This window comes from Gallinula chloropus (genome assembly GCF_964237585.1).
Source record: "Gallinula chloropus genome assembly, chromosome: 22".
Taxonomy (NCBI): domain Eukaryota; kingdom Metazoa; phylum Chordata; class Aves; order Gruiformes; family Rallidae; genus Gallinula; species Gallinula chloropus.
In genome coordinates, this window is record NC_140107.1 from 774911 (window position 1) to 845834 (window position 70924).

General features: G+C 53.4%; 2 protein-coding genes across 2 annotated transcripts; one reads left to right on the forward strand and one right to left on the reverse strand.

Annotated features, from left to right (window-relative positions):
• Positions 1–17191: 17191 nt before the first annotated feature.
• On the reverse strand, positions 17192–31317 carry LOC311199958 (olfactory receptor 14A16-like; the record flags this gene model as incomplete). Its single annotated transcript, XM_084274111.1, has 2 exons — positions 17192–18066; positions 31260–31317. The coding sequence occupies 2 exons, from the start codon at positions 31315–31317 to the stop codon at positions 17192–17194; spliced, it is 933 nt and encodes a 310-aa protein (XP_084130237.1).
• A 3810-nt stretch (positions 31318–35127) lies between these two features.
• LOC311199959 (olfactory receptor 14A16-like) lies at positions 35128–36060 on the forward strand (the record flags this gene model as incomplete). The annotated part of the gene is made up of 1 exon (XM_084274112.1): positions 35128–36060. One exon carries the CDS (start codon positions 35128–35130, stop codon positions 36058–36060), a length of 933 nt encoding a protein of 310 aa, XP_084130238.1.
• Between the last annotated feature and the right edge of the window lie 34864 nt (positions 36061–70924).

A 70924-nucleotide genomic window follows, 5' to 3' on the forward strand; every position in this document is an offset into this window, starting at 1 on the left:
GACAGAGCGGCGCCCTGGGGAAAAAGGGAGTCTGTGAGACCCCTGCCTCGCTCCCTGCTGCCCGGCCGCACTTGTGCCGCCCACCGCCCGCAGCCCCAGGACATCCCATGGCGCCTGGGGACGGGACCCCGTTTCCATGGCCTCCCTTGGCGTTGCTGCCTGTGGCTGGCAGCTGGCTGTCTCCCCCTTCCCCGGCTGTGTGTCTGCCGGGCGCGCCTGGAGCGGGGTCTCTGCCGGCGGCTGCTCCGGCTGTGGCTGCAGCGGTACCCGGCCATGGCTCCTGCTGCCACAGCTTCTCCTGGGCTCCTGGCAGCCCCACAGCCGCCACACCCCAAGTTACAGTGGAGGGTGAGTGTGACGTGTGATGACATCACAGTGCCGAGGGGTGACGCTGCAAGGGGCAGCCAACAACGTGCCACCACTTGGGCAAAGTCAGTGCCCGGCGTCGCCTGGGAGACCAAGAGGAGCTGGCCCTGGCCCCCCAGATGCCCCCAGCCCCCTGCCCGGGGGGTGAGGGTCAGCCGGGGGCCTGCTGAGGCTTTGATTGCAGCTTTTCCAGGATTCAGGTTGAGTCCCCAAGCCTGCCAGCTGCCCAGAGGCCATGTAAAAGCCATGGTAAGAAGATGGGAAAGGGACTGAACCTCTAGGTCAAGAGCCCCCCCAAGGACAGCACTTGGTCTGAGCAGCCCCTCTTCTCTCCCAGCACCCAGCGACCCAGAACTGGGACAGAGCTGGAGGAGGCCAAGCTGGGAGCAGGACGGGAAAGCTGGGCCACGTATTGCTCCAAGGGCCGATGGTTGGGGTGTCCAGTGGTGGGTTGGTGTCACCAACTCAGGGTTGGGGTGGAATAGTCATGGCTGGGTCCTTTGACCGTTCCCCTCATGGCTTGGCCGTGTTTGCCCCGAACCCCAACCCAAACCGTGACCCCTGGAGCCATGGCAAAGGCTCAACCCAGACTTGCTCCCCTTGAAGGACGAGGACACGGACGTGGAGGCGACTTCCTGGATCTCTCTCCTCAGCCAAGCTGGCTTCCTTCCTGGCCCATTCCTCTTCCCACAGCCTGGGACAGCCTGTTCTTGTGCCGCCAAGATTTCCTTCTGGAGCAGCATCCAACCCTCCTGGGCTCCTTTGCCCTCAAGGGCTGCCTCCCCTGGGATCTTCTCCAGCAGCTGGCTGAGCAGCCCAAAGGCAGCCCTAGGGCAGCCTGAGGTGGCTGTTCTGCTCTCTCCCTTCCTTCCTTCTCCCAGCACTGAGAATTCTCTCAGCTCATGGTCACTGTGCCCCAGGCGTCCTCCACCCTTCCCATCCCCCACTGGGCCTTCTCTGCTTACAAACAACAAGCCAGCAGGGCCCCTGCAGAGGCACTTTTGCTGGGCATCTGCCTGGGGCTCCTTCCCATCCCCCACTGGGCCTTCTCTGCTTACAAACAACAAGCCAGCAGGGCCCCTGCAGAGGCACTTTTGCTGGGCATCTGCCTGGGGCTCTGTGCAGACCCCCTTTAATTGCTTCATTAATTGATTTCTTAATTACTTTAGCTGTGCACCTGCCATGGGTTCTCTAGAGACCCCCCCATAATTAGTTAATTAACTGAGGATTCTTAACTTTCACTGTCTGCCGTGGACACCATATAGACCATATAGAAGTAATTAAGAAATCAGTTAATTTACTTTTGCCATGTATTTTACATGGGCTCCTTTGATAACCTCTTTAATGACTTAATTAACTTGATTGCTTTCCACTGTGCCTCCCCCCATAATTAATTATTTAACCTGCACAGCTCCCACATCTTCCCTACAGATTTTATAATTAATTGATTAACTCCTTGTTTTGACAAGACACCTGAGACCACACCCTTCTAATTTATCTATTTATTCATTTATTTATTAAGTTTTCCTGTATCCTCATTCCTTGGAGAACTAATTAATTAAGTCAAACCAAACCAAGTGGGTGTTCTCGTCAGCGATCTGATACACAGGGGGAGGTAAAGAGCAACCTCCACCATCCCCACCTCGTTATTCAAATCACCCCCCACCGCTCCACCCTATAAGAACCCCCAACACCTGTTGTGGCACCATCACCCCCCTCCCCAAAACCACCATCATCCTCCTCTTCCTTGTCGCCCTCCCATGTAACGAGGGGTTGGTGAGGACGTGGCGATGGAGATTGATGACGATGATGATGACGATGATGATGACGATGACGATGACGATGATGATGACGATGACGATGATGATGATGATGATGATGATGATGATGATGATGATGATGATGATGATGATGATGATGATGGTGTGAGCGGGCGAGTCACTGGTGTCCTTCCTCCTTCCCCAGGGCTGCGGGCGGCTGTGATGCTGGTGGTTTCCGGAGGGGCCTCCAGACACCCGGGGGGTCCCTGCGCCTCCTCTGCAAGGGCTCTGGCTTCACCTTACACAGCACCAACATGTCCTGGGCTTGCCAGGTGCCTGGGAAGGGGCTCGAGTTCGTTGCAAGGGTTGACATCTTTGGCAGTACTGGGTACGTGCCCCCGGTGAAGGGCTGGTTCACCCTCAACAGGGACGACTCCCAGAGCATGGTGACGCTGCAGATGAACAGCCTCAGGGACGATGACACAGCCACCTACTACTGCGCCAAACATGCTGGTGGTGCTACTGGTGGTGTTGCTGGTGGCCCTGACCCTGTCCCCATGTCCCCACCTCCCTGGAGAAAAAGTTTGTCCCATTCTCAACCTCTTTTGACCCAATTTTGAGTGTATCTGGCCCAAATCTCCCCCAGTTTCCTTCAGAACCCAACTGTGGGGCCTACCGACCCCTTGAGGCCTTTGCCCAACCCTTGGCCATTGGCCTCCAGCTGTGACCGTTTCCCTCCAACATGAATGTTCTTGAACTCAAACATTCAACTGGTCACCCCAACACTTAACTGGTCACACCAACACTCAACTGGTCCCCTAACCCTCGTCCCTTGGGCCCCTGTCATAGACCAGGTGCCAAGGGCTGAGGCTGAGGAGAACCGGGCACCATTGGGCCTGGGAGGGAGAAGATGGAGGCCGAGGGGTGGGGGGAACAGGCTTAGGGGACTCAGGCCACACGCTTGAGGCCCAAACCACTCCAACCACGGGGAGGTGGGAGGGAAACGGTCACAGCTGGAAAATTTGAGGGAATTTGGGGGGTAAAGGAGGGAATTTGGAGGGAAATGAAGGAATTTGCGGGAAATATGAGGGATTCAGGGGAAACATGAGGGAATTTGGGGGAAAATTAGGGAATTTTGGAAGAATATGAGAGAATTTTGGGCATAAATTAGGGAATGTAGGAGAAATTAGGGAATTTTTGAGGAATATGAGGGAATTTGGGGGGAATAGAGTATTTGAGTGGAAATGAGGAAATACTGTGGAAATTAGGGAATTTTCTAGGAATATGTGGGAATTTGGGGAGGAAATGAGACGATGTGGGGAAAATGGAATTTGAGTGAAATATGAGGGAATTTGGAGGGAAATTAGGGAATTTTTGAGGAATATTGGAATTTGGGGGGAAATGAAGGAATTTGGTGTAAATATGAGAGAATTTGGGGGAAAATTACAGAATATGGGGGGAAATTAGGGGTGAGGCTGGTGGAGTCTGGAGGCCCCTGACACCCGGGGAGTCCCTGACCCTCCTCTGCAAGGCCTTTGGCTTCACCTTCAGCAGCACCCACATGGTTTGGGCACGTCAGATGCCTGGGAAGGGGCTGGAGTACGTCGCAAGTATTACAAACGATCATAGTTACACCAGCTACATGCCCTCAGTCAAGGGCCGGTTCAGCATCTCCAGGGACAACTCCCAGAGCACAGTGACGCTGCAGATGAACAGCCTCAGGGATGGCGACACGGCCACCTACTACTGCGCCAAAAGTGCTGATTATGGTAGTGCTGGTGGTGTTGTTGGAGGCCCTGACCCCATCCCCGTGTCCCCACATACCCGCAGAACCAGTTTGCCCCATTCTCAACCTCTTTTGACCCAATTTTGACTGTTTCTGGCCCAAATCTCTCCCAATTTCCTTCAGAACCCAACAGTTGGGCTACCAAACCCTTGAGGCCTTTGCCCAACCCTTGGCCATTGGCCTCAAGCTTTCCACAGCCCCATCAGACGTGACCATTCCTGGGCCCTGAGACCCCAGAGCCAGATTTGCTTCCCTGAAAGGACAAGGACATGGACATGGAGGGTGCTGGTGGGACTGGGCGTCTCACTGGTGTCCTTCCTCCTTCCCCAGGGCTGCGGGCGGCCGTGATGCTGGTGGAGTCCGGAGGGGCCTCCAGACACCCGGGGGGTCCCTGCGCCTCCTCTGCAAGGGCTCTGGCTTCACCTTACACAGCACCAACATGTCCTGGGCTCATCAGGCGCCCGGGAAGGGGCTTGAGTACGTTGCGAGTATTAACAGGTATGGCAGCACCTACTACGTAGTAGTCATGGGCCGGTTCACCCTCACCAAGGACAACTCCCAGAGCACGGTGACACTGAAGATGAACAGCCTCAGGAACGATGACACAGCCACCTACTACTGCGCCAGAGCTCAAGGCGGCCAGGCAGCAGGGAGCGAGGCAGGGGACTCACAGACTCCCTTTTTCCCCAGGGCGCCACTCTGTCCTGCGCCGCTGCACCCCCATGCAGAGGAGGAGGAGGAAGGCACTGTAAGCGCAGCGCCCGCAGCCTCCTGCAAAGAACTTGACTAGTAAAGGCTGAGGGAAAGAAGGAATTCAGGAGCTCAGCCTTGTCCTCATCCCTTGTCACTCCTGTTCCCCCTGAGTCCAGTCAGGGCTGGAGATTCCCCTTGACCCTCCTGTTCCTGTTCATCTCCCTAGAGAAGGACTTGGGTTCTCTGGTACAGAACTGGCCAGGCTGAGTCCCAGTTGGGTTTCAGTCCTTCTGACTTTCTCCCCATGTGATCTCCCCACATGCGGCTGGTCAGGTAAGGCCCAGTCAGCAAGGCTGACAAGGCTATCCTTGCAGGTCAGGCAAGGAGACCAGTCTATATGGTGGCCGGTCAGGCAAGGCGTCTGGTCAGGATAACCATCTGGTCAGACTGATGGCAGGTCAGGCAAGGCGATCGGTTACCAAGGTGGCTGGTCAGTGACGGTGGCCAGTGAGGCAGCCAGTCACTAAGGCAGCAGGTCACTCAGGTGGCCGGTTGGGCAAAGCAACCGGTCAGACCAGGCAGCCAGTGTGCATGGTGGCCACCTGACCCGCCGCCTGACGTGACCTGTCACCTCCCCTGACCCACCGTGAACTGGACCTATGTCTTTCGGTCCTGGCTCCTTTGATTTGGGAGCTATTGCTGGACGTTCGGCATGTTGTCTGGGGAGTGCTTTTCGGGCCGCGAACTGCAACTATGGAGATAGCTCCAAGGTTCCCTGGCAAACCAAAGCCCTCAGAGCCACAATGCTAGGGGCTGCTTGTGGGCCGCCTGGGGAGGTTTCAGGCCAGCTATGTCTTTCAGTCCTGGCTCCTTTGGTTTGGGAGCTATTGCTGGGCGTTCAGCATGTTTTCAATGGAGTGCTTCTGAGGCCGTGAACAGCACCTATGGAGGCAGCTCAACGGTTTCCTGGCAAACGAAAGCCCTAAGAGCCGCCTACCTGACCTGAACAGCGGCCTTGCCCGACCGGCCGCATAACCTGACTGGCCACCTTCACTGACCTGACCAGCCGCCTTGACCGACTGGCCGCCTGACCTCACCTTCACAGCCGCCTGAACTGACCGGCCGCCTTGTCCAACTTGACAGGCCGCCAGCCTGTCCGGACACCTGCCCGACCGGCCCCCTGAACTGACCGGCTGCCTTACCTGACCTGACCGGCCGTGCGATCTGACTGGCCCCCCTGCCCTACGGGCCGCCTGACCTGACCTGACTGGCTGCCTGAGCTGACTGGCCGCCTTGCCCAACTGGCCACCTGACCTTAGCTGACCGGCCGCCTGACCTGATCAGCCGCCATGCCCGACCAGCCTCCTTGACCAACCTGACAGGCTGACTGACCGGCCGCCTGCCCGACCTGACCGGCTGCCTGCCCCACCAGACTGTCCACGTGCCCAACTGGCCTCCTGACCTGTCCGGGCTCCTTGCCCGACCTTACCAGCCGCGTACCCGACCGGCCGCCCTACCTGACCAGCCACCTCGCCTGACCTGACTGCCCGCCTGCCCGACCAGCCGCCTGACCTAACCTGACCGGCTGCTTTGGCTGACCTCACTGGCCACCATGACTGACTTACCGCCTGACCTGTCCTGACCGGCCACCTGACCTGACCGGCCACCCGACCCGACTGGCTGCCTGCCCCGCCTTACCGGCTTCCTGCCCGACCTGACCGGCTTCCTTGTCCGACATTACCAGCCGCCTGACCACCCCGCTGCCTTCCCAACCTGATCGTCCGCCTGAGTGACCGGCCGCCTGTCCTGACCGGCCGCCTGACCTGACCTGACCTGACCTGACCGGCTGCCTGACCTGACCTGACCTGACCTGATCTGACCGGCAACCTTACCCGAATTGATCAGACGCCTGCTCGACCAGTCGCCTTGCCCGACCTGACCAGCCGCCTGACCTGACCTTACCTGACCGGCCGCCTAACCTGACCGGCAGCCTTGCCCGACCTGACATGCCGCCTGCCCGACCGGCCGACTCACCTGAGTGGGCACCTTGCCCGACTGGCCGCCTGACCTGACTTGACTGTCCACGTGACCTAGCAGTCCGCCTTGCCTGACCGGCCACATGACCTAACATGACCGGCCGCCTGACATGACCAGCCGCCTTGCCCGACCGGCCGCCTTGCCCGACCTGACCGGCCACCTGAGCAGCCGCCTTGCCCAGCCTGACCAGCTGCCTGCCCGACCGGACACCTGACCTGACCTGATTTGACTGGCCGCCTGACCTGCCCGGCCGCCTGACCTGACCGGCCGCCTTGCCCGACCTGACCGGCCACCTGAGCAGCCGCCTTGCCCAGCCTGACCAGCTGCCTGCCCGACCGGACACCTGACCTGACCTGACCCGACTGGCCGCCTGACCTGACCAGCCGCTTGACCTGACCGGCCGCCTTGCCCGACATGACTGCCACCTGACCTGACCGGCCAACTGACATGACCAGCTGCCTTGCCCGAACTGAGTGGTCACCTTGCCCAACCTGACCAGCTGCCTTACCTGACCTGACCTGACCGGCTGCTTGACCTGACCGGCCACATTGCCTGACATGCTGCCTCCCCGACCAGCCGCCTGCCTGATCCGACCAGCTGTCTTCTTTGACCTGACCGGCTGCCTGACCGACCGACCACCTGACTTGACCAGCCGCCTGACCTGATCTGACCTGACCGGGCTTCTGTCCTGACCGGCCTTGACTGACGGGCCACCTGACCTGACCGGCCACCTGACCGGCCAACTGCCTGACCTGACCTGACCTGACCAGCCAACTCCCTCACTGGCCACCTGATATGACCTGACCTGACCTGTTGCCTGACCTGTCCAGATGCCTGACCTGAACTGACCTGACCTGACCTTACTGGCCGGCTGAACTGACCGGCCGCCTGCCTGACAGGCCTCCTTGACCGACCTGACCGTCTGCCTTGCCAGACCAACCACCTGGCGTGACCGGCCACCATGCCCGACCAGATGCCTGACCTGACCCGACCGGCCTCCTGACCTGACCGGCCGCCTGCCTGACCTACGGCCCGACCTGTCCGGCCACCTTGCCCAACATGACTGGCTGCCTGCCTGACCTGCCGCCTGACCTGACAGGACTCCTTGCCCGACCTGACTGGCCATGTGATCTGACCAGCCGCCTGCCAGAACTGACCGGCCGCCTTGCCCGTCTGGCCGCCTGACCTGACAGGCCGCCTTGCCCAACCGGCCGCCTGCCCGACCAGCCGCCTTACCTGACCGGCCGCCTTGCCCTACCTAACCATCCGCCTGCCCGACCAGCCGCCTTGCATGACCTGACCTGCTGTCTTGCCCAACTGGTCGCCTTACCTGACCTGACCAGCTGCCTGACCTGACTGGCTGCCAGACCTGACAGGCAGCCTGGCACGACCTGACCGTCTGCCTGCCCGACCAGCCGCCCGACTTGACCGGCTGCCTGACCTGACTGGCCGCCTGCCTGACATGACCGGCCACCTTCCCGACCGGCCGCCTGGTCTCACTGGCCACTTTGCCCAACCTGACAGGCCAGTTGACCTGACCGGCCTCCTTGCCCGACTGGCCACCTGACCGACTGGCCGCCTGACCTTATGTGACCGGCCGCCTTACCTGACCTTCCTGGCCACCTGACCTGACCGGCCGCCTTCCCAGACCGGCCGCCTGTCCTGACCTGACCTGCCGCCTGATCGGCTGCCTTGGCAGACCTGAGCGTCCGCCTGCCCAAACGGCCGTCTGACCTCACCGGCCACCTCGCCCAACTGGCCGCCTGCCTGACCGGCCGCCTGAGATGATCGGCCGTTTGACCTGACCTGACAAGACCGGCCTGACTGGTTGCCTTGCCCAACTAACCACCTGATGTGACTGGCCGCCTTGCCCAACTGGATGCCTGACCTGACCTCACAAGCTGCCTGACCTGACAGGCAGCCTTGCCCGTCCGGCCACCTTGCCCGACCTGACTGGCCAGCTGACTGGACGCTTTGCCCGACCTGACCGCCCACCTGCCTGATTGAGGGCCTGACCTGACCAGCTGCCTGTCCTTCCAGACTGGCCACCTGCCTGACCAATGGCCCGACCTGACCAGCAGCCTGCCCGACCTTATCGGCCACCTTCCCGACCAGCCGCCTAACCTGACTGGCTGACTTGCCCAATTTGACAGGTTGCCTGCCCGACCGGCTGCCTGAACTGAGTGGCTGCCTTGCCTGACATGACCGGCTGCCAGCCCCACCAGCCACCTGACCTTTCCGGACACCTGACCTGACCTGACCGGCCGCATGACGGTCGGGCAAGGTGGCCGGTCGGGCAGGCAGCCGGTCAGGTCGGAGAAGGCGGCCAGTCAGGTCAAGTGGCCGGTCGGGCAGGGAGCCGGACAGGTCAGGTCAGTCAGCCGGTCGGGCAAGGCAGCAGGTCAGGTCAGGCGGCCAGTCAGGTCAGGTCTGGCGGCCAGTCGGGCAAGATGATCCGTCAAGTCAGGCGGCTGGTCGAGCAAGGCGGCCAGTCAGGTCAGGCAGGCGGCACGTCAGGCTGGGTAAGGAGGCCAGTCGGGCAGATGGCCAGTCAGGTCGGGCAAGGCGGCTGGTCATGTCGGGCAGCCAGTCAGGTCAGGTCAGGCGGCCGGTCAGGTCAGATCTGGTCAGGCAGCCGGTGAGGTCAGGCGGCCGGTCAGGCAGTTGGCCGGTTACGTCAGGTAAGTTCAGGCGGCCCATCAGGTCACGTGGCCAGTCTGGCAGGCAGCCGGTAAGGTCGTGCGAGGCGGCCAGTCAGGTCAGGTCAGGCGGCTGGTCGGGCAGGCGACCGGTCAGGTCAGGCAAGGCGGCTGGTCAGGTATGGCAGGCGGCTGGTCAGGTGGGGCCATCGCTTGGGCAGGCGGGCAGTCAGGTTGGACAAGGCTGCCGGTCAGGTTCGAAAATGCGGCCAGGCATGCAGCTGGTCAGGTCACGTGGCTGTTTGGGCAAGGTGGCCGGTCAGGTGTGGTGGCTGGTCAGGTCAGGTCAGGCGGCCAGTTGGGCAGACGGCTGGTCAGTTTGGGCATGGCGGCCGGTCAGGTCAGGAATCCGGTCAGGTCAGCTCAGGTCAGTCAGACAGTCAGGTCAGGTGGCCAGTTGGGCAAGGCAGCCTGTCAGGTCAGGTTGCCAGTCAGTTTGGGCATGGCGGCCAGTCAGGTCGGGCAAGGTATCCAGTCACGTCAGGTCATGTGGCAGGTCAGGTCAGGCGGCCAGTCAGGTCAGGTCATGCAGCCAGAAGGGAGAGTCGACCGGTCAGGTCAGGCTGCAGGTCAGTCAGGTGTCTGGTCAGGTCGGGCAAGGTGGCTGGTCATGTCGGGCCGTCGGTCGGGCAGGCAGCCAGTCAGATTGGGCAAGGCGGCTGGTCAGATCATACAGGCGGCCAGTCAGGTCAGGTGGCCGGTCAGGTCAGGTCAGGCGGCCGGTCAGGCATGGCAGCCGGTCACGTCAGGTGGCTGGTCTGGCAAGGTGGCCGGTCAGGTCGAGCAGGCGGCCAGTCAGGTCAGGCGGCCTCTCAGGTCAGGTCAGGCAGCCAGTCGGGCAAAGCAGCCGGTCAGGTCAGGATGGCAGCCGGTCAGGACAGACAAGGCGGCTGGTCATCTCAGGAGGCCGGTGAGGCAGGTGGCTGGTTGGGCAGGCGACCAGTCAGATCGGGCGGCTGGTCAGTCGGGCAAGGTGGCCGGTCAGGATGCGCAAGGCGGCCGGTCAGGTCGGGCGGCCGGTCAGGTCAGTTCAGGCGTCCAGTCTGGAAAGGCGACTGGTCAGGTCAGGTGGCCGGTCGGGCAAGGTGACCTGTCAGGTCAGGAAGGCAGCCAGTCAGGACGGGCTAGGCTGCCGGTCATCTCAGCGGCCCACCAGGCAGGCGGCCGGTCAGGTCAGGCGGCCGCTCAGGTGAGGTCAGGCGGCCAGTCGGGCAAGGTGACTGGTCAGGGTCAGGTCAGTCAACTGGTGAGGCAAGGCGGCTGGTCAGGTCAGTCGGCCGGTCAGGTCAGGTCAGGCTGCCAGTCAGGCATGGCGGCCTGTCAGGTCAGGCGGCCGGTCAGGTCAGGTCAGGTGACCAGTGAGGCTGGCGGCCAGTCAGGCAAGGTGGCCAATCGAGCAGGCAGCCTGTCAGGTCGGGCGGACAGTCGGACAAGGTGGCCGGTCAGGTTGGGTGGCTGGTCAGGCCGGCGGCCGGTCAGGTCGGGCAAGACGGATGGTGAGGTCAGGTTAGGCGGCCGGTTAGTTCAGTCGACCGGTGAGATCGGGCAAGGTAACCGGTCAGGTCGTGTAGGCGACCAGTCAGGTCGGGCAAGGCAGCCGGTCAGGATGACGGCCGGTCAGGTGAGGTCAGGCGGCCAGTTGGGCAAGGTGGCCTTTCAGGCCTGACCTGACCTGACCTGACCTGATCGGCCGCCTGACCTGACTGGACATAACCGGCCGCCTGACCTGACCGGCCAACTTGCCCTACCAGACTGGCTGCCTTGCCCTACCGGCCCACCTGACCTGACCGACCGCTTTGCCCGACTGGCCTCCTGACCTGACATGACCTGCTGCCTGACGTGACCGGCTGACATGCCAGACCGGCCGCCTGACATGACTGGCCGCCTTGCCCGAAAGGCCGCCTGACCTGACCTGATCGGCTGCCTGACCTCACCTTGCCCGACCTGACCGGCCGCCTGGCCTGACCTGACCGGCTGCCTTGCCCTATCAGCCCGCCTGACCTGACTGCCTGGCCCGACTGGCCACCTGACGTGACCTGACCGGCCGCCTTGCCCGAACTGAGCGGCCGAATTAACCTGACCTGACCCTGTCCGACAGGCGCCCTGACCAGACCGTCCGCTTTGCCCGACCAGCCGCCTTGCACAAAGTGACTGGCCACCTGACCGGCCTCCTGACCTGACCTGTCCGGCTGCCTGCTCGACCTGACCGGCAGCCTGCCCGACTGGCCGCTTGACCTGACCAGACACCTGCCAGACCGGCCGCCTTGCCCAACCGGCTGACAGCCTGACCAGCTGCCTTGCCCAACCTGACCGGCCACCTGCCCGACCGATGGCCGGACCTGACCGGCAGCCTGCCCGACCGGCCGCCTTGCCTGACTGGATGCCAGCCTGACCGGCTGCCTTGCCCGACCGGCCGTCTGCCTGATGGGCCGCCTATGATGACCGGCTGCCCTGCCTGTTCTGACCAGCTGCCTTCCTTACCTGACCGGCTGCCTTGCCTAACCGCTGCCTCACCTTACCAGCCGCCTTGCCCGACCGGCCGCCTCGGTGACCGATCGCCTTGCCTGACCTGCCGTCTGCCTGACCAGATGCTTATCCTGACTGGGCCTTACCTGACCGGCTGCATGTGGGGAGATCACGTGGGGAGAAAGTCAGAAGGGCTGAAGCCCAAATAGGACTCAGCCTGGCCAGTTCTGTACCAGAGAATCCAAGTCCTATTCTAGGGAGATGAACAGGAACAGGAGGGTCAAGGGGAATCTCCAGCCCTGACTGGACTCAGGGGGAACAGGAGTGACAAGGGATGAGGACAAGGCTGAGCGCCTGAATTCCTTCTTTCCCTCAGCCTTTACTAGTTAAGTTCTTTGCGGGAGGCTATGGGCGCTGCACTTACAGTGCCTTCCTCCTCCTCCTCCTCCTCCTCCTCTGCATGGGGGTACAGCGGCACGGGACAGAGCGGCGCCCTGGGGAAAAAGGGAGTCTGTGAGTCCCCTGCCTTGCTCCCTGCTGCCTGGCCTCCTTTGCGTCACCCACCGCCCGCAGCCCCAGGACATCCCACGGCGCCTGGGGACGGGACCCCGTTTCCATGGCCTCCCTTAGCGTTGCTGCCTGTGGCTGGCAGCTGGCTGCCTCCCCCTTCTCCGGCTGTGTGTCTGCCAGGTGCGCCTGGAGCGGGGTCTCTGCCGGCGGCTGCTCCGGCTGTGGCTGCAGCGGTACCCGGCCATGGCTCCTGCTGCCACGGCTGCTCCTGGGCTTCTGGCAGCCCCACAGCCGCCACACCCCAAGTTACAGTGGAGGGTGAGTGTGACGTGTGACGACATCACAGTGCCAAGGGGTGACGCTGCAGGGGGCAGCCAACCACTTGCCACTACCTGAGCAAAGTCAGCGCCCGGCATCGCCTGGGAGACCAAGAGGAGCTGGCCCTGGTCCCCAGATGCCCCCAGCCCCTTGCCCAGGGGGTGAGGGTCAGTCGGGGGCCTGCTGAGGCCGACTCCTCTTCCTGCAGCTTGGGACAGCCTGTTCTTGTGCCGCCAAGATTTCCTTCTGGAGCAGCATCCAACCCTCCTGGGCTCCTTTGCCCTCAAGGGCTGCCTCCCCTGGGATCTTCTCCAGCAGCTGGCTGAGCAGCCCAAAGGCAGCCCTAGGGCAGCCTGAGGTGGCTGTTCTGCTCTCTCCCTTCCTTCCTTCTCCCAGCACTGAGAATTCTCTCAGCTCATGGTCACTGTGCCCCAGGCGTCCTCCACCCTTCCCATCCCCCACTGGGCCTTCTCTGCTTACAAACAACAAGCCAGCAGGGCCCCTGCAGAGGCACTTTTGCTGGGCATCTCCTGGGAGACCGACAGTAGCTGTCCCTGGCCCCCCAGATGCCACCAGCCCCTTGCCTGGGGGGTGAAGGTCAGCCGGGGGCCTGCTGAGGCTTTGATTGCGGGGAATAGCATCCATCCTCAGCAAGTACCCAATGATACAAAGCTGGGAGGAGTGGCTGACATGCAGGACACTGCACTGTCATCCAAAGAGACCTGGACAGGCTGGAGAGCTGGGCAGGGAGAAACCAGATGAGGTTCAACAAAAGCAAGTGTAGAGTCTGGCATCTGGGAAGGAACAACCGTTTGTATCGGTACAGGCTGGGGGATGACCTGCTGGAGAACAGCTCAGTGGAGAAGGACCTGGGGGTCCTGGTAGATTACAGGTTGGCAATGAGCCAGCAGTGTGCCCAGGTGGCTAAGAGAGCCAATGGGATCCTGGGTGCATCCGGAGGAGTGTAACCAGCAGGTCTCAGGAGGTGATCCTCCGCCTCTACTCTGCCCTGGTCAGGCCCCACCTGGAGTATTGTGTCCAGTTCTGGGCTCCTTGGTATAAAAGGGACCGGAATCTCCTGGAGAGAGTCCACAGAAGGGCTACAAAGATGATGAAGGGCCTGGAGCATCTCCCCTATGAGGAAAGGCTGACTAAGTTGGGACTGTTCAGCCTTGAGAAGACTAAGGGCGTACCTAATTAAAGTCTATAATTATCTGAAGCAGGGGATGCAGGGGGAATCAGCCAGCCCCTTTTCAGTGGTCTGTGGGGACAGGACAAGGGGCAATGGCTGCAAGTTGGAGCACAGGAAGTTCCGCACCGACATGCGGAAGAACTTTTCCCCAGTGAGGGTGAGGGAGCCCTGGGACAGGCTGCCCAGGGAGGTGGTGGAGTCTCCTTCACTGGAGATATTCAAGACCCGTCTGGATGCCTGTCTGAGTGATATGAGCTGAGGAGCTGCTTTGGCATGGGGGTTGGACCCGATGAGCTCTCGAGGTCCCTTCCAACCCCTGTGATTCTGTGATTCACACTGGAGATCAGGGCTTTCACACTCTACAGCTGCATCGACCAATAGCACCACAACAAAAGGAGCAAGGGCTGAATTCCTTGCCAAGGGAACCATCCCAACATTGCCTGAGGTCATTTTCAGGCTCTTCCAGTGTCCATCTTCAAAATTTCAAACCATCCAGTAGCAGTTCCCAAACAAAAGTCCGAGAGCTTAAAGATGTCATTGTCCTGAGACCTCTTCAGGGGGTGGAGAAGCAGCCTCAGTAACCTTCAGGATCAGGACATCCCTAGACAAGGGAACAGTCCTAACAGTGCCTGACATTGTTTTCAGGCTCCAACAGTGTCCACAGTTGAAACTTCAAAATATCCAGCAAGACATCCTAAGGAAAATGGACAAGGGCTGAAAGATGTTCCTGGCTTGAAATCTCCCTGGTTAGCCCTCTAGCAGCCCCAGAAGTCTTGGGGCTTGGGTCTCTCCTTACCAAGGCAGTGTCCTAACAATGCCTGATGTCAAGTTTGGGCTCTATCAGCATCCACCTTTAAAACTTCAATGTGTCCAGCAATAGCTCCCAAACAAAAGGGGCGCTGGCCAAAGATGATCCTGGCCTGAAACCTCCCTAGGTAACTCACTAGCAGGACGAGTAACATTAAGGCTCAGAACATTGCGAGCCAAGAGAACAACCCTCACACTGCCTGACATCATTGCACAGCTGTAGAGTCCTCCACCTTCAAAACCGCTGAACTGCACCAATAGCTCCAAAACAAAAGGTGCAAGGGAAGAGATACATTCCTGGCCTGAAACATCCCCATGTATACTACAAACAGGACCAGTAACCTTGGGGTTCAGGGCTTTCATAGCCAAGGGAACAGTCCTAAAAGCACCTGATGTTGTTTTCAGAGTCTACCAGCTTCTCCCTGTAAACTGTTAAATGTAGAGCAGTAGCTCCCAAGCAAAAGGTACATGGGCTGAAAAAGGTTTGTGGCATGAAACCTCCCCAGGATGCACACTAGAAGAACCAGTAACCTTGGGGCCCAAGACGTTCTTATCCAAGGGAAGGGTCCTAACAGTGCCTCAGATCATTTTCTGGCTCTATCAGTGTCATGTTTCAAAAATGCTAAATATCCAGCAATAGCCCCCCCCAAAAAGTTGTGAGAGATGAAAGTTATTACTGGCCTGAAACCTCCCCAGGCTGCGCACTAAGAGCACCTGTCATGTGGGCAGAGAATGTCTACCAAGATATGGTTAGGGGTCTTGTGGGGAGAGGCTGAGAGACCCGGGGCTTCTTTAGCCTGGGGAAGGGGAGGCTGAGGGAAGCCCTCTTTGTGCTACCAGGAAAGAACATAAGAAAGGAAGTTCACTGAAACTGCTGCTTTGAAGGTCAGAGTGGGCATGAGGATAAAGAAACGTCCTTCTGAGGGTAGTGCTGTGGTGCAAAATGTCACTCAGAGGAAGTGTGGATGAGCTGGTGCCTTTGTGTTTGTGGGAACAGCTGGTGAGGAGGCAGAGACAGCAGAACAGGCAGGGACATCCTGGGGTGACAACGAGGTGGGGAAGGGGTTTGGTGCCCTGCAATTTACAGGGGAACAAGCACAGACAGTGTGAATGGGCCATGGTGCAGATGGCCAAGGGTTCCAGAGAGGCTAAAAGGGCCCGATAGAAAGGAGGTCCTTACCTCCTTGGCTATGGCTAATGTCCCTGCTACAGAGGCCTCAGAGAAGACACATTGTCCTCACAGCCATGGAGCATCATTGCCTCCTTGCACCCACTCCAGGGGATGCAACCATGTGTCATACCCCTGTCACAATTCCCACATCCCATGGAAGAGCCCTGAGACAGAGGTGAGGGTCAGGATCTCCCTGCCCAGGGGCTGGGGGTCAGCACTTGGCATTTCTGCTTCATCAGACCAAGCCAGGGTGTCCTCAGCATCAGAGCTGCCTGTGCTTTGCCTGGGTTTGTCCTCATGGCCTCCAGTTGTCTGCTCTAACGAGCCCATGGGGAGGTTTTGTCAGTAATGGCTCCCAGTGGGGCCTGTTAACGCTTCAAGTTGCTTTGGGCATTAGTCCTGACTTCTTGAGAGGTTTCTTAACTCTCCTCTTGGTATCTGAGGTCTGTGGACTCAGAAGAAAAGACACCATGGGGCTCATTAAAATCCAGAAAGCCCTTACAAGCATCACTTCAACTCATTTTCATTGATAAACTCAAGATTTTTACAACTAATTGGATTTTATATAGGTCCTTAGTGATGAAGATTTCAAAGGAGTTTCCCATGAAGGACCTTTTTTCAGTCACAGGTATTTTCTGTCATGGCTCAGTTGATAGAAGCAGTGACAGCAGCATTCTGTGATGGATATGGGTCTCCTAAGGAGATCTGGACAGGCAAGAAATACAGTCTCTTGAGACCCAAGCCTGTCTGGAGAACTGGGCTCCACCCCAAGCCCAGCAGACACCAGGGAGCTGAGTGGCACCTGAAAGACCAAAGAGCAAGCGGAGGTGGAAAGCTGTGAGCAAAGTGAAGTGCTTACATACATCTAGTCTGCTGAATAGATGTCCTTACTCATGTCTGTATCATCAGGAGAGGTGGAAACACCTGAATGATGAGGGAGATGACAGAGACAGACTGACAGTAATGCGGCTACAGGGGAAGGTGAGTATTTCTTCTGCTGCCATCGGTTCCAATCCTGCACATTCCCATTCTGTCATGGTGGGGAAGCATTGCTATTTCAGACAAGTTGTCAAATGATTCCACTAATGAAGATGTGCTTGGAAGTTTTTTAAAAATGTAAGGAAAGTAAAAAAAAATGAAAGAAACATTGTGGCCCATTGCAGGCAGACCTGATGCAAACAGAGCACAGCTTGTCAATAGGAAGTGTCTTGGTCTCACAAGACCAAGAGATACTGCATTTGGAATAGGATAAACATGGAACAAGTTATTATAGCTTAGATTATCTAGAAGGAAAAAAGAAAAGAAAACATGAACTAAAATCCCTACGAAATAAGGAGTGGTTGTAACGTGAGTTACAAGGTTGGTGATATGAGTGGTTTATTGCTGCTAAAAACATCCAGTCATCAGTTTCCGCACAGCACCCTTGAGCTCCTGGTTCCTCATGCTGTATATGAGGGGATTCACTGCTGGTGGAAACACCGAATAAAGAAATGACATTGCAAGTTCCAAAAATAAAGAAGAGAGGGAGGGGGGCTTGAGGTTGGCAAACATGCCAGTGCTGAGAAACAGGGAGACCACGGCCAGGTGAGGGAGGCAGGTGGAAAAGGCTTTGTGCCGTCCCTGCTGCGAGGGGATCCTCAGCACGGCCCTGAAGATCTGCACATAGGACACCACAATGAACACAAAACACCCAAAATACAAACAGGCACTGAACACAATGACTCCAGTTTCCCTGAGGTAGGCATCTGAGCAGGAGAGCTTGAGGATCTGGGGGATTTCACAGAAGAACTGGTCAACAGCATTGCCATGGCAGAGGGGAAGTGAAAATGTACTGGCTGTGTGCAGCATAGCATGGAGAAACCCACTGGCCCAGGCAGCTGCTGCCATGTGGACACAAGCTCTGCTGCCCAGGAGGGTCCCGTAGTGCAGGGGGTGGCAGATGGCAACGTAGCGGTCATAGGCCATGACAGTGAGAAGACAGTACTCTGTTGAGCTGAAAAATACAAAGAAAAAGAGTTGAGCCACACATCCTGTGTAGGAAATGGCCCTGGTGTCCCACAAGGAATTGGCCATGGATTTGGGAACAGTGGTGGAGATGCAGCCAAGGTCAGTAAGAGAGAGGTTGAGGAGGAAGAAGTACATGGGGGTGTGGAGGTGGTGGTCACAGGCTATGGTGATGATGATGAGGCCATTGCCCAGGAGGGCAGCCAGGTAGATGCCCAGGAAGAGCCAGAAGTGCAGGAGCTGCAGCTCCCGTGTGTCTGCAAAGGGCAGGAGGAGGAACTGGTTGATGGTGCTGCTGTTGGACATCTGCTGCCATCAAGTGTGGAGACCTGTCCAAGGAGGAAAAAGCACAATGAGAAGTTACAGAACTTTTCATTGAGGGAAAAAGAAAATTCCATACTTCTAATTTAGTTCAGGTAGCTCTAGCAGGTCCCTTTTGGGAGGTCTGCTTTGTGCTGGCTTCAGCGTGCTACTGCTGGAAGAGGGGAAGTCCATGTCCTACAGATGGGAGCCTTGAAGTGAAGGCCAGCTCAGTGCCAGCCTCACTAATGGATGTGTCCAGAGCCAGCAGAAGCACCCTACAACTGTCCTTCCATAGGTCATACTTTCCATCCACAGCTTCTTTCTGCAGTGCTGATAGAAGCACACCAGGCAGGCTGAGTTCTGTTCCTGGCAGCAGCAGAGTCTCTGTCCCAGCACCCAGACTTCAGGGTACAGTGACCCTGCTCATAAGGACAGCCCTGGGCACCCCTGTGTGCACCCTCTGCTTTACACCTCTGTAGCCATGCCCAGGAGAAGACAGCTGTCCTGCCCTGACCCTCTGATGGGGCAGAAGGGCATCCCTTCCAGGCAGCACTTCCTGGATGCGTAGGGAACCTGTCTTCCTGACAGACCCCACACACTGCCCCATATCCCAGCTTTAGGAGATCCCTCCAGGAACAGAACCTTCATTGCCCTGCACCCACAGACATACCAGGGAGAGGCTGTGGAGATTTCTCCTCCAGTGATCTCTCAGCATCCATCAGCTCTCTCAGCCTCACAGGTCTCCCCTCTGTGCCTACAGGCAGTGTCTCCAGCCCTGTGTGCTTGGCAGAGGAGCTGCTCCTGGCAGAGCTGTCTCTTGTCAGTGCTGCTGAGTTGCCATGAGCTCCCTCCATCCCAGGGGCCTGACCCATCTGAGCAGAAGAGCAGTTCTTCTAGGCTCCCTCCTGGTGCCTCAGGCCTCATGGGGATTGCTAAGTGAAGAGTGCCCAAAGTTGTCACTGCCTTTTTCTCCTTGCAGAAGGTTTCATACATAGAGGCAGATTATCCAAGGGCAGCTTCATTACCCACTTCCTCTTCCTGGCTTTTGCAGACACACGGGAGCTGCAGCGGGTTTCTCAGTGCTGTGCTGCACACGGCCAAGACATGTTCCCTATATCTCTGCAAGGGCAATGCTGGTGACCAGTTCTTCTACGAAATCCCCCAGATCCTCAGCCTCACATGCTCAGATGCCTACCCCAGGCAGTCTGGTCTTCTTGTATTTATTACCTTTTAAATGTTGGGATGTTTTATGGGATACCTGAGGAGGTTTAAGCCCAGGAACATCTTTTGGCCCTCTCTCCTTTTCTTTTGATGCTACTGGAGGACATTTAGCAGTTTCCTAGATGGACACTGGTAGAGCCTGAAAATGACATCAGGCAATATTAGGACCGTTCCCTGAGCAAGGAACACCTTGAGCTCTGATGCCACTGTTTCTTCTTGTCTGACTCCTGAGGAGGTTTCATTCCAGAACATCTTTCAGCCCTCACACCTTTTGTTTTGGTGCTATTGGAGGACGTATAGCATATTGAAAGGCAGATGATGGTAAAACCCAAAAATTAAATGTGGCACTGTTAGGACTGATCCATTGGCAAGGAAATCCCCGAGCCCCAAGGTTAGTGGTCCTGATTGTAGTCTACATGGGGAGGTTTCAGGCCAGGAGCTTCTTTCATTCCTTGCACCTTTTGTTTTGGAGCTACTAGTGCAGTTTAACAATTTCGAAGGTGGAGGATAGCAGAGCCATTCAATGATGTCAGGCACCTTTAGGATCGTTCCCCTGGCTGGGAATGTGCTGAGCCTTAAGGTTATTCATGCTGCTAGTGCCTTACCAAGGCAGGTGTCAGGCCAGGAACCTCTTTAAGCCTTTGGCCTTTTTGTTTGGGAGCTATTGCTGGACGTTTAGCAGTTTCGAAGGTGGACGCTGGTAGAGCCACAAAATGACATCAGGCACTGTCAGGACTTTTCCCTTTGCATTGCAATCCTTAAGCCCCAAGGTTACTGGTGCTGCTGGTGGGCTACCTGTTTAAATTTCAGGTCAGGAACATCACTCAGCCCTTGCATCTTTTGTTTGGGATATATTGGTGGATCATTAGTGTGTTTGAAGGTGGAAGCTGGTAGAGCCACAAAATGATGTCTGGTATTACAGGCCCATTCCCTTGGCTGGGAATGCCTTCAGCCCAAGGTTACTGGGGCTGCTAGTGAAACCTCCTCCTGGGGAGGTTTCAGGCCAGGAACATCATTCAACCTTCATAGATTTATTTGGGAGCTATTGCTGGACGTTTGGAATGTTCAAGGAGGACACTAGTAGAGACACAAAATGACGTCACTCACTCTTAGGACCATTCTCTTGGCCAGGAAATCCCTGACCCCCAAGGTTACAGGGGCTGCTAGTGGGCTACCTGAGATTTTTTAGCCCTCACACCTTTTCTTTGTGATGCTCCTTTTGTTATTAATGTATTTATACAATTAATTCTGTAGAATTAGTTATTATAGAATTAATTCTATAAATAGGGGAGGGCCATGGATCCAACCTTTATTGGATCTAGAGGGAACCATTGTGACAGAGGATGAAGAAGCTGATGTACTTAACACTTTTTTTGCCTCAGTCTTTAGTAGTAAGCCCAGATATCCTCTGGTGCCCAGACCCTGAGTGGAAAGGTGGGGATGGGAAGTAGAGCAAAACCCCTATAATCCTAGGATAATTGACAAGTGACCTGCTTAGCTGCTTTGATCTACACTAGACAAGGGGTTGATGGTTTCAAAAGTCAATGGTTTGGGATGGGATACACCTGAGGGTACTGAGGGAGCTGGCAGAAATGCTCACCAAGCCACCTTCCCTCATTTACCAGCTGTCCTGGCTGACTGGGGTTGTTCTGCCTGACTCAAAGCTGGCACATGTAACACCCATCTACAAGAAGAGCTGGAAGGAGGTCCAGGGGAACTACAGGCTTGTCAGCCTGACATTTCAAAGGAATTTCACAGTGGAGGATTGCTTTCATACTAGTTTAATTTCTGCCATGTTTCAGTTTATTGAAGAGGTTTTAGCAGCGTTCTACAATGGATGTTGTTCCATCGGTCTCCTAAAGAGTTCTGGACAGGCAGGAAAAGCAGTCTCTTGAGATCCAGCCCTGCATGGAGAACCTTGCTCTTCCCCAAGCCCAGCAGTTCCATCGCTGGCCTCCTGGGACTCCCAACACTTTTCCTTATATAATCCTTGCAGACAGGCACAGAAAGATTTCTGCAACAAGAAACAACAATTAAACATAAAACAATTGCATAATCAGGAAATCTCTCTCCTCAGCCATATGCTATGTCCAAGAAGAATATGAAGGATTTTGACTTTCAGAAGTTATTTCCCTACAAAAATAGTTAAAGAAAGAAAAAGGAATAGACTTCACCAGACTGAAGTGTTGACAGAAAAGATCATTATACTTTTTAAAGATGGGGCATTTCCCAAAGGGAAGGGCATACGTCCAGCTAGGCTGATGAAAAGATGTAGGACTGCAACCCTACAACCAGCTGATCCTTGAGAAATTCCAGAGGGACTTTGAAGAATAATATCAAGGAAGCATTTTCCTGCAAAGCAGAGTCTTTGCTTTGACTTTTCCTCTCTTGTGGGCTTTCTCCCCTTAAGTATATGAATGAAAACTTGATTCTCATGGTGACACTGGAGCATCTCCTGAGCCCTGAGTTTCCCCGGGGCAGTGCCCTGATGCCAGGAGGGGTCTGCAGAGCAGAGCTGAGCACAGAGCAGGTTGGATGAGTGTGGAAGAGTGGCTACGTGAGAAGCAAGGCCATGGCTCTATGGAGCCATTTTTAAAGCAGTCTCCTGTGTAACTTAATAGTACTAGTAGGTGTTGCACCATCCCGATGCAAATGATAGAGAGAAAGGTCAGTGTTTTTGATAGCGATGTTACACAGTGACAAGGTGTAGAAACAAGATGTATGTTTCAAGGATCTGCTGTTCCTGAGAATGAGAAAGAAGCACCGTTCCCAGACCGCAAGATGAGTGATGTAACCTTTAACCAAGAACCAATCAAGTTGTAACAATTATAACATGCATTAGTAACAATTAATATGTATTAACGATAGTATAAAAGAAAGCCGTTAGCCATCATAAATCGAAGCCTGCTGATTACTCATATTGAGCATATCCTTGACTTCCCTCTGTCGCGACAAAGAGGCAACATATAACCAAGAACTGCCACGTTAGTGTGCATGTCCGCAGTGGAGCGACCCCCCTGCACATAGTGCTGAACCATGACAACCAGCAACTAATGGAACTCCCAACCTGACGTGAAGTCGATTTGGACTTATGGGACACTTCAGCTCCGTGGTGGTAGATATTGCAATCTCTCTCTCTCTCTCTCTCTCTTTCTCACTCTTCTCTCTTTCTTCCTCCACCCACCCCCCTCCTTCTCCTGCACACTTGTTGCAGGCCAAATAAAGTGACTTAAACCTTGACTGCATTTTCAGTCTTAATTCTATTCCCAAGAATTGTGAACACCTCCTCACAATAAAGCACCTAATTGGACATCACTCAGGGGTTCAGCCCAGCCACCCCCAGCCACCCAGAGCAATCTGAGGTCGGTTGGAACGCAGGAGGGTTTAACCTCTGCCCAAGCAGTCTATCTGGTGTGGATCATGACACTCCTGACTTGAACTTCTTGAGAGGTTTCTTCACTCTCCTCTTGGTATCTGAGGTCTGTGGACTCAGAAGAAAAGACACCATGGGGCTCATTAATCATACAGAAAGACCTTACAAGCATGTCTATTCAAGTCATTTACTTTAAAAACATTAAGACCTGGGTAACTAATTGGAGAGGTTTTATTTGAGTGATGAAAATTTCAAAGGAGTGTCGGTAGATAGGGCCTTGCGGTCGGAAGATTTCGGACTGTACGGAAAGGTAGGACCCCCCCCCTCTCTTTAGGTAACCAATAGTAGGTAGCCGGTGAGGTAAACGGGCAGAAGTGACATCCTATACCTGGGGTATAAAGCCCCGCTCCCCTCTCTAATAAACACCATTTGCCGTCCACCACATTGGTGTCTGTGAGCTGATGGACCGTGCTGCCAGAGTGTGGCGCCGTTGCCGTTCCTGAACCAGGTCGCCGCACCTTAGCAAGAGGCAACATCTGGTGCCATAAACCTGGGAGACTCGCCTGCGTCAGGTGAACGGCGGCCGGAGTGGCAGGACCAGCCCAGCGGAGGGGACGCCCTCGGACCCGCAAGGAGGATGGAAGCCCTTGTGAAGGTCGTATTGGAATTGCATAAGCAGTGGGGTATTGAGTGTAAGCCTAAAGATTTTACTCTCGCCGTTGCGAGACTTTTACAAATCGGGGTCATTGACCAGCCGGTTGATATTCTCCATCCTGAGGTGTGGGATAAATGTACTAAAGCTTTAGCCGAGGAAACTATGTCCTCAGGCATCGGGAAAAATCTGAAATCGTGGGGGAGGGTCGTGCAGGCACTCCGGAAAGTGATACAAGAGCAGAACACTTGGTGGGCTGTGAAAGAATATTTGTTGGTCACCCCAAAATTGGGAATCGGGACGGCTACGCAAACTTTGCAGCCCCCAGACGATGATAAGCCTGCCAAGCCCAAAGATTGAGAGGGCGATACGCCGCCTCCACACCCGAACCCTGATCCGCTCACGGAGAGTCAGGAGCAAGCTGAAACTTTTGCAGGGGGGCAGGAGAGAGCTAAAACTTTTGCAGAGGAGTGGGAACGAACAAAAACTTTTACAGAGGGGCAGGAGGGAGCGAAATCTTTCTGGGGTGGGCTAGCTGAGGAGGCCAGGGCTCTGGAATGGCCACTGCCATGTGCTCCCATGTGCTCCGCGCCGGCGGAGAAGGGTGGGGACCGCGTGCAAAAACGGAGAAAATTCTAGAGCTGCCTAGATCACGTGTAAAGGAAGGGGAAGAGAAGGGTGGTAGAGATAGAGAAGGAAGGGACAAGAACAAGAGCGACAGGTGGAGACCCAATCAGAACCCGCTCAAGAAAAGGGGCGGGTCGAGGGGGAGGGAACAAGGATCCACCCACAAAGCTGGTGGGCGGGGTCGGAGCCCGACAAAAGGGAGGGGAACACCGGAAATGGCCAGTCAGTCGAGTTCCGGCTCCTACTCGGAAACTAGTCAGGGCGAGCAGCTCACAACCGATTCTGACTCAGAGGAGGACATGAGAATAGACAAAATCATACGTCAAAATATTCGCATCCAAAATACAAAAGAATCACTAGGGGAAAATATTCCTCTTACGGATTGGAAAAAAATACAAATTGCGTGTGCCGACTGGGCACCATCAGCCGCGTCAGCGTTCCCGGTCCGGGTGATGCCCGGGAGACAGAGGGCTCACTCGCCAATAAACCCTAAGGATATACAAGCGATCGTTACACAATTGCGGATAAGGGGCTTAATTCGGCCATGGTCTCCACCCTCATAGATGGGGTTTTTGGGGGAGACAATATACTTCCCATTGATATAAAACAAACTTGTAGACTGATTTTTGACGGGGCAGGAATGATCGTTTTTAAACAAGAATGGGAGGAGAACTGTGCGAGGCTACTGGCCCAAGCAGTTGGGAGCAATCATGCTCTGAGTGGCTCTAGCCTGCAGCGACTAATGGGTACAGATCCAGCAATGCTTAACCCTCAGGCACAAGCACAGGGCTTACGGGCCCCTGAGGTCGCAGCAACTACTCGTGCAGCCAGAGAAGCTATTAGCGCAGTCTCTAGAACCATCACTAGGCCATCACCATGGGCCACAATAAAGCAGAGTGAAAGCGAAAGCTTCATGCAATTTGTGGATCACCTCCAAGCAGCAGTAGACTCTTCAGCGCTGCCTCCAGAAGCAAAAGGCCCGGTCGTAGAGTCTTTGTCCACAGGACTGGATCATAAGGTGCCCCTATGGCTGATACTACCCCGCGGCTGAGGAGGATGACAACCCAGCAACCATCCCGTCTGCACCCAAGACTCCCAAACCAGCAGAACCCAAACAACAGCAAAACAGTCCCTGTGCCAAAGGGCCACAATGTCTCTGTGTGATTTTACTTTTAGGGTTTGTTGTGCCAACTACAGGTCTGTATGATCATCGACCGTGGGAATGGACGTTAGGAAGATGGGAGGATGAGGAAATGGAGAATCAGAAAATACTCCAGAAAATCGTCACCTCAGGCCCTCCTAGCTTTAAGGTGCACCTCTGTAGCCTTTTCCCAGTGGACCCTTGTCGGTGGGACGCAAGGTACTATGTATGTCCTAGCTTTAATCCAGGCAGACCTCAGTGCTACTCCCCTAGTCAATACTATTGTCCTACTTGGGGATGCGAGACCATAGCCTCTGACTGGACACCAGCAGCAAGATCAGACAGGTGCCTCAGAATGCAACTCAGACCTCACAATTGCGTTAGGTACAAAAAACCGGTAGTGGGGAGATCTTGGAGGGCTCTGGGTGTAAGAAGACCTAAGGAGGGAGAGTTACGTAAATATTTTATACTCAATGTAACAAATGAGAATGACTGGGGATGGACTAGTGGCAAAACCTGGGGCTTTAGGTACTGGGAAGGTGGCATTAATAGGGGAGGACTGTTTTTTATTAAAAGAAAGGACCTGAGAACCACCTCAGCAATCGGTCCCAATGTTGGCATCAAAAGCAATAACCAACAAGGAAAAGACAATTTGACAGTTGTCTTCTGCCCCAACCAGTCCCCTACCAGAGAAACGAAAGGTTCCCTTAGGCAATTCAATCCCAGACTCTAACCTTTTGGCTGGCAAATCATTCTTAGGTGTGTTAGATGCTACTTTCCAATCACTGAATCAATCCAACCCCAATCTTACTAATGCATGTTGGCTATGTTATGATGCTTATCCCCCTTACTATGAGGGTATTGCCCTCAACACTCCTTTTAGCTATTCATCGAAAGATAACCCGACTCAGTGCAGGTGGGATACACCAGGGAGAGGAATCACTTTGGACCAGGTTAGAGGCCAAGGCATATGTTTTGGCAATGCCACCTTAGCGAGCTGGAACAGTGCGGTCTGTGCAAAAACGGTTGCGATCGATAGAACCCATAAATGGGCAATTCCATCCGCATCAGGGATGTGGATCTGTCATCAGACAGGGCTAACCCCCTGTGTGTCCCTTGAGCGTTTCAACTCCACAACTGACTTTTGTGCACAAATTTTGATTGTTCCCAGGGTCCTATATCATTCGTATGAAGAAATGAGCTATTACTGGGGAGATGCAGACAACAGGATCCAAAAGAGAGAAATACTGACAGCACTGGCAATAGCAACACTGCTTGGCCTGGGAGTAGCTGGTACAGCTACAGGAGTGACCTCTCTGGTGAACCATCAGCGAGACCTGGCTCGACTACAAACTGCCATCAACGAAGATCTGCAAAGACTCGAGGAATCTATGACCCACTTAGAACAATCTGTCTCTTCACTCTCAGAGGTTGTCTTGCAGAACAGACGAGGATTAGACCTCCTGTTCACGCAACAAGGAGGCCTTTGTGCCGCCTTGAAAGAGGAATGCTGCTTTTATGCTGAGTCAGGGATTCGATGGCTCAACTGAGAGAAAGGTTAGCTCAGAGAAAAAAGGAGAGAGGCCCAACGAGGATGGCTGGAATCATGGTTTAGTTATTCACCATGGCTAACCACCTTAATATCTACCTTGTTGGGACCAGTCATAATGATCATAATAGCACTGATTTTCAGACCCTGTGTACTGAACAAGCTCACAGCATTTCTCAAGAGTCGTCTAGAGAGGGTTAACATTCTCTTTGTAGAAAACAGACAGATGCTTTAAGAAAGTAACCACTGAGCACTACCTCTACTGCTCTGTAGTTGTCCCTAGTACACCCTACTGTCTAGGCTACCTCTGACTATCATTCACTTAATGTGCCTTATGCTATCAACATTATAAGCTATCACTATTATAAGCTATCAATATTATAACTTATCACTATTATATATTATCACCATTATTATCACTATTATGTATTATCACTATTACATATTGTCACTATTGTAGTCCAACACTGTTATAAGCTATCACCTTGTTATATTTCAGTGTTGTGTGTCACTTTTGCACCTTGCACTTTGCACTGTGAGTAGTTTTAGTGAGCACAGGGATGGGGGAAATGTCGGTAGATAGGGCCTTGCGGTCGGAAGATTTCGGGCTGTACGGAAAGGTAGGAACCCCCCCTCTCCTTAGGTAACCAATAGTAGGTAGCCAGTGAGGTAAGCAGACGAAGTGACATCCTATACCTGGGGTATAAAGCCCCGCGCCCCTCTCTAATAAACACCATTTGCCGTCCACCACATTGGTGTCTGTGAGCTGATGGACCGTGCTGCCAGAGTGTGGTGCCGTTGCCGTTCCTGAACCAGGTCGCCACACCTAAACAAAAACAACACCAGTGAGGGGGTTGAGCCACCTCCATGGATGTGTTGAAAAAAAGGATAGATGAGATACTTAGGGATCTGGTTTAGCACAGGATGGGAACTGTTGGACTTGATGATCTTAAAGGTCTTTTCCAACCTGGTGATTCTCTGATTCTTTTTAATGTTTCCATAAATGACCAGACAACTGGACTAGAGGGTGTCTTAATTACATTTGCATGTGACAGCAAATTGGGAGGAGCTGTTGACTCTGTTGAAGGTGGAGAAGCCTTGCAGAGACCTGGACAGATCAGAGAGCTGGGCAGTCACCAACACCATGGAGTTTACCAAGGGCAAGCACCAGATCCTGCACCTGGGAAGGAGCAGCCCTGGCTGCACATACAGACTGGGGGGTCAGACGCTGGAGGGATTTGGGGGTCTTGGTCAACAGCAAGTTAAACACGAGCCAGCAGTGTGCCCAGGCAGCCAGGAGGGCCAAGCGTATCCTAGGGTGCATCAAGCATGGCATTGCCAGCCGGTCCAGGGAGGGGATTGTCTTGCACTACACTGTGCTGGGGCAGCCTCACCTTAAGTGCTGGGTGCAGTTTTTGGCACCACAGTACAAGTGGGACATAAAAATACTGGAAAGAATCCAGAGGAGGACAATGAGGATGAAGAATCTGCAGGGGAAGTCTCATGGGGAGAGGCTGAAGTCCCTTGGTTTGTTCAGCCTGGAGAAAAGGAGGCTGAGGGGAGACCTCATTGCAGTCTGTGGCATCCTGAGGAGGGGCAGAGAAGGGGCAGGCACTGATCTCTCTTTGGTAGCCAGTGATAGAACCTGAGAGAACAGTATGAAGCTGTGGCAAGGGGAGGTTTTGGCTAGATATGAGGGAGAGCTTCTTTACTGTGAGGGTGGTCAGGCACTGAAACAGGCTGCCCAGGGAAGGGGTCTCAACACTGAGCTTGACCAAGTTCAAGAAGCATCTGGATGATGCGCTCAGTCCCGTGCTCTGACTTGGCTGGCCCTGTGTGGAGCCAGGAGTTGTACTGGATGATCCCTATGGGTCCCTTCCAACTCAGGAGATTCTATGATTCTATGACCATGACAGAAAGCACCACTTAGCAGTGGATCTGCACACCAGCACTTGTGATTGCTCTACAGATTTCTCTTCCCCTTGGACCATTCAGACACCTCCCAACCATCCAGCTGCTGCTCTGAGTTTCAGGGAGTTAAACCCTTGCCTTTCTGGCAGTTGTCTGACTCATTCTGTCTTTAGCCAGATCTTGAATTTCAGTGATTTCATATTCTCCTTTCTCACTAGAACACTTCTCACATGGTTAAGCTTTGAGGCAGGTGAATCTCATTGGTGTCAAATTGACTTGGCATAGAGTGAGGAGTGTTTAATTTAATGGTGAATCTTGTCAGGTTTCTTTTGTTGTTGGGAAAATAACTCCCTGTGTGCTGCCTGTGTGCAGCCAGTTCTCTAAGGAAAGCAGGGGAGCTGGTACAGAGGGGCTGTAAAGCCCCACTGTGGAGTGCAGCAGAGAGACCTGATGTAAGGACAAGGGATGCAAGTCCCAGTTGGCTGATGAGAGTCATGGTGGGCTTGTGGAGATTTGCAGCAAGGTTGTCCCCACTGCCTCAACGGACCATTTTTTGGACCACTCCAGACCTCCTTATGAGACACCCTGGATCAATTTCAGTCAGACGTTGTCACCTCTCCTCTAAAGTGAAAATAACAACCTACACACTTAAAAAGAAATCAATTTTACTCTGAGCTCTCTTTGAAACAGCTCCAATGATCTGTACATCTCTTGAAGAGTTGAAGATAATTACACAAAGAGACATAGGTCGTTAGGGCTTGCTTTTTAATTTTAATGAGCCCTGGGGTGTGTTTGGTGCTGAGTCCTTGAAGCTCAGTTACTGAGAGGAAATTACACAAAAAACTCCATGTCAAAAGCAGAAGCCAAAGTACCTGAAGTATTAATGAGTCCCGCTGAGAGCCATTGCTGGCTGAGCCTCCCCAGGGACTCGTTAGCACAGGTAATTGGAGGCCATGTTGGCTGGTAGGCAAAGGCAATGTACAAGCAGCTGCGATGCTGAGAAAGCCCTGTATTAGTTTGATGAAGCAGAAAGGCCAAGCCCTGACCCCCAGCCCCAGGAAAGACATGTCCTGCCCCTCAGGCATTGCTCAGGCTCTTCCTGGGGCAGCGTGGGGTGTGTAATGCTGAGGGAAGAACAACAGGATGAGAGTTTCTCCTCATTGTTGGTCCAAAGCCCAGCTAGAAACTCATCTGGCCTCCAATTAAATAAAAGAAAGAGCAGGGAGATCCTCCATCCCCTATCAGATTCAGGAGGAAACATTGTGGAAAGATAAGGACAAGGCTGAGGTGATTAATGAAATCTTTGCCACTGTCTTTAGTAATAGGAGAAGTTGTACAGAGAGAATCCAATTCCCTGAGCTCGGAGACAGGGACAGGGAACAGAATGACCCCACCTCAATCCAGAAGGAGATGGCCCTGCTGCATCACAGAGGTGTGCACAGATCTGTGGGGCTGAATGGGATGCAGCCAAGGGTGCTGAAAGAGCTGGCAAGGGGTGTTCACCAAGCCACTTTCCATCAGTCCTGGCTGACTGGATCAGTCAATGTAACCCCCTATATAAGAAGGACAGAAGGATGATCAGGGATATTACAGGCCTGTGAGTTTGACTTCAGTCCCAGAGAAGCTGATGGAGCAGATCATCCTGAGCAGCATTATCCAATTCATGAAGAACCCCCAGGTGATCAGGCCCAGCCAGCTTTCATAAGGTTCATAAGGGCAGGTCCTGTTTCATCAACCAAATCTTCCTCTATGACAGGGTGACCTGCTTCTTAGACAAGGGAAGGGCTCTGGATGTTGTCTACCTTGACTTTAGCAAGGCCTTGGACACAGTTTCCCACCACCTTCTCCTAGAGTAGCTCGCTGCTTGTGGCTTGGAAACTGTGGTGGTTCAGCCCCAAGCAATGGCTGAGCACCACATGCTGCTCAGTCACTCCCGGAGGAGAAACAGACAGAGCCTCTGTGGGTTGGGATAAGGACAGTTTACTGACAAAAGCACCATAAAAGGGGAACAATAACAGCCCCAATTGCACTCACACCCAGTGATAGCACAGAGAGTAATTTAGAAACCCAACAACAACAGAGTGCTGCACCGTGCCATGACCACCCCTCCCCAGCCAGCCCCTTAGATGGGGAAGTGATGTCAGGTGGTGTGGAAAACAGCCCAGGCGAACTCAGGTTCAACCTGTGCTGGCTGCTTGGGGAGGTGAGGTCTGGCCTGGCCATAACCAGGACATTATCCACCCCTGTTTCCACACCATTGACATCATGCCTCTGGATCTCATGTTTTCAGAGTATTGGGGACATTCATAACATCATTTATCTATTATTTAGACCATCTGCCATGGAGCAATTTTGTTATACACCAACAATTTAGGGGCTATCCTCACCTAGAACTATTACCTCTCAGGGTACACATTGGAGTTCTCTATCCTTTTGAATCACCCATCAAGTGCACCCAGGTCCCTGAGTTAAACCAATCCCACAAATGGGTTTGTCTTTGCCTGAAGCAGGAATAACCTCGTCTGTTCTTGCCAACTGGTTTTATTGTTTGATGGCAAAACCAGCTTGTAAACAGAATTTGGATCATTTTCTTCCCTTTCTCCTAAAATTCCTCTGCTGTGTTGTCCCATGCCATGATGTCATCAATATACTGCAGGTGCTCTGGGGCTTCACTCTGTCCCAACACAGTCTTGATCAGTCCATGGTAGATGGTGGGGCTTGAAGCCGTCATCCCAGGTGTACTGGATTCTCTTCCAACTGAAGGCAAACTGTGGCTTGTATTCTGATGCCAAAGGAGTTAAGAAGAAAGCATTTGCAATGTCAATTGTGGTGTAGCACTTGGCTGCTTTTGACTCCAGTTCATACAGGAGTTCCAGCATGTCTGGCACTGCAGCACTCAGAGGCCGCGTGACCTCATTCAGGGCACAATAGTCCAGCGTCAGCCTCCCCTCTGCACTGGGCTTCTGCACTGGCCAGATTGCACTGTTGAAGGGTGAGCGGGTTCTACCAATCAATCCCTGACTCTCCAGTTGATGATCAGTTTCTGAATGGGAATCAGGGAGTCTCTGTTGGGTGTGGTATTGTTGCCTGTGCACCATCATGGTAGCAATTGGTACTTGTTGTTCTTCAGCCTTTAGCAGCCCCAAAACAGTAGGGTCTTCTGACAGTCCAGGCAGAAGAGAGAGCTGTTCAATGTCTTCTGTCTCTGAGGCAGCTATTCCAAAAGCCCACTGGTACCCTTTTGGGTCTTTGAAGTGCCCTCTCTGCAGGAAGTCTATGCCCAGTATGCATGGAGCTGCAGATCATCAGGATCACACTAAATCATCTCTCACATGCCTAATTCCCTCAGATAATGGATATCTCCATGGTCATCCACTGGTCTGGCCAATACACAGCATCTTCAATGAACTGGTACCATGCCTTACACATGGTAGAAGTCACCTCCAGAGGCTGAGGGCTTGAGACTTCCTTCCAATTGCCTTGTTACTGCCTCCTCTCTGGACAGGGATCCCAGCTGCTTGGCCTCCCTGCCTTCTCCCTGCTGCGTGCCCCATTGTCCCAGCATCGGAGTAGCCAGGTGATGAAGTGCTCCCCTGGAGGGCAGCTGAAGACTTTTCTCATGTCTCTCAGCTCTAGGACAAGTGTCGGGTTATAACCTCTGGTATTGCCTCTTCAGGGCCTTGCAATGGTCCCAGTTCATCACCATCTTTCATGATGTGGACTGATTTCTCCATGTATTTCTTCTTCTGGATAGAGGTGACTGACAGTCGTACTGGTTGGCTGTCTGGATCAGCTCTGGGGTTGGCCTCTGAGGTTTGAGTACCCATGGTGCTTGTTGGGGAGACTGGAGGAGCTGCACTCTCTGAGGCACGGGTAGCTCCAGTGCCTGTTGTAAGGGTTCTTTCTGGCTCAGCTGTGGTGGTGGTTTCTGAGGCCTGGGCAGCCACAGTGATGTCTGGGGCAGTGATGTCAAGTGGTGTGGAAAACAGCCTGGGCTAACTCAGCTCACTTGTGCTGCCTGCCTGGGGAGGTTAATTCTGCCCTGGCAAGATCCAGGGCAGATGGGATGGGATTGGGATGGGGATGGGATTGGGATGATGTAGTCAAGGCACCCATCGATCAGGTGGCGTGTCAGTTTGCCAGGGTTGTTTGCCTGTGCAGCTGTAAAGTCACAGGCTGAACGAGGTGATAACTGCCCTAAGACCTGCTCAAATCCTTCCACAAACTCTGCCAGCCAGGGACTGGCTGCTGAGGGACGGGGGAAATGTTGGAGAGACTGGAACAATGATCATTAAACTGTTGCCCAGAGGAGCAGCCAGGAAGATGCCAAGGAAGAGTCAGAAGTGCAGGAGCTGCAGCTCCCATGGGTTCGGTAAAGGCCAGGAGGAGGAACTGGCTGATGGAGCTGCTGTTGGACAAGTGGTGCCTCTGGGTATGGATGGTCGTAACTCTGACCATCTGGTGTCTTTTCATTTGGCCAAAGGAATTCCCCACCAGGCTCAAAAATGCTCCTCATCCCAGGCAGCTTTGCTCTATTGGACCTTGAACCCACTCATATCTCTTGGACCACCTTCAGGCGACAACAGGGGTTGGTGTCTGAGCAACTCTCTCCTGGCCTCCACCCTCAGTAATTCCCATGGGTACTGGGACCAGCAGATCCCAGGCAGCCATGCTCCTTAACCTTTGCAGGGGGACAGAGACCCCTGCCTGTCCCTGCCTGGGGGTCCTGTCTCATGCAGAGACAAGGAAAGGTGATTGTCCTGCCCAGCTCTGGTTTGATCAGGAGAAAGGACTCTGCTGGACACAAGGATTTCTTCCCAGCCAAGGGAGGGAAAGTCAGTGAGAACTTGAGTTTCTTTCCAAGAAGGTTCCCTGGAGCTCTAGGGAGGAGTCCAGAGGGGACGGAGTGTATGATGTCTTCACCTGCTGGTCTGTGAGCTGGGCTGGGCTCCTGGGATGGACAGTGGGAGCTCAGAAATATTGCAGTGCTGCAGAGAGACAGCTGTGCCCAGGAGCAGCTCCTCTGCCAAGCACACAGGGCTGGGGACACTGCCTGTAGGCACTGAGGGGAGACCTGGGAGGCTGAGAGAGCTGACGGATGCTGAGAGCTCACTGGAGGAGAAATCTCCACAGCACTCTGCCTGGTATGTCTGTGAGTGCAGGGCAATGCAGGTTCTGTTCCTGGAGGGATCTCCTAAAGCTGGGACATGGGGCAGTGTGTGGGGTCTGTCAGGAGGACAGGTTCTCTCTAGGACCAGAAAGTGCTGCCTGGAAGGGATGCTCTTCTGCCCCATCAGAGGACCAGGGCAGGACAGCTGTCTTCTCCTGGGCATGGCTGCAGAGGTGTGAAGCAGCGTGTGCACCCAGGGGTGCCCAGGGCTGTCCTTGTGAGCAGGGTCACTGTGGCCCGGGATCTGTGTGCTGGGGCAGGGACTCTGCTGCTGCCAGGGAGAGAACTCAGCCTGCCTGGTGGGCTTTCCACAAGCATAGAGACAGCAGCTGTGGGTTGAAGGAGTGACCCAGGGAAGGGCAGCACAGGTTCCTTCTTCTGTAAGAAAATGCTGCCTGGGTCAGCTTTACTTCCAGCTCCAGCTGATTCTTGAGACATTCTAAAGGGACTTTGAAAAAAAAATCAAGAAAGCATTTTCCTGCAAGGCAGTGACTGCTTTGACTGTTCCTCTCCCGTATGCTGTGCTGTGGTAGATGAGAACTTATTTCTCCCCAAAGAATATGCAATGAAAACTCAATTCTTATTAAGACTTTGTAGATTCTCCTGAGTCCTGCACACACAGAGGTTCCCAGGGCAGTGCCCTGATGCCAGGAGGAGTCTGCAGAGCAGAGCTGAGCACAGGGCAGGTTGGATGAGGTCTGTGAGCACAGAGTGGGAGGTGACATGGGCAAAGAGAAGCAGATGCAGGGACAGCTGCAGGCAGCAGATACATTGGCAAGGAGGAAGAGTGAGCTGCTCTCAGCAATGCCCAGGCAGTGGGGATGTGGTACCTCCCTGACATCACCCACCATGCTGATACTTTCCCAGAGCAAGCCCCTGGTTTCTGCCACCCAGCACAGACTCTGAGATAAGACTTCCACGTTTTCAGTCTGAGAAACCTGCAAGTACCTGTCTGTCTGTCCCTGTCCTTGCTGCCCTGGCTGGACAGTTTCTTGTTGTTTCCCTTCCTGTCCTTGCTGCCTTTGTCCCACCCTTACCAAAGCTCTGCTCTGCCCTCAGGTGAAATTGGAGTGACAGTGCTGAAAAGCTCCTTCCTATCCACAGAGGATTTAGTCTGAGATCACACCATCCTTCTATGTACTGACTGCTGCCAGGCAGGACTTAGTTCTTGAGAGCCACAGATGACCCTCCTCCCAGCAGTGGCACGCTTAAGCCAGCACAAAGCAGACCTGCCAAAAGGGACCTGACAAAAGTCCTCCTGAATACAGAGAATCAACATGAATTAGAAGAATTTTTCCTCAAAGAAGAGTTCTTTAACTTCTCACTGTGCATTTTCTTCCTTGGACAGGTCTCCACACTTGACAGCAGCAGATGTCCAACAGCAGCTCCATCAGCCAGTTCCTCCTCCTGCCCTTTGCAGACACACGGGAGCTGCAGCTCCTGCACTTCTGGCTCTTCCTGGGCATCTACCTGGCTGCCCTCCTAATCAATGGCCTCATCATCATCACCATAGCCTGTGACCACCACCTCCACACCCCCATGTACTTCTTCCTCCTCAACCTCGCTGTTACTGACCTTGGCTGCATCTCCACCACTGTTCCCAAATCCATGGCCAATTCCTTGTGGGACACCAGGGCCATTTCCTACACAGGATGTGTGGCTCAAATTTTTTTCTTTGTATTTTTGATTGTTGTAGAGTACTGTCTTCTGACTGTCATGGCCTATGACCGCTACGTTGTCATCTGCCACCCCCTGCACTACGGGACCCTCCTGGGCAGCAGAGCTTGTGTCCACATGGCAGCAGCTGCCTGGGGCAGTGGGTTTCTCTATTCTCTGCTGCACACAGCCAGTACATTTTCACTCCCCCTGTGCCATGGCAATGCTGTTGACCAGTTCTTCTGTGAAATCCCCCAGATCCTGAAGCTCGCATGCTCAGATGCCTACCTCAGGGAGACTGCATTCCTTGTAGTCAGTGTCTGTTTTGCTTTTGGTTGTTTTGTGTTCATTGTGGTGTCCTATGTGCAGATCTTCAGGGCTGTGCTGAGGATCCCCTCGCAGCAGGGACGGCACAAAGCCTTTTCCACCTGCCTCCCTCACATGGCCATGGTCTCCTTGCTTCTCAGCACTGGCATGTTTGCCAACCTGAAGCCCTTCTCCTTCTCATACATGTCTTTGGACCTGGCAGTGTCATTTCTTTACTCAGTGTTTCCTCCAGCAGTGAACCCCCTCATCTACAGCATGAGGAACCAGGAGCTCAAGGATGCCCTGTGGAAAATGATGACTGGATTTTTTAAGCACCAATAAACTGCTCAGATGACCAACTATATAAGTCACGTTATCACCACTCCATCTTTAGAAGGGTTTTTAGTTCTTGTTTTTTTTTTTTTCTTCTAGTTTGTCTAAGCTAACCTTAAATCCAATTAGTTGTAGAAGTCGTGAGTTCTTTAATGAGAAAGACTTGAAGAGACATGCTCTAATGGCTTTCTCGATGTTAATAAGCTCCATGGTGTCTTTTCTTCTGATTCCACAGACCTCAGATACCAAGGGGAGAGTGAAGAAACCTCTCAAGAAGTTAAGTCAGATGTAATGCCCAAAGTACCTTGAAGCATTGACAGGCCCCTGGGAGCCATTCCTGACAAAGCCTCCCCATGGGCTGGTTAGAGAAGACAACTGGAGGCCTTGAGGACAAACACAGGCAAAGTGCAGGCAGCTCTGATGCTCAGGACACCCTGGCTTGGTCTGATGGAGCAGAAATGCCAAGTGCTGACCCCCAGCACGTGGGCAGGGAGATCCTGACCCTCACCTGTGTCTCAGGGCTCTTCCTTGGGATGTGGGGAGTGTGAGGCCACGGGTAGGACAGGGGTAGGACACATGGTGGCCTCACCTGGGATGGGTGCAAAGAGTCAACCATGCTTAATGACTATGAGGACTGTTATAAACAGCAGTGACAAATTGTTCTCTCTAGTTTAGAGTATCCAAATAGAATTTATTTGAGCAAGTATGAAGCAGGGAAAACAGCCCTGGGAGGCCCAGCAGTCTCTGCTCCACGAACAGCGCACACCCATGTAGCAGCCCGACCCTACATTTAGACAGTAAAACAATGAATATTCTTTTAACGCCTCTACATAATTATTACCTAAACCCACCTACTCTGGCTTCACATGTTCATGAGCTTATCAGTCCTTTGCGCTTGTGCAGATCCTTCCAAGAACTGTGAGCGAGGGTCTCTGGTGGTCCTTGGAAGAAAGCCATGAGTCCTCCTCACCATGTACTTCTCAACTTTCGCCTGGAATGGCAGGGTCTTGCAAGCTTGCAGTGTTCTGATCAGTCTGAGCTAATTGGTGTCCTTGTTAGCCATCAGCTTTTCTGTAGCAAGGGGATAAACAATGTATCGGTGGTAGATGCCATCCTGCCCTCGAATCCTTGTTCCCAGAGATAGTATGAGACTCTCACAAGTAAGTCCTTTGTTATGGAAAAGAAAGAAAAAGAAACAGACTCTCTTGTCCTTCACAAGCCGTTAGTTCCCAGAGCTGCTTCCCATAACTCCACTGCATAACTACACTCCCTATATATCGTGATCCTGTACCCTCACATCAATTGCCATTGATAACAGCTCAGTTACAAAGCTCAACATAGTTTAACTGCCGAGCGGTTTGATTAACAAATTGATTATACAAGGTTTATTACACTCCAGAAGGCTTTGCTATTGCAAGGGCACAGGCATGTGTATTGGATGCCCCTCCAAGTGAAAGCAAACTGATGCCTGCACTCTGGCGCCAGTGGTATTGAGAAGAAAGCATTTGCAATGTCAATTGTGGCATACCACTTAGCTGCCTTTGATTCCAGCTCATACTGCAGTTCCAGCATGTCTGGTACAGCAGCACTCATACCTGGAGTGACTTCATTTAGGCCACGATAATCCACTGTCAGCCTCCACTCTCCATTGGACTTCTGCACAGGCCTTATGGGACTGTTAAAGGGTGAGCGAGTTCGGCTGATCACTCCTTGACTCTCCAGTTGAGGAATCAGCTTATGGATGGGGATCAGGGAATCTCGGTTAGTACAGTATTGTCTTCTGTGCACGGTTGTTATAGCAATTGGCACTTGCTGTTCTTCGACCTTCAACAACCCCACAACAGAAGGATCCCCCGAGAGTCCAGGCAAGGCACGCAATTGTTCAATTTCTTTTGTCTCCAAAGCAGCTATTCCAAAAGCCCACCGGTACCCTTTTGGGTCTTTAAAATACCCTCTACGGAGATAATCCATACCTAAAATGCACGGAGCTTCTGGGCCAGTCACAATTGGGTGTTTCTCCCAGTCCTTCCCAGTGAAGCAATCCCTTTACCTAACATAAGGGGATTGTGAGGTAAGGAGATTGTGAGGTACGATGATTTTGAGTTAAGAGGATAATGAAGTAACAGAATTGATTGACAGATAGATTGTGATGTAAGGGGATTGTGAGGTAAGGGGATTGTGAGATAAAGGGATTGTGAGGTAAGGGGATTGTGAGGTAAAGGGATTCTGAGCTGAGGGGACTGTGAGGTAAGGGGATTGTGAGGTATGATGATTGTGAGTTAAGTGGATTATGAAGTCACAGAATTAATTGACAGATAGATTGTGAGGTAAGCGTGTTGTGAGGTAAGGACCTTGTGAAGTAAGGAGATTGTGAGACAAGGTGATTATGAGGTAAAGGGATTTTGAGGCAAGAGAATTGTGAGGTAAGGAGCTTGTGAGGTAAGAGGATTGTGGGCTAAAGGGATTGTGAGGTGAGGGGACAGATTGTGAGGTAAGGGGATTGGCAGGTAAAGCAATTGTGAAGTAAGGGGATTGTGTGTAAGGGAATTGTGAGTTAAAGGGATTGCGAGATAAGGGGATTGTGAGGTAAATGGATTCTGAGGTGAGGGGAATGTGAGGTAAGGGGATTGTGAGGTAAGGGGATTATGAGGTAAAGGGATTATGAGATAATGGGATTGTGAGGTAAGGGGATTATGAGGTATGATGATTGTTAGTTAAGGGGATGATGAAGTCACAGAATTAATTGACAGATAGATTGTGAGGTAAGGGGATATTGAGGTAAGGACCTTATGAAGTAAGGAGATTGTGAGACAAGGTGATTGTGAGGTAAAGGGATTTTGAGGCAAGGGAATTGTGAGGTAAGGGGATTGTGAGTTGAGAGGATTGTGAGGCAACGGGAATGTGAGGTAGAGGGATTGTGAGGTAAAGGGATTGTGATGTAAGGAGATTGTGAGGTAAAGGGATTTTGAGGTATAGGGATTGTGAGGTAAGGGGATTGTGAGGTAAAGGGATTGTGAGGTAAAGGGATTGTGAGGTAAAGGGATTTTGACGTAAGGGGATTGTGAGGTAAAGGGATTGTGAGGTGGGGGGATTGTGAGGTCAGGGGATTGTGTGGTAAAAGGGACTGTGAGGTAAAGGGACTGTGAGGTAAAGGGATTGTGAGGTAAGGGGATTGTGAGGTACAATGATTGTGAGTTAAGGGGATTAGGAAATCACAGAATTGACTGACATAGATTGTAGGGTAAGGGGATTGTGACGTAAGGGGATTGTGAGTTAAGGGGATTGGGAGGTAAAGTGATTGTGAGGTAAGGGGATTGTGAGGTAAAGGGATTATGAAGTCAGAGAATTGATTGACAGATAGATTGTGAGGTTAGGGGATTGTGAGGTAAGGGTATTGTGAGTTAAAAGGATTGTGAGGTTAGGGGATTGTGAGGTAAAGGTTTTTTGAGGTAAGGGGATTGTGAGGTAAGGGTACTGTGAGGTATGATGATTGTGAGTTAAGGGGATTATGAAGTCAGAGAATTGATTGACAGATAGATTGTGAGGTTAGGGGATTGTGAGGTAAATGGATTGTGAGGTAAAGGGTTTGTGAGGTAATATGGCATGCAGTTTGTAAACAAAGCCTCAAGCACTGCCAGGTTAACAGATAACGGGATGGAGCCTTCAGGCCATGAACCTCGGGGAAAGTAAACAAGGTGGCAGCATCATTGCTGTTCCCCTGTTGGGACAGGCTCCAGGAAAATGTGTCCTCTATTGTTAAGGTCTATCTGCTGTCTGACGAGGTTTTAGAAGTTCTATTAGCATGAGAAGATAGAGATGCTGCTGGGACAGCAAAACGTTGACCAATCAGATGTAGCCCACGAACACCGTGTGTTTGAAAGAAAGCAGCCGTCTGCAGAGCATATAAAAAGGAATGGTTCTTTGCAATTAATCGACTCTTGCTGCATCAAGCTGTGTCCCATCTCTCTCCGTCGCGGCAAATTGGTGCCCCGTGTGAGGACTTTGAACCGTGCTGAGCTGTGCGGCATCCTGCGACTCCCACAGAACGTTGGATGAGCCACTGAAAGGAAGTGGGAAGCCTGGCCAGGAATCATCCCTCTGGAACAGATGTGAGCTGTGGGTAATATGGGGAATAAACTGTCTTCCCCAGAGAGAGACGTATATATAACCTTATGAAAGGTCTTCTTAAAAAGCTCGACATTGATCACATTGATCCAAGTTGGGCCCGTTATTCCGACTCCAAGGGGACCCCAAGCAGGGACCCCTCTCTCTTGTTGCCAGGATCCCAAACGAGGATATAGAGCGACTGAAATAGGAGAGCGTGAGTTTTGGAAACGGCAAAAGATGGTCATACCGGCTGCCCCAGCCTGGCGTCCCCCGAGATGTGTTCCCTGACACCGGGGTCCTCTGAGACACGTCAGGCGGTGCTGGGAATTTAAAGGGATCTCGCCGTAAAAAAGTCTCAGGACCGACTGCCCCCCCAACCGAAGACTACGGAGACAAAAGTGTTGCCTCCACAGACAAGGCACCTATGGACATGGACAAGAATCCTAAGGACAGGGACAAGAATCCTACGGAGATGAACAAGAATCCGCCTTGCCTACCATCACATCAGGGATCCTTTTTGTCTCAGTACCCACTGCTGACACCCACATCACCCAGCGAACTCAGCGACACATCGGTGTCTCTTGACGACCCAGAGACTCCAGAGAGACTGCTCGTCGGAGCCTGGGCACGTGAGGTTGCTTCAGAACTGGGAAAAAGTTTGTGTGGGAACGAGTGGGTGGTGGAAAGAGTTAATAGTGGACCCCTGGCATGCGAGCGGAACAGGACCCCAGCGCTCGGCTGGGCCCCAGTGCTCGCAGGCGGGGTCGCGCTGTGGGTCGCGATGGGGTCAGGGCAGAAGCGGTGGCGCAGCTCCGGGAGTTGGAGAACCACCGCAGAAGTCGGAGAACCGCCCCCCCACACCCCATCCACCCATCCATGTGGCGAGGATGTGACAATTCGCGTCTTGCAATGTTCTTTGTCTGATAGGTTGGTTTGCAGCATTCATTTGTATGTGATGTCATTACATGGGTGAAATATTGATTGCGGGAAAAAACTTAGATATTGAAAGTTTGATGCATGAGTGAACTGCATTGGAAAAGCAAGGGGTTCCAGAGAAAATTCAAAGGAAGCCAGTGTGAAAATATTTGGCTGTTCAAAAGTTGCATGATTTGGTTCATCAATCTGCTAAGGTGCTTTAGCTACAATACCACTTCTTCGTTTACTGAGGCTAAAGGGATTGCACAGTCACATGGACTGTCAGCAATTCCCCAGCGGCCTTGCCCCTGGCATGAAACCTTGTGGCACAGGCACACGAGAGGTTTTGGACTGCACAAACACGGGAATCTAGTAAACGTGTCCAATGCCATGTACACTGTGAAATCAAAATGCACAACAGCCCAGGAGATATAGCACAAACAATACAAACCTCTTTCCAATTGTGGGACATTACCTATGTCACAGGGACACCACATTGGCCTGCAGGTCAGGCCACGGTGGAACGTATGAATCAAACTCTCAAGTGTTTTTGCTTCACAAACAAAAAGGGGGAGAGAAGGACATCTCTCCAGCTGATCAATTAAACAAAGCTCTGTATGTTTCGAATTGTTTATGTCTGCCACAGAACAGCTTGGTACCTCCAATGGTGAAATGTGCAGGAGGTTTAAAAGGAGGTTTGAAAAAAGAAAAAAAAATATGAAAATAAAAAAGTCAATGTCAAGTGTTAGTAAAAAATTAAATTACAGGTACTAAGTTGGGGAAAGGAGATCTGGCTGTGTCATTACAGATGCCATGGATCCAGAAAAAAACAAGCCTGTGTGAACCAGGCGGAGATCCTGATCCCAGTAGCTTATGTCAAGTGTTCCAACTGCAGCCACAATGGACTATGAGTTTTGCTGCGGGACATATTGAACTAACTAACAGTCTTTGAAATATGGATGTATTTGTGGTAAATGAAAATTAGGGAAATAGTGATTTCTGCACAGCCTAAGAACACAGACTGCAATGGGTGGTGCCTGCACGAGAACGTGAGGCTGATGTTATCTGACTCCTGAAACTGTCAAGACATTTAGCTGCAGATGTGGATTCTGTAAGACTTTACAGAATCAAGCAGCAACTGATTTTTGTTGCTGGCTCACAGACATGGTTGTGAAAATTTTGAAAGGCATGTGCTGCATGAATGTGTCCACTCTCAGTCGATTCCTGCGAGCATTCAGAAATTAATAGATCAAACAGAAAAGATACAAGAAAATGGATTCTTTGGATTGGACAATTGGTTTCAGGAGTGGGGAATTTCAGGATGGATATTGTCAATGGTCAAATTTGGATTACATAGTCCCTGACAATATCCTTGAATTTCCTATGAAACAGCAAAGTTTTTCATACTGAGAAGTATTTGGTGATCACATCTTCAAAACACTACGGCCTTGAAGGCAGAGGTACAGACTGCCTTAAACCAAGGAGGAGTTGCAGGAAGGTATTTGGAAGTAAGTGAACATGTCATTATTATCCGTAATAAATGGTCAGCACAGAAGGTGTGCAGATAACTTTTAGACATAAAAGATAAATTAACAATGCAGACACTGTGTGTAGCCAATTAGTAGTTTTTAGCTTGCTACATTTTACAGTGTGGTTTTTTGTTTATGGGATGTTTTTTAGATTTAGTTAAATAAGGACTTAGGGGTTTTTTTGTAGTTATTTTTGCCTTAGTGTTATTTTTGACAAGTCTTGCAAAAGAAAATATCACACTCAGTGAAGGAGGTTCTTTTTGCTTAACAGGAAGGGGGAGATGTGGCATGCAGCTTGAGAAACAAAGCCTCAAGCACTGCCAGGTTAACAGATAAGGGGATGGAGCCTTTAGGCCCTGAACCTCGGGGAAACTAAACAAGGTGGCAGCATCCTTGCTGGACCCCTGCTGGGACAGCCTCCAGGAAAATGTGTCCACTATCTGCTGTCTGACGAGGTTTTGGAAGTTCTATTAGCATGAGAAGATAGAGATGCTGCTGTGACAGCAAAACGTTGACCAATCAGATGGAGCCCAGGAACAGGGTATGTTTGACAGAAAGCAGCCGTCTGCAGAGCATATAAACAGGAATGGTTCTTTGCAATGAATCGACTCTTGCTGCATCAAGCTGTGTCCCGTCTCTCTCCGTCACGGCACTTTCTGGATGTTAATGAGCCTCATGGTGTCTCTGGTGAGTCCAGAGACTTCAGCTACAAAGAGGAGAGTGAAGAAACCTCTCAAGAAGTCCAAGTCAGGAGTAATGCCCAAAGTACCTTGAAGCACTAACAGGCCCCACTGGGAGCCATTCCTGACAAAGCCTCCCCATGGGCTCCTTAGAGCAGACAACTGGAGGCCATGAGGACAAACCCAGGCAAAGCACAGGCAGCTCTGATGCTGAGGACACCCTGGCTTAGTCTGATGAAGCAGAAATGCCAAGTGCTGACCCCAGCCCTGGGCAGGGACATCCTGAGATTGTCAGAGATGAAATGAGATCATGGAACAATCCCCATGAGGTCTGGGACACCAGGAGGGAGCCTAGAAGAACTGGTCTTCTGCTGCTGAGCTGGGCCAGGCTCCTGGGATGGGGGGAGCTCATGGCAACCCAGCAGCACTGCAGAGAGACAGCCCTGGCCAGGAGCAGCTCCTCTGCCAAGCACACAGGGCTGGGGACACTGCCTGTAGGCACCGAGGGGAGATCTGTGAGGCTGAGACAGCTGATGGATGCTGAGAGCTCACTGGAGGAGAAATCTCAGCAGCCTCTCCCTGGTATGTCTGTGGGTGCAGGGCAATGCAGATTCTGTTCCTGGAGGGATCTCCTAAAGCTGGGACATGGGGCAGTGTGTGGGGTCTATCAGGAGGACAGGCTTTAGATAGGACCAGAAAGTGCTGCCTGGAAGGGATGCCCTTCTGCCCCATGAGAGGGAGAGGTCAGGACAGCTGTCTTCTCCTGGCCATGGCTGCATTCGCACTGTGAAATGAAGCGGTGGATGTAAAGTCTGATGCATGGAAATATGGTGCAGGGTCCTTGTCCCAGAGAGAAGAAACCTCTGAGTGCCTGTCCTTCTAGCCTTCTGTGGAATGTTTCTCACTGTTTCACCTCTTGTTCTGGTTGCCTTTCTCCCACCGTTTCCTGGGGCTACAAGCACATCCATTAGTGGGGCTGGCACTGAGTGACACTCACTTCAGGACCCCCAACTGTAGGACTGAGGAATTCCAAGGGGTCTCCTGCTGGGTTGCAGGCTGCCTCCCACAATGGCACCGCTCTCCCAGGGACTCTTGTGTCCTAGAGAGGAGCCCCATGCAGGAGACATCTCGGCACAGAGGCCGTGGCAATGCCACTCATCTCCTGTGTGTGGGCAGCTGCACTGAGCCCTGGGTGTCCCTGGCTGGGAGCGGGGAGCTGAGATCCTCCTTGGGTAGGATGAGACTGCAGGAGGGCTTTGGAGCTCTGTCCTGCGAGACTGGATTCCTCAGCTCTCTGTGGGGTCCAGTTTCTTCTGCAAGGAACAGCAGGGTGTGATCACAGATCGTCCAGCACAGGGCAGTTGAGAGCAGGGCTGATGGACAGAGCAGCTCTCCCCACTCTGCACTCAGGGGAAGGTTTCACTGGCACTGCAGCAGCAAGGTCAGGGAGTTCTGACAGAAGAAACACTCCCCAGCTCATTCCTATCCACAGGGGATTTAGTCTGAGATCACACCATCCTTCTATATACTGACTGCTGCCAGGCAGGACTGGGTTCTCCAGAGCCCACAACCAACCCTCCTCCCAGCAGTGGCACACTCAAGCCAGCACAAAGCAGAGCTCCAAAAAGGGACCTGACAAAAGGCTTCCTGAATTCAGATAGTCAATGTGAGTGTATTCCATTAGAATTTTAAGTGTTTTTTTCAAAAAAGAGTTCCCTAACTTCTCACTTTGCCTTTTCCTCCTTGGACAGGTCTCCACACTTGACAGCAGCAGATGTCCAACAGCAGCAGCTCCATCAGCCAGTTCCTCCTCCTGCCCTTTGCAGACACACGGCAGCGGCAGCTCCTGCACTTCTGGCTCTTCCTGGGCATCTACCTGGCTGCTCTCCTGGGCAATGGCCTCATCATCATCACCATAGCCTGTGACCACCACCTCCACACCCCCATGTACTTCTTCCTCCTCAACCTCGCTGTTACTGATCTTGGCTGCATCTCCACCACTGTTCCCAAATCCATGGCCAATTCCTTGTGCGACACCAGGGCCATTTCCTACACAGGATGTGTGGCTCAACTCTTTTTCTTTGTATTTTTTATCTCCACAGAGTACTGTCTTCTCACTGTCATGGCCTATGACCGCTACGTTGCCATCTGCCACCCCCTGCACTACGGGACCCTCCTGGGCAGCAGAGCTTGTGTCCACATGGCAGCAGCTGCCTGGAGCACTGGGTTTCTTTATTCTGTGCTGCATACAGCCAATACATTTTCCCTCCCCCTGTGCCATGGCAATGCTGTTGACCAGTTCTTCTGTGAAATCCCCCAGATCCTCAAGCTCTCCTGCTCAGATGCCTACCTCTGGGAAACTGGCTTCCTTGTGGTTTCTGCCTGTTTAACTTTTGGATGTTTTGTGTTCATCGTGGTGTCCTATATGCAGATCTTCAGGGCTGTGCTGAGGATCCCCTCGCAGCAGGGACAGCACAAAGCCTTTTCCATGTGTCTTCCTCACCTGGCCGTGGTCTCCCTGTTTGTCAGCACTGGCGTGGTTGCGTATCTGAAGCCCCCCTCCATCTCCTCCCTATTTCTGGACCTGGTAGTGTCATTTCTTTACTCAGTGGTTCCACCAGCAGTGAACCCCCTCATCTACAGCATGAGGAACCAGGAGCTCAAGGATGCTGTGTGGAAACTGATGACTGGATGTTTCTAAGCAACAATGAACTGCTCATCTTCTTCTGCCCATCGCTGACCATGTAACTCATGTTAGGAGCAGTCTGTATTTAGAAATATTTTCGCTTTGGTTGGTTGTTTTTTTACATTCTAGATTTTCTAAGCTGTAACATGTTCCACATTCGTCCCATTCCTAATTCAGTATGTCCTGACGTTCTGTGAGCCAGACATTGCGTAGTGACAAGCTATACTCTCCTTGCATTGTGTTTGTTCTCAAAGGGCCAGAATATTTCTATTTCTCTTATTTTCTTTTGTCTTTTGTTTTCTTTATTAAAAAATTACAACCACCTTTTCATCAGCTGAATGACTCGATTACTGGTCTGAAATGGTGATGATTTCCCACCACAGAAGAAGAGGAATTTCCAGGAAGTGCACACATGGCAGCAGAAGAAATATTGGCCTGCCCCTGTACCTGTACCCTGGTCTGTCTCTTCTATCTCCCTCATTGTTCAGGTGTTTCAACCTCTCCTGATGATACAGCCATGTCTGGGACATCTTTTCAGCAGAGTAGCTGAACATGTGCACTTCACTTTGCTCAGATGTTTCCACTTCTGCTTGCTCTTTGGTCATTCAGGTGCTGCTGCTCAGCTCTCTGGTATCTGCTTTGATCTTCAGACAGTTGGAAAACATCCTATCTTTAAGTAATGCAATGGACTGTTCTGTCAGGTCAGTGTATTGATAAGTGATATTTCTATGTATCTGATCAAAACTGTTCTGGGAGAGAATCTCCTCTGAAAGCTGACCCCCTTCACACGCTGCTTGGCCGTAGCAGGCAGCTGAGGAGAGAGATTTCATGGGTATTAAACTGGATCATGTTGAACTGCTGTTTGTTGTCAGAGAAATCTGTCTGTGCCTGTGAGCACAGATGATGGGAGGAAAAGTGTTGGGAGTCCCAGGAGGCCAGTGAGGGACCTGCTGGGCTTGGGGAAGAGCAAGGTTCTCCATGCAGGGTTGGACCTCAAGAGACTGCTTTTCCTGCCTGTCCAGATCTCCTTAGCAGACCTCTGGACCAGCCCCCATTGCAGCATGCTGCTGAACTGTCTTCCATGATCAGAGATATGACAGAGACATTTTTTCCTTTGAAAAAATCCTGCACTGTGAAACTCCTTTGAAATTTTCATCACTCAAATAAAACCTCTCCAATTAGCTATAGAAGTCTTAATTTTTTTTTAATTAAAATGAGTTTAAGAGCCATGCTTGTAAGGGTTTTGTGGTTGTTAATGAGCCCCATGGTTTCTTTTCTTCTGAGTCCACAGACCTCAAGGTACAAAGAGGAAGAAACCTCTCCAGAAGTTCAAGTCAGGAGTAATGCCCAAAGTACCTTGAAGCACTAACAGGCCCCACTGGGAGCCATTCCTGACAAAGCCTCCCCATGGGCTCCTTAGAGCAGACAACTGGAGGCCATGAGGACAAACCCAGGCAAAGCACAGGCAGCTCTGATGCTGAGGACACCCTGGCTTGGTCTGATGAAGCAGAAATGCCAAGCACTGACCCCCAGCCCCTGGGCAGGGAGATCCTGACCCTCACCTGTGTCTCAGGGCTCTTCCTTGGGATGTGAGGAGAAAACACAAGGGGAAGGACAGGGGTATGACACATGGTGGCCTCCCTTGGGATGGGTGCAAGGAGGCAATGATGCTCCATGGCTATGAGGACAATGTGACTTACCTGAGGCCTCTGTGGCAGGGACATCAGCCACAGCCAAGGGGGCAAAGACCTTGTTACTATCAGCCCTTTCATCCTGGCTGACACCCTTGGCCATCTGCACCACAGCCCATCCCACACTGCCTCATGCCTGTACCTGGTTCTTTGTAGGCTGCAGGTACCCAACACTATTCCCCACCTCGTTCCCACCCCATGATGTCCCTGCCTGAACTGCTGTCTCCATCCTCACCAGCTGTTCCCACAAGCACAAACCCACCAGCTCATCCACACTTACTCCAAGTGACTTTTTGACCCACAGCACTGAGGGCAAAGTCACATTTCTTTATCCTCACATCCACTGTGTCCTCCAAAGCTCTAGTTTATGATGGTTTTCTTTTCTCATGCTCTTTTCTCATACCTCAAAGAATGCCTTCATGACTGAAATGAATATTTAAACTCTTTGGAGCTACTCCTGTGGATTCCTCATCCTCCACTTCTCCAGGCTAAAGAAATACAGGTCTCAGCCTCTTCACATCAAATCCTGGAATCCTGGAATCACAGAGTGATCAGGATTGGGAGGGACCTCTGGAGATCTTCTTGTCCAAGTCCCCTACCAGAGCAGGGTCATCCAGAACAGACGGTAGAGAACATCGTTCAGGTGGATTTTTCCCCCTAAGATTTCCCCAGCAGAGGTTCTCTTCCCATGTGAGAAGTCCTGCACATTCCTCCAGGCTAGGGAGCCCCACACTGGGACTCACTGCTCCAGAGTTGTCCTCACCAGTGCTGAGTCAAGATGGACAAGAAGTGTCCTTGTCTGAGTGGCCATGCTCTTCCCCATGCAGCCCAGTGTGCTCATGCCCAAATTCTTGTTCAGCACCATGGGCTGCTTTGGGATCCCTCCTAACACCCAATGCCTTTTCCTTGAGGCTGCTCCTCAACCAGCCATGCCTGAGCCTGCCTTGATTTGTGCCTATTGTGATTTTATCTGCCAGACAGCTCAGTGCCACACAGTGCTCACTCCCTCATGAAGTCACAGAGTATGGAAGATGCCTTTGTGCAGTTGCGGTGTGGGTGAACTCTCGTGGTAGAGTCCCCTCAGAACAGCTCCTGCTCTCCCAGGCTACTTGCTGGTGGGGCAGAATTAGCAATCAGGCCCTCATGCTGTGCAAGCACTGCTAAGCAATACCCAACCAGTGTGTTACCAGCCCTGGTCTGGTCACAAATCCAAACCACAGACCCATACGGGATGTTATGATGGAAATTAATCCCACCCCAGCCCAAACCAGTACAGTGGGGTGGTTCTGCCCCTGGTGCAGAACATCACAAGATCAGAAGGAGAAGATCCTTTCTCATTGCAAAACATCTTGAGGTTTGTGTTTGTCACACTCCAGGTTTTCTCAAAGTCTCTTTGCAGTGAAACTCTGATGTGTCAGGGGTTCGTGCAGATGGCTCAGCTGACTTGTGGTTCCTCTAACAAGATCACAGCAATAGGGGTTCAAGGACGTGATAGATAATAACAACAGCAGATACCAATTCAATGAAATGCTGGAGCCTGGATCTCTGCCTTAGGTTTTCTGTTGAGCCTGTGAGCTTGTGGGTCAGGATTAGCCAAGCAGGCAACCTGGGCTACCTTGTAGTGCATGTCTGTTTATGCTGAGCCTCATGTTCTCACCCCCTGCTCCTTCTGGTCTTGGAAAGAACCACCTTGGGGTCTGCCTAAGGGGAGATATAGCAGGACCCCACCCATCCAGAAGCCTTGTGGGGGACATCAATGCCAACTTCCCAGGCTTTTGCAGGTGGCGTTACCTCCAGCTGGGCCCTTGAAGATTTGCCAAACTCCTGGAATAGCTTTCCCTGGGGAGGGCAGTGGGAGAGAGGTGTTGGGCCTTGTTTGCAGTCAGACACCTCACATCCCAGAGGCCCCCCCGCCGTTTCCTACACTGAAGTGACTCCATCGTGCTGTCATGTCCCAGAGGTTTGTACTGTTGTGAAATCTTTTTTTAATTATTATTTTTACATTATACCCTAAGATAGAAGTTCAGGGGCTTCTATGGGGTCTCTGGTGGTCTTCCAGGAGGAGAACTTTCTTGACCTTCTCCCCCCTGGACAGTAAGGACGCTGCAGGTTGGCTCTGTTGTTTCAAGGTGGGACTTTCCAAGATGGACAAGGATGGGTCACTGAGTGGGACACGTGGAAAAACACCGTGTGCGTCCTCACTGCTCAGCATGGGGCTGCTGTTCAGCAGGACCAGCATCCTGCATGCTCCCCAAGCAGGGGCTTGGAGCACCAAGGCATCTGTGTCCAGATAGAGAGGTCGATACCCTGGGTTCAGAAGCGATTGGTGTGTCCCTGCCTGCAGACTGGAGGGTGTGCAATAGCCCCAAAGCGCCCTGAGATGTTCCCCTGGGCTGCTGGGACCCCATTCCACGTCCCTCAGGGTTCTCAACCCATCTCAAGCCAGATTCCTGGCTCCTCCACAACTCCTTGTCCGCCCCCATAACTCACCACCCCAAAGCCCCGAGATGTTCCACACCCTGGTGACACCCCCAGGGTTGTTGGGATCCCATCCCACGTCCCAGCCTGGATGGCTGGGGTAAGAGCTGGAGCTGGGCTGTGGCCAGTGCTGTTGCACTGGCGAGGAACACAGGCTGGGCATCCAGCCCCAGCAGCCCAGAGGAGGTGTTCTGGAGGCACAGCTCTTCCAAACTTCTCCCTTGGCTCCCAGGCAGGGATGTGCAAGCCCAGAGCATGCCAAGAGGTGACCACCTCTCAATGCCAGGTTTTGCAGCTGAGCAGGGTGGCTGGGGCTTTGTTGTGAGGACACCTCAGGCGAGCGAGTTGTGTGCTGCTGTGGGCTGCTGGAAAGCCTCAGGCAGCTTCTCAAGGCAGTCCTGGTTCCTTTGGGGTGGGGATGGGAGGGTCTGACCTTTTGCCCCTCCCAGAAAGAAGCAGAGGCTTCCGTGAGAGGTGAACAAACATGACTTGTTTTGGGGAAAAGCCCAACAGAGGGATGAAATTCTTAAGCAGTAATGGGACCAGCATGGGCTGAGGGGTGAGATGTCCCCAACACACAGCAGTGGAGGCCTGAGACAATGCTGTCTGCTCAGCACACTCAGGGTGGTGCCCATGTGAAGGATGTCTTCTTGCAGAGAGCTTTGCTTCTGCTAGGTGTTGCTGAGCAAGCAGCACAGTGCCTGCAGGAACCCCCATAATCTGGACCGTGGCCTTGGGGATGATCTCAGCATCTGCTCGGTCTGAAGTGCCAGGGAAGTGACCGGCTCTCCGGACTCTCGGTGCAAAAGCTGGAGGTCTGTGACAGAAGGAAAGAGAACAGAGCTGAAACCTGCCTATCTGCAGAGACCCCCTGCTCCCCCCAGGCATCCCCTCTGGGCCATGCTAGCCCCTTTTCCTGGTCAAAGGGGAATGGGGGGGGGAGGCTGGTGGGGAGCAGGTGGGACAAAGGGATCAGCTGGAAGCTGGATCAGCTGGAAGCCACTGCTCAGGAATGTCCCCTCACAGCCCTGAGATGTTCCTCTGCCCCTGAAGCATTTCCCTGGAGCAGGGCAAGGTGCAGCAGCCCCCTGCCCAAGCTCCATCCTCTGTCCCACCAGCACTGCCCCTACTCACCATTGCAGACATCAGACAGCAGCTCGCTTCTGTCACTCAGGCGCGGTGCCGCCAGCCCTGGGCACAGAGCTCCGTCAGACCACCCGCTCCCCAGCGCGCTCCCAGCAGCACAGCTCCCGGCTCTGCCAGTTTGGCTGCACCCCTCAACAGGGTGACCCCAGGGAAGGACAGTACTGGGAGGTCTGGGGGAGGGAGTGGGTGGGGGTGCTGGGTTGTGGGGACTGTGACTCACCAAGGAACCTCACAGCCTCCAGTTGCAAACTGGCCTGAGCACTCTTCAAGTATGGCAGGCTCTGTCTCACGTAGTCCTCAACTCGGCTCCGGTCCTGTGCCAGCTGGAGGGAGCACAAGGTCACGGGGCTGGCACAGACCCTTCACGGTCAGACCAGTCCCTCCTCCCAACCAGCACGTCGTCCCCCTTCCACTCCAGGCCATTCCCACCTCCCAACCAGGAGCCCTGTGGGGCTGAGGTTCAGAGGCAGCCTCAGGCAGAGGGGGATCTGGAGGTCCCAAGACCCCATCGTCCCACCACAGGGCCCAGGTGGGCTAGGGTCTCCTTCAACATCTCGAAGGTGCAAGGGGAGAGAGGCCCAGAGCAGAGTGCTCAGGGGCTCTGTGTGTGAGGGCAGGAGAGAAGGATGCAGCTCCAGGCTGTGAGCTCAGGGCTGGAGGTGGGGCACGGCTGCATAGGTGGCATCCCCTGTGCTGCCTGGGCGCTGGGACCTGGGGGGGAGGGGGGGGGTGCACGTTCATCCTCACCAAGCACTCCCCAGCTCCCTGTGTCTGCTGGGTCTGCATCAGGTGCTCGAGCTGGTTCCACTTGAGCATCATTGCAGCAACCAGGAGGGTTTCCTGAGCGACCTGCAGAGGGGGACAGAGATTGGGGACAGGGTTTGGGGCTCGCAGCCCCAGCCTCTAACACCTAGAGAGACACTTGTGAAGACCCTGGAGACTCCTGTGTCATGACCTAGATGGTCATGATGGCCTGCTGGGACCTGATGGACCATGTAGGGCAGGGGTGGTAAATGAGGGTGCCAGCCTCTCCGCCCCTCATTGCACCGTGTGTGCTGGGAAATTCCCCTGGGGTGTGCTGGAGGAGGGTTGAATGGGGGGAGCAGGGATGGCAGGGGACCCTGCCTCCCCATTCTGCTTTGCAGCAGGAGGCACGGAGCGAGGAGGAAGGCCGTGGTGCAGGGAAGGAGGGGAGCTCTGCCCTGTCCTCAGGGACCCAAACAGTTGGTCCCTGAGTTGCACAGACCCAAGTGCCAGCAGCCCTTGCCCCTCCCTGATGCCCAGGCCACCCCCACAGTGTCACCATGCCCTTCCCCGCATCACTGCTCCATACCTTGGCCACGCTCTCGGTCTGGTCATTCAAGTGGAACAGCAGCGGGACGAGGCTCCTCTTCACCTGCTGCTTTATGTTCTTGTTGTTCCCCATCAGCAGCTCCATCACATCTTTGAAGAGGCAGATGGAGAGCTCTCGCAGCTGGCTGGACTCCTGGCAGGGAGGAGGACAGGAGGACTTGAGCAACAGGCACCCCCTGGGCGTTGGCGTGGCTGACGTGAGTCAGGTTCTGCACGCACGAGCTGTGGGACAGATCGGCAGCCACAGCGGGATGGCCCCGGGCCCATGAAAGGCCACGCAAAGGCCTGTGCCTGTGCCAGCCCCTCCAGCATTCACCAGCAGCCACATCAGTACCCCCAGTGCAGAGCTCTCTGGGGAATCCACCTGCCAGGGAGAAGTGGAGCTGGGCTGCAGAGCCCAGGAGCTGCCCCCAAGGGAGCCCAGGGGTGTGAGGGGAGGGGAACGGCGGTCGCCGCAGGGCTGGGCTGAGGGGCAGTTGTCCTTCCAAGGGGGCTATCGGTGGGGCTGAGGCTCCCCACAGCAGCCTTACGTCATCAAAGAGCGGCAGGAGCATCTGCAGCAGCTGTGGAGCGATGGGGACGGCCTCCTTCCCGCTCATGTGGCCCATCACATGTCTCAAGAGAAGCAGGGCCTTCGCCTTGTTGTCAGCGCTGGCATCCTGCTGACTCCCCACGATGTCCAGCAGCAGGACCAGCATTTTCCTCACCTGTATGAAAAGGCAATAGTCCTCAGCTGCCTCTGAAGCTGCCGCCCTTCCCACGCCACTCTGTCAGATTAAAAAGGCTTCGAGGTGCTGGAAGCAACTGGCATGAGGAGGGAATGGTGAGGTGCCGCGACGGAGAGAGACGGGACACAGCTTGATGCAGCAAGAGTTGATTTATTGCAAAGAACCATTCCTGTTTATATGCTCTGCAGATGGCTGCTTTCTTTCAAACATACGGTGTTCATGGGTTACATCTGATTGGTCAACGTTTTGCTGTCACAGCAGCATCTCTATCTTCTCATGCTAACAGAACTTCTAAAACCTCGTCAGACAGCAGATACACCTTAACAATAGAGGACACTTTTTCCTGGAGCCTGTCCCAGCAGGGGGCCGGCAACGATGCTGCCACCTTGTTTAGTTTCCCCAAGGTTCATGACCTAAAGGCTCCATCCTGTTATCTGTTAACCTGTCACTGCTTAAGGCTTTGTTTCTCAAGCTGCATGCCACACCTCACAATCCCCTTACCTCACAATCCCCTTTACCTCACAATTCCCTTGCCTCACAATCCTTTTACCTCACAATCCCTTTACCTCACAGTCCCTTTACTTCACAATCCCCTTGCCTCACAATCCCCTTACCTCACAATCCCCTTACATCTCAGTCCCCTTACCTCACAATCCCTTTACCTCACAATCCCCTTGCCTCACAATCACCTTACCTCACAATCCCTTTACCTCACAATCTGTCAATCAATTCTGTGATTTAATAATCCCCTTAACTCACAATGATCATACCTCACAATCCCCTTACCTCACAATCCCTTTACCTCACAATCCCCTTCCATCACAATCCCCTTAACTGACAATCCTTTTACCTCAGAACCCACTTACCTCTCAATCCCTTTACCTCATAATCCCCTTACCTCTCAATCCCTTTACCTCACAATCCCCTTACCTTACAGTGCCTTTACCTTACAATCCCCTTACCTCATGATCCCCTTACCTCACAATCCCCTTACCTCACTATCCCCTTAACTCACAACCCCCTTGCCACACAATCCCCTTACCTCACAATCCCCTTACCTCACAATCCCTTCATCTCACAGTCCCTTTACCCTACAATTTCTTTACCTCACAATCCCTTTACCTCACAATCTATCTGTCAATCAATTCTCTGACTTCATAATCCCCTTAACTCACAATCATCATACCTGACAATCACTTTACCTCACAATCCCTTTGCCTCACAATACCCTTGCCTCACAATCCCTTTGTTTCACAATCTCCTTACCTCACAATCTCTTTACCTCACAATCCCCTTACCTCACAATCACCTTACCTCACAATCCCTTTACCTCACAATCCCCTTACCTTACAGTGCCTTTACCTTACAATCCCCTTACCTCATGATCCCCTTACCTCACAATCCCCTTACCTCACTATCCCCTTAACTCACAACCCCCTTGCCACACAATCCCCTTACCTCACAATCCCCTTACCTCACAATCCCTTCATCTCACAGTCCCTTTACCCTACAATTTCTTTACCTCACAATCCCTTTACCTCACAATCCCTTTACCTCACTATCCCATTACCTCACAATCCCATTACCTCACAATCTATCTGTCAATCAATTCTCTGACTTCATAATCCCCTTAACTCACAATCATCATACCTGACAATCACTTTACCTCACAATCCCTTTGCCTCACAATACCCTTGCCTCACAATCCCTTTGTTTCACAATCTCCTTATCTCACAATCCCTTTACCTCACAATCCCCTCACCTCACAATCCCTTTACCTCACAATCCCTTTACCTCACAATCCCCTTTACTCACATTCTCCTTACGTCTCAATCCTTTTACCTGTCGGTAGATAGGGTCTCGCGGTCGGAAGATTTCGGGCTGTATGGAAAGTTCGGACCCCCCCTCTCCTTAGGTAGCCAATAGTAGGTAGCCGGTGAGGTAAGTGAAGGGAAGTGACATCCTATCCCTAAGGTATAAAGCCCCGTGCCCCTCTCTAATAAACGCCATTTGCCGTCCACCACATTGGTGTCTGTGAGCTGATGGACCGTGTTGCCAGAGTGTGGCGCCGTTGCCGTTCCTGAACCAGGTCACCGCGCCTAACAAAGGCAACAAGTGGGGCCGAAACCCGGGAAACTCGCCTGTGTCAGGGGAACGGCGGCCGGAGGGGCGGGACCAGCCCCCTGGAGGGGACGCCCTCGGACCCGCAAGGAGGATGGAAGCCATTGTGAAGGTCGTATTGGGACTGCGTACGCAGCGGGGTATTGAGTGTGAGGTTAAAGATTTTACTCTCGTCGTTGTGAGACTTTTAGAAATCGGGGTCATTGACCAGCCAGTTGATATTCTCCACCCTGAGGTGTGGGATAAGCTTTGGCCAAGGAAACTATGTCCTCAGGTAGTGGGAAAAATCTGAAATCGTGAGGGAGAGTCGTGCAGGCCCTCCGGAAAGCGATACAAGAGCAGGACACTTGGAGTGTGGCGAAAGAATGTTTGTTGGTCACCCCAAAATTCGGAATCGGGGCGGCCACACAAACGTTGCAGCCCCCATACAGTGATAAGCCTGCTGAGCCCAAAGATCGAGAGGGTGATATGCCTCATAAATGTTCATTTAAAGTATCATCATTTTGTTTTCCTCCAGCCCCTGAACTACAAGGGACAGCAATATGATGTGATTTGGATTTTTCCAATTGGAGAAATTCTAATTGTTAATTAATGTCTATTGAATGTTAACAGTTATTACTGACTATTGCAAATGGAATTTGAAAATTGTTAACTGTTTGAATGTTTTGATTGTAGCTATTGAGCTCTTGTGCATACACTTTTCTTTTCCTTCCTCCTTACTTTATCTCTATCCTCTATCTATCACGGAGTACCATCTATAAGATGGCGATGTTGAGCCACGGGGTGGTGTGACATACCGTGTCCCTCAACAAATGCCTGTACATTGCTGAGATATTGCATTAAGACGCTTGTAAAGGGTTAAGGAAGACTTGCTAACAGGATGGCTTGAAGTGCCATAGTGGTGACCTCCCATAAACAATGCCTCACTTGAACGACTCTGCCTCACTGATAAAGAAGAAACATCAAAAGGGACATAAGTTTGAGTCTAACACCATATTTTAAGTAAATTACACACTCAAGGACTATGTGCTCTGTGGAAATAAAATGACTTCTTTGACAAGTTCCAGTACCTCCCTCCTCCTTATCTGTTCATGAATTCCTTGCTTGGACCTAATTGGTCACAAATGCAGGCAAAGCATTTCATTGTCACTAGTTCAAGCTCCCCCTTGTCCTTGAAGGTACACAAAACCTGCTGAAACCCAACTTGTAGTTTGGATCAGAGTCAAGGGGTAACTGAGTCTGCACAAGACAGAAGGTTACGTGCGGTGATGAAGAGGAGCCATCTGACTTCATCCCCATGACCCTCAGTGACCACCACCAAACAGCAGTGCGCAGGCGCAGCTGGGAGGAGTTGATGGAGATCACCTCTTGGAACTCATTTTAATATGAAGCGGGACAGGTTATGAATATGTACAGGGGTATGAGGTCACCTAATGAATAAGTATCATTGACCTGTATATAACCAAGAACTGCCACGTTAGTGTGCACGTCCACAGTGGAGCAACCCCCCTGCACCCAGTGCTGAACCATGACAACCAGCAACTAATGGAACTCCCCACCTGATGTGAAGTCGATTCGGACTGATCGGACACCTCAGCTCCGTGGTGGTAGATATTGCAATATCTCTCTCTCGTTCTCTCTCTCACTCTGTTTCTCACTCTTCTCTCTTTCTTCCTCCATTCCCCCCCCCCCCATTCTCCTGCACATTTGTTGCAGGCCAAATAAAGTGACTTAAACCTTGACTGCGTTTTGAGTCTTAATTCTGTTCCCGAGAATTATGAAGACCTCCTCACAATAAAGCACCTAATTGGACATCACTCAGGGGTTCAGCCCAGCCACCCCCAGCCACCCAGAGCAATCTGAGGTCGGTTGGAACGCAGCGGGGGTTAACCTCTGCCAAAGCCGTCTATCTGGTGTGGATCGTGACACTCCTGACTTGAACTTCTTGAGAGGTTTCTTCACTCTCCTCTTGGTATCTGAGGTCTGTGAACTCAGATGAAAAGACACCATGGAGCTCATTAATCATACAGAAAGACATTACAAGCATGTCTATTCAAGTCATTTACTTTAAAAACTTTAAGATCTGCGTAACTAATTGGAGAGGTTTTATTTGAGTGATGAAAATTTCAAAGGAGTTTCACAGTGGAGGATTTATTTCATAGGAAAAAATGTTTCTGTCATATCTCTGATCATGGAAGAAAGTTCAGCAGCATGCTTCTCCTGGTTTCGGTCAGGATGGAGTTAACTTCATTTGTGGCAGTGGATGGAATGCTGTGTTTGAGAGTTAAAATGAAAGCAGTGCTAACACCCTGATGTTTCTAGTTGCTGTCAGACAGTCAAGGACTTTCTCAGCTCTTCGTATTTCTCTGCTGGCCAAAGAGAGTATTCCATGCCAATTACGTCCTGCCCAGGATATCGGGGGGGCTGACGGGAGGAGGAGCAGGGGCGGCTCCGGGACATACGGTTTTGGGGGACGGTCGGGTTCCAGGACGGCTCTGGGTGGCACGGCCTGAGTTGTGGGTTTGGTGAGAAACTGCATTGTGTATCAACAGCTTCATATATTTTTGCTCTAAAGTCCTGTCAGCATTGTTATATTGTATCTTTCTGTTATCTTAGTAAACTATCCTTATCCCAACCCACGGGCCTCTTAGTTTCTTAGTTTTGGGGTTATTTGCCCCTTCCTTTTACCTTCCCTTGCCTCTCACACCCCCCCTTCTCTCTTCCCCTGCTCTTTTTCTTTAAGGAGCAGGCAGTTGCGTGGTTCTTGGCCCTCAGCTGGGGTAAAACCATGACAGCATCTTAAAACATCTGCCAGCTCTTCTCTTCTCCTTTGGTGCTGAGGGCAGTTTCCTTGGGGGTCCTACTGACTAACTGGTAGCCAACAGACCTAGTAATGCATCCCCTCTCGTAGGGCTGTTACCTCAGGAGTCATCTTTGATGAAACCCAGGATACTCCTGGATTGCTACCAGTCCCCACTCTGCTTTTACAAGGTAGTTGAAATCCACCAGCAGGAGGAGAACCTGCATGAGTGACCCATCCTGTGAGATGTAGGTTGTCAGGAAGAAGCAGTGTCACAACCCAAGACATGAGCTTTCTGCATCAGGCTATCACCATTCAGATTCTGAGGCACAGATGAAATAAAAGCCCCTTCCCCACCCACCACTCCCCTTGTGTCCTACAAGCCCTTCAGAGATAGATGCCACCTCACCTTTCTCCTCCAAGGGTTCAATGACCCCACAGGGCTAAGGGTAGGGATCCCCCTTTACAGTTTGGGTGAGGCTCAGGGTGAGGGTTTGTGATTCTGCTTAGAGCTTCTTGGAATTGATTTCAGGGCTGCTCAGCTTTGTGACTTAGGGGATTCGGTTAGGGCTAGAAGGAAGGGCCAAGATCAAGGCTGGCATGTCAAGAGTAGGGATCAAGTGCTGTCCCTTTCATGTTCTGCTTCCTTGTCCTTCCCCACGGTCCCTTTGCTCTTGGATGAAGCTCTCGGGCATCTCAAGCACCTCACAATGTTGCTCCTCACCAACCAGCTTCCTCCAGCAGAAGTATCATCACCAGCAACTCTCCAGCAATGCCACCTTGGTTTTCATCTTCCTCTTATCCCAGACCTCATCTCCCTGGCCTTTCCTTCACAATCCCTGCCCTCATTGTAGCTCTTTGGGAATCATGAGTTACATTTTGGAGAAGGGTTGAAGATGTGGGGAGGGTGGCTTCAGCATTAGGTATGGGTTAAGCTTCAGGCATCTGGTGAGGGTTTCAGCTATGGTGTTGGCATTTAGAGTAGGGTGACAGATGAGAGCTCCAGGTTAAGAGATAGGATTATAATACACAAAAAGTTTGAGGGCAGTGCCAGGTTGGAAGAGACAGGGTGTGTAGGCACTCTGCGAGCTTCCATCCTCATGATGACCAGAGAGTAACCTCAGCTGGTGACCAAAAGCCTCCCCATTTCACTGGGCACTGGACGACCACTGGGCCCTGTGGGGTGACAGGACACATCCAAGTGGCTCCATGACACAGCATGTCTGTATCTTCTCACTCTGTCATCCTGAAGTTGCTCCCTCTGATTTCCTGCTCCAATCAGCATTCGGGGAGGCACGTGTCAATATTCTTAAGGAGTTTCATCACCCACATCCCTTAGCAGCTTCTACTAAACCTCCAGGAATCTTCCTTCCTGCCATGGCCCTCCACACGCAGTGACTTTCCCCTGGAAGCTTGTCAGTGTGCAGCCACTATCATCAGTTTATTCTTGCCTCTCTAATTCTGTATAGTTGCAGGGGGACTTTAAGGAGACATTGTCTTCTAGAAAGAGTTTTACTAATCTGATGATGTCAGCTAACACAGCACAAGTCCATTTCTTTCTCAGTCGTGACTCACTAATATTTTCAGCATCAACAAACATTTTCATTTGACTGAAAATATTCCCCCAGAAAACTCCAATTTCATTTTCTAAACATGGGCCTGGGGTCAGGGGACACAGCCAAGTAGAAGTGACCATAGGAGGCTGGGCAGGGAGTTCACTAGGGTCATGAGTTGGTGACAAGGCTCTGGGCTGGAAATTTGGCCAGGAATAAGGCCAAAGTGGGTGCTGGAGCTCTGCCAGAAAAGCCTGAGAAATTTCTTCACATTAAAAAGATACAAGCACATTTTCACTGACTGAATATTTCCAAACAATCAACTGTTGTTTTCCACAGTCAGACTAAGTTAGGAACTCTGGTTAAGTATGAAACGTAGTAGGAAAAACACACATCCTCCTGAGCCCGTGGGGTGCCAGGACACTGTCACACTGTGCACTGAAACTTGCCTTTTGGGTATTTCCACCTGCCCTGAGGAAATGGCCTGTGTCTCAAGGCCCCTTTTCAGCAGACTCTCTGCCCATGTGCCCTGTCCTTTGCTTTTGGGATTTACTCCACCCCCTTACAGATTTTTACTCATAGTTGGGGAATGTGTTTTATTTCTTTTATAACTTTTTTCAAAATGAGGAAGAATTCTCTTTCTATTCCCAGCCAGTCCTCAGGGTAAATGGGGTGGGAATTGTGGCAAAGAGGCTGCAACATTCAGCTGCAGACTCAGTGCAGAAGCCTGATGGAGGAAAAGAGAGCAACTCCCAAGCATCCCTTGGAGACATGGTGGGGTTGGGGAGGTGTAGAGGAAGGTCATCTAAGCAGTGTGAGAACTCAGGGAGACAGCTGTTGTGAGCTTTCCACACCTCCTTAGGAGATCCTCTGGTTCCCTATCAATTGGAGAAAGCTGCTGTCACTTCTGTAAATTGAAAAACTAAAAAGCCTGAAAATATTGAAACCTCTTTTTTTTCTTAATTAAGTGCTCACCGATATCTTCCACTTTAATTAGAGTCCTGAAACTTCTTCAATTAGCTGTACAAGTCTTGAAACTCTGAAGAAAAGACACATAGCTCATTAGGGCTTTTTCAATTTTAATGAGCCCCGTGGTGTATTTGGTGCTGATTCCATGAACTGCAGATCCTGTGAGGAGATTGAAGCAGTCTCTCCAAGAGTTAAGGTCAGAAGAAAAAGCTGAACTGCTGTAGAGTGTTAATTGGCCCCACTGAGGCCCATTACTGAGAAAGCCTCTCTCCTCATGAATGGGTTAGAGCAGAAAATTGGAGTCTGTGATTTAAGGTAGACTAAGGCACTGTGCAGGTGGATCTGATGCTGAGTAAAGCCTTGATGTATTTTATCAAGCAGAAGAGCCAGCCACACAGAAGTGGGATTCTGCCCCCTGCACTGCCACAGGGCTCTTCCTGGGCCAGTGTCACATGGGGTGTATGATGCAGAGTGTGGTACAAGGGTACCACAGCTCCCAGCATCCTGAGGGGGTGCAAGGAAGCAGTGAGGCCCCAGTTCTGTGAGATTAGTATGTGTGGTTGTTTAGGCCTGGCTGGAGGCCAGACGCCCACCAAAGTTGGTCTATCCCTCCCCTTTTTTTGGACAGCGGAAAAAATATATATTAAGAGGCTCAGGAGTCAAGACAAGCACAGGGAGAGATCGTCCTGTAATCAACAACACGGCAGAACAGACTCAACACAGAGTGAAGGAAAGAAAACTCTCTCATTGATGACACTGCACTACACAGACAGTGCCACCAGAGTCAGATAATGAGAAGTGTGACCAGATCTTAAAGCACCTTCCCCCACCCCTCCCTTCTTAGCAGACTGCACTTTAGTCAGGATTTTGGTCCCTTCTCCAGTGGCAAATGCAGCTGCTTGTGTTTCTCTTTCTCCTGTATGTGATTCCCAGAGGAGCTGTGACCATCGCCAATTGCCTCGGCCTTGGTCAGCGGCAGCTCTGGCCTTGAATCAGCCAATGTTTACTCTTTGGGGCCTGCAGAGAGCTTCTGGCTGCTTCTTACAGCAGCCATTTTCTGCAGCCTCCATTCTCTCCACCAGCCTCACCCCTAATTTACCCCCAAATTCTCTTAATTTTTCCCCAAATTCTCATAATTTTTCCACAAATTCCTTAATTATCTTCTAAATTTCTTAAATTTATCTCAAAATTCCTTCATATTTTCCTCAAATTCCTTCATTTCCCCCAAATTCCTTTATATTCCTCCAAAATCCTCTAAATTTTCCAGCTGGGACACTGGTGGAGTCCGTAGGGGCCTCCAGACATGCGGGGGGTCCCTGCACCTCCTCTGCAAGGCCTCTGGCTTCACCTTTACCAGCACCCACATGTTCTGGGCTTGCCAGGTCCCCGGTAAGGGGCTGGACTAGGTCACACACATTAGTAACGATGGTAGCAGCACCGACTAGGGGTCATTGGTCAAGGGCTGGTACACCATCTCCAAGGACAACTCCCAGAGCACGGTGACGCTGAAGATGAACAGACTCAGGGACGGTGACACGGCCACCTACTACTGTGCCAGAGCTCCTGCTGGTGCTACTGGTGGTGCTGATGGTGGCCTTGACCCCATGCCTGTGTCCCCACCTCCCTGGAGAACCAGTTTGGCGCATTCTCAATCTCTTTTGACCCAACTTGGAGTGTTTCTGGCCAAAATCTCCCCCAGTTTCCTTCAGAACCCAACTGTGGGGCCAACCTACCCCTTGAAGGAAATCTTGGCGGCACAAGAACAGGCTGTCCCAGGCTGTGGGAAGAGGAATGGGCCAGGAAGGAAGCCAGCTTGGCTGAGGAGAGAGATCCAGGAAGTCGCCTCCACGTCCATGTCCTCGTCCTTCAAGGGGAGCAAGTCTGGGCTGAGCCTATGCCATGGCTCCAAGGGTCAAGGTTTGGGTTGGGGTTTGGGGCAAACACGGCCGAGCCATGAGGGGAACGGTCAAAGGACCCAGCCATGACCATTCCACCCCAACCCTGAACTGGTCACCCCAACCCTCCACTGGTCACCCCAACCATCCACCCTTGGAGCGACATCTCGCCCAGCTTTGCCGTCCTGCCACCAGCTCGGCCTCCTCCAGCTCTGTCCCAGTTCTGGGTCGCTGGGTGCTGGGAGAGAAGAGGGGCTGCTCAGACCAAGTGCTGTCCTTGGGGGGGTGTCTTGACCCAGAAGGTCAGTCCCTTTCCCATCTTCTTACTGTGGCTTTTACATGGCCTCTGGGCAGCTGGCAGGCTTGGGGACTCATCCTGAATCCTGGAAAAGCCACAATCAAAGCCTCAGCAGGCCTCCGGCTGAACCTCACCCCCCGGGCAAGGGGCTGGGGGCATTTGGGGGGGCAGGGCCAGATCCCTTTGGTCCCCCAGGCAATGCCGGGCGCTGACTTTGCCCAGGTGGTTGGCTGCCCCTGGCAGTGTCACCCCTCGGCACTGTGATGTCATCACACGTCACACTCACCCTCCACTGTAACTTGGGGTATGGCAGCCCCACAGCTGAAGCCCAGGAGCAGCCGTGGCAGCAGGAGCCATGGCCGGGTACCGCTGCAGCCACAGCCAGAGCAGCCGCCAGCAGAGAGCCTGCTCCAGGCGCGCCCGGCAGACACACAGCCGGAGAAGGGGGAGGCAGCCAGCTGCCAGCCACAGGCAGCAACGCTAAGGGAGCCCATGGAAACAGGGGCTGTCCCCAGGTGCCGTGGGACGTCCTGGGGCTGCGGGCAGTGGGCGACGGAAGTCTGGTCTCTAAGGTGGCTGGTCAGGCATGGTGTTCGTTCAGACATCACTTCTGGTCAGCAAGGGAACTGGTCAGACAAGGAGACTGGACTACATAGTGGCCAGTCAAGCAAGGCATCAGGTCAGGTAGGCGGCTGGTCAGGCAGGCGGCCAGCAACCAAGGCGGCTGGTCAGGCAGGTGCATGATCAGGCAGGGTGGCCAATGAGGCAGGGAGGCCGGTCAAACAAGGTGTCTGCTCAGCAAGACGGCTGGTCAGCAAGGGAACCGGTCAGGCAAGGCCGCAGGTTACCAAGGTGGCTTGTCAGGCAGACAAGCAGTCAGGCAAGGCCTCTGGTCAGGATAAGCATCTGGTCAGGCATACGGCAGGTCAGGCAAGGCGATTGGTCACCGAGGCGGTCAGTGAAGGTGGCCAGTGAGGCAGGTGGCCAGTCAGTGAGGCAGCCAGTCGCTCAGGTGGCCGGTTGGGCAAGGCAACCCATCAGGCCAGGAAGACAGCGTGCATGGTGGCCACCTGACCCGCCGCCTGACGTGACCTGTCGCCTCCTCTGACACGCCGTGAACAGCACCTATGGAGATAGCTCAAAGGTTTCCTGCCAAACCAAAGCCCTCAGAGCCACAATGCTAGGGGCTGCTTGTGGGCTGCCTGGGGAGGTTTCAGGCCAGCTATGTTTTTCAGTCCTGGCCGCCTTGCCCTACCTGACCAGCCGCCTGACCTGACCTGACCAGCCGCCATGCCCAACCGGCCACTTGACCTGACCTTACCGGCTGCCTGACCTGACTGGCCGCCTGCACGATCTGACTGGCCGCCTGCCCGACCGACGGCCCAACATGACCGGCCGCCTTGCCCGAGCTGACTGGCTGTGTGCCCGACTGGCCTCCTTACCCGGCCTGACGTGCCGCCTGCCCGACCTGACCGGCCACCTTGCCCAACCAGCATCCTGACTTGACCGATCGCCTTGCCCAACTGGCCACCTGACCTGATCTGACCAGCTGCCTTACCTGACCTGACTGGCCACCTGACCTGTCCAGCTCCCTGCCCGACCGGCCGCCTGTCCTGACTGGACGCCTTGCCCGACCTGACCGTCATGCGGCCGGTCAGGTCAGGTCAGGCGGCCGGAAAGGTCAGGCGGTCATTCGGGCAGGCGGCCAGTCGGGCTGGCGGCCGGTCATGTCGGGCAAGGCCACCACTCAGTTCAGGCAGCCGGTCGGGCAGGCAGCCTGTCAAGTTGGGCAAGTCAGCCAGTCAGGTTAGGCGGCCGGTCGGGAAGGCGGCCGATAAGGTCGGGCAGGCTGCTGGTCAGGTCAGGCGATTGGTCAGGTAGTGCGGCAAGTCAGGCAGGCGGCCGGTCAGGTCGGGAATGGTGGACGGTCAGGTCAGGAGGCCGGTCAGGTTGGGAGGCCAGTCAGGTCGGGCGACCTGGCCGGTCAGGTCGATCAGGCGGCCGGTTTGGCAGGCGGCTGGTCTGGTGGGGCAGGCTGCCGACAGGTCAGGCCATCGGTTGGCCAGGCGGCCGGTCTGGAGGGACAGGCGGACAGTCAGGTCGGGCAAAGCGGCCAGTCAGGCGGCCAGTCAGGTCGAGCAAGGCGGCCGGACGGGCAAAGCGGCCAGTCAGGTCAGGCGGCCTGTGAGGTCAGATCAGGCGGCCGGTCAGGTCAGGTCAGGCGGCCGGTTGGGCAAGGCGGACGGTCAGGTCAGGTGGTTAGTCGGGCAAGGTGGCCAGTAAGGTCCAGCAGGCGGCCAGTCAGGTTAGGAAGGCGGCCAGTCAGGTCGGGCAAGGCAGCCAGTCAGGTCAGGCGGCCGGTCTGGTCAGGTCAGGTCAAACGGTTGGTCAGGTCAGGCAGCTGGTCAGGCAGTTGGCCAGTTAGGTCAGGTCAGGTCAGGTGGCCTGTCAGGTCAGGTGTCCGGTCTGACAAGGCGGCCAGTCAGGTTGGGTGCCTGGTCGGGCAGGTGGGGCAGGAGGCAGGTCGGGCAGGCAGCCACTCAGGTCCGGCGGCCGGTCAGGTCAGGTCAGGCAGCCAGTCGGGCAAGGCGGCTGTTCACGTCAGGTCAGGCGGCGAGTCGGGCAAGGCGTCCGGTCAGTTCAGTTGGCCAGATAGGTCAGTTCAGGCGGCCAGTTGGGCTAGGCAGCCGGTCAGGTCAGGCGGTCGGTTGGGCAAGGAGGCTGTTCAGGTCAGGAAGGCAGCCGGTCAGGTGGGGCAGGAGGCTGGTCGGGCAGGCGGCCAGTCAGGTCGGGCAAGGCGGCCAGACAGGTCAAGCAGCTGGTCAGGTCAGGTGAGGTGGCCGGTCAGGTCAGGTGGATGGTCAGGTCAGCTCAGGTCAGGCTGCTGGTCAGGTCAGGTGAGGCAGCCAGTGGGCCAAGGCAGCCGTTCAGGTCAGGTCAGGCGGCCGGTCGGGCAAGGCGGCCGGTCAGTTCAGGTGGCCGGATAGGTCAGTTCAGGCGGCCAGTTGAGCTAGGCAGGTAAGGCGGTTGGTTGGGTAAGGCGGCTGGTCAGGTCAGGCGGATGGTCAGGTCAGGCGGCCGATCAGGTCGGGCAAGGAGGCCTGTCAGGCAGGTGGCCGGTCAAGTAGGGGAAGGCAGCCGGTCAGGTCAGCTGGCCGGTAAGGTCAGGTCATGTGGCCGGTCAGGCAAGGCGGACTGCCAGGTCAAGTGGACGGTCAGGTCAGGTCAGGCGGCCAGTCGGGCAAGGCGGCCGGTCAGTTCTGGCAGGCGGCAGGTCATATCACGCGGCCAGTCAGGTCGGGCAAGGCATCCTGTCAGGTCTGGCAGCCGGTCGGGCAGGCGGCCAGTCATGTTGGGCAAGGTGGCCTGACAGGTCGGGCCATCAGTCGGGCAGGCAGCCGGTCAGGTCAGGTGGCTGATCTGGCAAGGTGGCCGGTCAGGTCGGGCAAGGAGGCCTGTCAGGCAGCCAGTCAGGTCGAGCAAGGCAGACGGACGGGCAAAGCAGCCGGTCAGGTCAGGCGGCCTGTGAGGTCAGGTCAGGCGGCTGGTCAGGTCAGCTGGCCGGTAAGGTCAGATCAGGTCAGGTCAGGTCAGGCGGCCAGTCGGGCAAGGTGGCTGTTCACGTCAAGTCAGGCAGCAAGTTGGGCAAGGCAGCTGGTCAGGTCAGGTGGCCGGTCAAATAAGGCAGCCAGTTGGGCAAGGCGGCCGGTCAGGTCAGGCAGCCGGTCAGGTTGGGTAGGCGGCCGATCAGGTCGGGAGAGGCGGCCGGTCAGTCGGCCTGTCAGGTCAGTTCAGGTGGCCGGTCGGGCTGGCAGCCTGTCAAGTCGGACAAGGCGGCCGGTCAGTTCAGGCGGCCGTGCAGGTCAGGTCAGGTGGCCAGTCGGTCAAGGCGGCTGGACAGGTCAGTGAAGGTGGCCAGTCAGGTTATGTGGCCAGTCGGGCAAGGCCGCCATTCAGGTCAGGTAGGCGGCTCTTAGGGATTTCGTTTGCCAGGAAACCTTCGAGCTGCCTCTGTAGATGCTTTAAACGGCCTCAGAAGTGCTCCATTGAAAACATGCTGAACGTCCAGCAATAGCTCCCAAACCAAAGGAGCCAGGACTGAAAGACATATCTGGCCTGAAACCTCCCCAGGCGGCCCACAAGCAGCCCCTAGCATTGTGGCTCTGAGGGCTTTCATTTGCCAGGTAACCTTGGAGCTATCTCCATAGGTGCTGTTCATGGCGGGTCAGGGGAGGTGACAGGTCACGTCAGGCGGCGGGTCAGGTGGCCACCATGCACACTGGCTGCCTGGCCTGACAGGTCGCCTGCCCGACCGGCCACCTGAGTGACCTGCTGCCTTAGTGACTGGCTGCCTCACTTACCAGCCACCTGCCTCACTGGCCACCTTCACTGACCGTCCGCCTCAGTGACCGATCGCCTTGCCTGACCTGCTGTCTGCCCGACCAGACAACTTGTTTGACCGGCCTCCCTGCCTCACTGGCCACCTTGCCTAATCATACGATTGCCTGACCAACTGCCTTGGTTACCGGCCTCCCCGCCTGACCAGCCGCCTACATGACCTGATGCCTTGCCTGACTGGCCACCATGTATACCGGTCTCCTTGCCTGACCTGCCACCATGTAGACCAGTCTCCTTGCCGGACCGGCCGCCTTGCTGACTGGGCCTTACCTGACCGGCCGCATGTGGGGAGATCATGTGGGGAGAAAGTCAGAAGGGCTGAAGCCCAACTGGGACTCAGCCTGGCCAGTTCTGTACAAGAGAATCCAAGTTCTCTTGAACCTGGAGGAACAGAAGGGTCAAGGGGAATCTCCAGCCCTGACTGGACGCAGGGGGAACAGGAGTGACAAGGGATGAGGACAAGGCTGAGCTCCTGAATTCCTTCTTTCCCTCAGCCTTTACTAGTCAAGTTCTTTGCGGGAGGCTATGAGCGCTGCGCTTACAGTGCCTTCCTCCTTCTCCTCCTCCTCTGCAAGGGGTTGCAGTGGTGCAGGACAGAGCGGCGCCCTGGGGAAAAAGGGAGTCTGTGAGACCCCTGCCTCGCTCCCTGCTGCCCGGCCGCACTTGTGCCACCCACCGCCCGCAGCCCCAGGATATCCCACGGTGCCTGGGGACGGGCCCCCGTTTCCATGGCCTCCCTTGGCGTTGCTGCCTGTGGCTGGCAGCTGGCTGCCTCCCGCTTCCCCGGCTGTGTGTCTGCCGGGCACGCCTGGAGCGGGGTCTCTGCTGGCGGCTGCTCCGGCTGTGGCTGCAGCGGTACCCGGCCATGGCTCCTGCTGCCACGGCTGCTCCTGGGCTTCTGGCAGCCCCACAGCCGCCACACCCCAAGTTACAGTGGAGGGTGAGTGTGACGTGTGATGACATCAAAGTGCCAAGGGGTGACGCTGCAAGGGGCAGCCAACCACGTGCCACCACTTGGGCAAAGTCAGTGTCCGGCGTCACCTGGGAGACCAAGAGGATCTGGCCCTGGCCCCCCAAATGCCCCCAGCCCCTTGCCCGGGGGGTGAGGGTCAGTCGGGGGCCTGCTGAGGCTTTGATTGCAGCTTTTCCAGGATTCAGGTTGAGTCCCCAAGCCTGCCAGCTGCCCAGAGGCCATGTAAAAGCCACAGTAAGAAGATGGGAAAGGGACTGAACCGCTGGGTCAAGAGCCCCCCCAAGGACAGCACTTGGTCTGAGCAGCCCCTCTTCTCTCCCAGCACCCAGCGACCCAGAACTGGGACAGAGCTGGAGGAGGCCGAGCTGGGAGCAGGATGGGAAAGCTGGGCCACGTATTGCTCCAAGGGCAGATGGTTGAGGTGTCCAGTGGTGGGTTGGTGTCACCAATTCAGGGTTGGGGTGGAATAGTCATGGCTGGGTCCTTTGACCGTTCCCCTCATGGCTTGGCCGTGTTTGCCCCGAACCCCAACCCAAACCGTGACCCCTGGAGCCATGGCAAAGGCTCAACCCAGACTTGCTCCCCTTGAAGGACGAGGACACGGACGTGGAGGCGACTTCCTGGATCTCTCTCCTCAGCCAAGCTGGCTTCCTTCCTGGCCCATTCCTCTTCCCACAGCCTGGGACAGCCTGTTCTTGTGCCGCCAAGATTTCCTTCTGGAGCAGCATCCAACCCTCCTGGGCTCCTTTGCCCTCAAGGGCTGCCTCCCCTGGGATCTTCTCCAGCAGCTGGCTGAGCAGCCCAAAGGCAGCCCTAGGGCAGCCTGAGGTGGCTGTTCTGCTCTCTCCCTTCCTTCCTTCTCCCAGCACTGAGAATTCTCTCAGCTCATGGTCACTGTGCCCCAGGTGTCCTCCACCCTTCCCATCCCCCACTGGGCCTTCTCTGCTTACAAACAACAAGCCAGCAGGGCCCCTGCAGAGGCACTTTTGCTGGGCATCTGCCTGGGGCTCTGTGCAGACCCCCTTTAATTGCTTCATTAATTGATTTCTTAATTACTTTAGCTGTGCACCTGCCATGGGTTCTCTAGAGACCCCCCATAATTAGTTAATTAACTGAGGATTCTTGATTCTTAACTTTCACTGTCTGTCTGCCGTGGACACCATATAGACCATATAGAAGTAATTAAGAAATCAGTTAATTTACTTTTGCCATGTATCTGACATGGGCTCCTTGGATAACCGCTCCTTGGATAACCACTTTAATGACTTAATTAACTTGATTGCTTTCCACTGTGCCTCCCCCATAATTAATTATTTAACCCACACAGCTCCCACATCTTCCCTACAGATTTTATAATTAATTGATGAACTCCTTGTTTTGACCAGACACCTGAGACCACACCCTTGTAATTTATCTATTTATTTATTTATTTATTAATTTTTCCTGTATCCTCATTCCTTGGAGAACTAATTAAGTCAAACCAAACCAAGTGGGTGTTCTCGTCAGCGATCTGATACACAGGGGGAGGTAAAGAGCAACCTCCACCATCCCCACCTCGTTATTCAAATCACCCCCCACCGCTCCACCCTATAAGAACCCCCAACACCTGTTGTGGCACCATGACCCCCCTCCCAAAACCCACCATCATCCTCCTCTTCCTTGTCACCCTCCCACGTAACAAGGGGTTGGTGAGGACGTGGCGATGGAGATTGATGATGATGATGATGATGATGATGGTGTGAGCGGGCGACTCACTGGTGTCCTTCCTCCTTCCCCAGGGCTGCGGGCGGCCGTGATGCTGGTGGAGTCCGGAGGGGCCTCCAGACACCCGGGGGGTCCCTGCACCTCCTCTGCAAGGGCTCTGGCTTCACCTTACACAGCACCAACATGTCCTGGGCTCATCAGGCGCCCGGGAAGGGGCTTGAGTACGTTGCGAGTATTAACAGGTATGGCAGCACCTACTACGTGCCATCGGTCATGGGCCGGTTCACCCTCACCAAGGACAACTCCCAGAGCACGGTGACACTGAAGATGAACAGCCTCAGGAACGATGACACGGCCACCTACTACTGCGCCAGAGCTCAAGGTGGCCGGGCAGCAGGGAGCGAGGCAGGGGACTCACAGACTCCTTTTTTCCCCAGGGCGCCACTCTGTCCTGCGCCGCTGCACCCCCATGCAGAGGAGGAGGAGGAGGAGGAGGAAGGCACTGTAAGCGCAGTGCCCGCAGCCTCCCGCAAAGAACTTGACTAGTAAAGGCTGAGGGAAAGAAGGAATTCAGGAGCTCAGCCTTGTCCTCATCCCTTGTCACTCCTGTTCCCCCTGAGTCCAGTCAGGGCTGGAGATTCCCCTTGACCCTTCTGTTCCTCCAGGTTCAAGAGAACTTGGATTCTCTGGTACAGAACTGGCCAGGCTGAGTCCCAGTTGGGCTTCAGCCCTTCTGACTTTCTCCCCACATGATCTCCCCACATGCGGCCGGTCAGGTAAGGCCCAGTCAGCAAGGCGGCCGGTCCGGCAAGGAGACTGGTCTACATGGTGGCAGGTCAGGCAAGGAGA